At 35.3% G+C, this 72,089-nt stretch overlaps 1 protein-coding gene across 2 annotated transcripts; it reads right to left on the bottom strand.

Moving 5' to 3' along the window:
• Positions 1–35,869: 35,869 nt before the first annotated feature.
• On the bottom strand, positions 35,870–52,700 carry LOC112729279 (derlin-1). Of its 2 annotated transcripts, XM_025779559.3 has the most exons (7): positions 52,546–52,700; positions 51,939–52,074; positions 51,651–51,724; positions 50,958–51,051; positions 37,609–37,737; positions 36,685–36,845; positions 35,870–36,276 (listed from the first exon to the last, which is right to left on the bottom strand). In XM_025779559.3, exons 1-7 carry the CDS (start codon positions 52,560–52,562, stop codon positions 36,039–36,041), a joined length of 849 nt encoding a protein of 282 aa, XP_025635344.1. In that variant the 5' UTR covers positions 52,563–52,700; the 3' UTR covers positions 35,870–36,038. The 2 variants fall into 2 exon arrangements, with proteins under 2 accessions (XP_025635344.1, XP_072065498.1); XM_072209397.1 differs by lacking the exon at positions 37,609–37,737.
• Between the last annotated feature and the right edge of the window lie 19,389 nt (positions 52,701–72,089).

The following is a 72,089-nucleotide window of genomic DNA, read 5'->3' as shown; positions in this document are numbered from 1 at the left end:
TAATTGTTTTAAATCGTTTTTCTTTCGTTCTTCTAACGGCATAATCTTAACGAATCTAATTTTCATTTAAAACAAGTTGGAATCAATTTGAGGTTCCAGAAGCCAAGTTATATCTCGCCGAAGTTCGGTCAAAAAAACCAATTTTCATCATACTTCAAAAACCTCAATTTTCTTTAAACAATTTCAGTGTTCACTTCCTTTACCTGCATACAGCACAAACATACAATATATAACAACTCCAAATCACTCTATTAACCATAAATCATCATTACCATCAATTAACAAAATTCCATACTTCCTTCAACAAAATTACCACTATTTTGCCATACATGCATATGCAATCATTACCACCAACTTACCAACAACACCACCAACACATACATAATTTTTATTATCAATCAATGCTATTAATGCTAAGCATCCAACATACATAATCTTTCCAACCTATCCTATGATTCTCTAGCCTAAGTTTTCACAGAACATTATATATTAAATGCAAAAAACTTAAACCATACCTTGGCTGATTTTCCGCGTATTGTCCAAGGCAACTTACTAAAATAAACACAGCCCCCAAAAGTCCAATAAAATAGCTTCCTCCAAGTTTTAATATTCACAATTTCAAGCTCCAATTATTTATTCACAACCTAATACACATTTATAACACATATATACCCAATTTAATACCCAAGGCATAAATTCAGTAAATTAAATAGGATTCATGGTATCCTCACCTTACCCAAGCTTCGTATAAGCAAGAGTGAACATTTTTCTCAAGCTAATTAGATCCTAAAACATCAAAGAGTAAAGAAATTCAATACCTCCACTTAATTTAATGAAAATTGGGGAAGAAGAGGCTGAGAGTGAATAAGTGGGTTACCTATGAAATTGTTCTGATAGAAACTTAGAGCTCAACACGGTGGTCGCGTGGCCGTAAACTTTGCGGCGATCGGAGCTCGGACGGAAGAGATACGTGGGTTTGAATTTGCCGTAAGGATTATGGAAAGCTTCTCTTCTCCTTTCCCCTATTGTGTTTCAGCGCTGTTTTCTGCTGAATTGGGGAAGATGAGAAGCCTGAGTTCACTTAAGTGCTGGGCCGGTTGGGTCCACGGGCCTAGTTTGGGTCCAGTTCAACCGGTTCGGCCCGTTCGGTTTAATTTTGGACCGAATTCTTCGAAATTAGTGTCAAAACTCGTTTTGACGAGCTCTATCCTAATTTAATATAATATTCACATTTCTTATTTTTTTATTAACAATTAATTTATTAACTAATTATTTACTTATTTAACAGGGTTTACAATACTAGTTGCTCTTATGAATTTCAAAATATTTATCACTTTAAAATTTGGATGGGTCTAAAATTTAAGGAAAATTATAAAAAAAGATTCTTAAAAGATTTTAGCTTGTCAAAAAGATTAAACTAACAAAAATTTTTTCAAAAATTCAAAATTAGAACAAATTAAAGATAATCAAAGAATATTATTTTTTTATAAACACTAAATAGTGAATAATGAGAATCCTTAAATGTGTATATGGGTGTGTACTATGAATAAGTTTCTCATGTTATAACATCTAGAATTGAAAGTTGTGCATAATTGTCTAATCTATTAAAAAGAAAAAGATTTAATGTCCAGGTGAATAATTAGACCTCTTATGAGTATCAATAGGGATATGTCAAAAGTGATAATAATAGGATCCAACTATATCTATCAAGTATTTATTCCAATGTTGGACAAATTAATAGATTTATTCAAAACAAACCTTAAACTTTACAAAATTCTAAAGCATTAATAAGGATGTGTTTTTTTCCCTTTTTTTCAAGATTTAAAAAATTATATATGGATCGGACAAAGATTTAAACATTAAAAGAAATTAAACTTGAATATAAAAATAAAATTGAAATTGATTGGGCGCTACATTTTTAACGAGGGTCTCTTCCAAATTAAGCTCACATGAGTCATGATATAACTCTTCTTCCATAAATCATAACAAAAGAATCCTCAATCATTGGTTTTCATCAGTTTGTCAAATTGTAAAATTCATAGCAATTAACCTTATTTTTAAGGGCAATCAAAACAACAATGTGCAAGTAAAAAAAGACACACAAAACAATTGACATCATAAAGGAGGAAAATTCCATATACCATGTCAAGAAAACAACGGCGTTACTTGGTAACATTTTGCCTCAAGCTAAGGTGGTTATCATGACTTCTTTGAAGAATTAGACCCACCATTGTTTGTTCAAGACATGAGATTCAAGCTCAAGTCTTTGTTCTACTTTGCTCCTTTGTTAACATTATTATCATCATTATCGTTTGTCTAAATTTTTCAGGACTAATTTGATTGAAAAAATTCTTTAACGATAAATTAACGAACGACCTATCTTTTAGACACTAACTTAGCTATTAACCCTTAATTTATAGAAAAAAATTTTCATTGCATCTTTAACGTGCATAAGCTGCTCGTCTATGTAATACCAACTAAGTTCACCAATAATTTTGAATTTGAATTTTGAATTTTTCGACTATCTTCTCTCATGGATTGTTTGAAATCCTAAACTTTCTCGTGATAAAAATTTTATTGAATTTTTTTTTTTACAAAACTACTATTAAATTGAAAAAAAAAAGTTAGTTTTTACTTACAATTCTGTTAGGTAACTAATTAGGGATACAGCCAATGCCAACTAGTAAAAAAAAATCCATTAACAAAAAAAAAATATTACCCCAATTTCAGAGTCATCTTAATATCACTTTCACTCTCATCCACAGTAAAAAAAATCACAAAAAAATAAAAAATATCTGAAACGTAACAAAAAGAAACATCTAAAATCATTGTAAAAGATTATCTAAAACTCTTTCACTTATGATAAAGAAGAACGTATCACTTTTGGATATAAAAATATCCAAAACCTAACAAAAGAGAGATATCCAAAAGCATTTTAAAAAATTTAAAACCTAATAAAATGAGACATCCAAACTTTGCAAAAAGAACATCCGAAAACTAAGAAAAGAAACATCTAGAACCATTAAAAAAATCGAAAACCTAAAAAAATGAAACATCCAAAATATATAATAAAAATACATTTGAAATCTAGGAGAAAGAAACATCCAAAACTAGTAAAAAAGAATCTTCCAAAACTTAGAAGAAAAAGGTTCGGAGGTGGCAAATGTGATGTCGAGGCCTCTTTTTAAGAGGCTTTTGTCAAACATGGGGAGTGGTTGATATAGTCTTGTGCTGAAAATGTCACCAATAGAACGTGAAGCTCTTTTTTGTCATCAGAAGCCATAGTTTCACAAATAGAAACTAATAACAATGGGATGGAGATATTATTATAGCGTTACTTTTTTTAATATTGATTATTGAATATGTGGGACGAGTAGTTGTAGGGGAGGTATCGCAGCACAAGAAATTGCAGGGGAGGCGCACGTCACGGCACGAGAAATTATATGGGAAGGCATGCACATCATAGGATGAGGTGGTGTTGCGGAAATCAGGGTAGGAGAGGTAGGGGGCGCGGCGCCGCGAAGAGAAGAGTTGGGAGGGAGGCGGCGGTGCACGAGGGGTGTACCTTGAGGGCGCTCAAAAGGAATTGTAAAGGGAGTTCATGGCGTCACGGGAGAGAAAAGTTGGAGAGGGCGAGGTCGCGCTAGGGGTTGAGGTTGGAGCGCGTGTTTCTGAATCTAATCATAACTTTTGGAATTTTCAAAATCAAATTTTTTAAAAAAATTTTGAAAAATTGTTCAAGTTGGCTGTACATAGAGTTGGTTATCTATACTCTCTCTTTTACAAAAGAAAAATATCTTTCTACATTAAATGTTAAAATTTTTTAACATACATACAAAATCTGTCTAAAACACTAATGCATATTTAGACGAAATTTATATAGATTGTTATTTTTGTCTCAAATAAATATGTACAAAATATTTTAGATTACTTTAGAGAGTAGTTAAAAATAATATACTAAAAAAAATTTGAGGCTAATTATACACAAATTTATAATAGAATTAACATTTTTTAAAACGAGTCTTAAATCTGTGTGAAATTATTATGTATATTTAAATAAGGATATTTATACGGTGCAAAATCCATATGATTCTTTACTACTCGATCATGCTAGATATATTTATTCCATATTATTTAAGGTCTCATATGACCATTCTTGTCTTCGTTATACATTTTTCCTCTTTTATATATGTATTATGTCTTCAAAAAAGATTTACATATCAACTCAATAAAGTACCAAAAAACTATATTATAGTATTCCTTCTTGGATTGATCTCATATATAATTTGAGTGATAATTTTTGTTAAACATATTTTTTGTGAGTGTTTTGGGCAACGCGACTACCTGCGATTGCTACCTAGAAAGGGACATCAAATTGTGCATAATTTGAATGTTTCTTTGGAACACATTCATCTAAGGCACATTCACATACATACGTTGGTGTGACTGTTCAAAAGAATTAGAACAAGAGGATGCTCATGATGAGGTTTGGGTTGCCATTCAAGGTTTTACTATTGTCGTTTTCTTTTTTGTTGAGAATGTAATAATGGAAGTATCTTTTTGAGTTTGTTATGTAATTAGATTATCTTATTAGAGTGACAATGAAAATCTCTGTAAATAATTAATCGAAAAAAGAATTTATTAGAGGAACAACAAAAATCTATGTCAATAATTAATCAAAAAAAATTATTCATTTAAGAATTTAACATTAGATATTTAAAATCTAACAATCACATATTTAAAAAAACATGTTAATTGGTTGATTGTTCCTTGCGATTTATCCAAGTGTATAATATATAAGTCATAATATAATTGTATTTATCATTTTGCTTTGGTGTGTACAAATAATGTATGTTTTTATTTCTCTTATTGAGAATCAAGCGTTTTATTTAAATAATAACAATTTAAATTGATACCATCTTAATTCACTAATAATTTTGAATTTTTCGATTGTCTTCTCTCATGGATTGCTTTAAATCTTGATGAACTTTCTCGCAATAAAAGTTTTATTGAAATTCTTTTTTTACAAAACTACTATTAGATTGGAAATAGTTTTTACAAATAATTAAGTTAAATAATCAACTAGCAATGCAACCAACTACAGTTAATTAGTGAAAAAAAGATGTCCATTAATGAAAAAAATAGTATTGCAACTTCAAAGCCACCCTAATTTTACTTTTACTCTCATTCACAGTAAAACACAAAAAATAAAAAGAAGCATATGAAACGTAACAAAAAAACATCTAAATCATTGTAAAAGATTATCCAGAACTTTTTCAATTATGGCAAAGAAGAACGCATCACTTTTGGATATAGAAACATCCAAAATTAAAAAAAGAAAAATTCAAGGCACGAAGGATTGTCGGTGAAGGCGTGCGCATCACGAGACAAGGTGTTACATGGAGAGGCGCGACGCCACTGTGATCAAGATTAGAGGGGGAGGGCCATGGCATCGTGAAGAGAAGAGTTGGGGGGAAGACGCGGCGATGCGTGAGGTGCGATGGACCTTGAGGGCATTCGAGAGGAATTACAGAGGGAGGTCATGGCATTGCGGGGAGAGGAATTAGAGGGAGAGGTTGCATTAGAGGTTGAGATTGGATAGTGCGTGTTTTGTGAACCTAATCCTAATTTTTGGGAATTTAAAAATTTTTTGAAATGTTGTTCAAATTGGCTGTACATAGAGTTGGTTTCCTATACTTTCTCTTTTACAAAAGAAAAACATCTTTCTACATTAAATGTTACAAATTTTTAACATGAATACAAAATCCATATGAAACACTCATGCACATTTAAACGAAATTTACATCGATTGTTATTTTCGTCCCAAATAAATTTTTGCGAAATATTTTGGATTATTTTAGAAGGTAGTTAAAACTAATATAGTAAAAAAATTTGAGGCTAATTATACACAAATTTATAATAGAATTAACATTTTTCAAAACGAGTCTCAAATCTATGTTAAGGTATTATGCACATTCAAATGAAATACAAACGAATTCCAATTTGTCTTAAATATGTTGCTAATTTGTTTAAAAAGTTTTTGTGCCAGCTAAAAAATGTTTGTCAGGAAATTTTGGGACCAAATTTAGTTGATTTGAAACTATTTTTTATAACCTTGAAAGGTAATAGTGCTGAATTGAAAGAGAAGAGTAAAGAGTGGTAGAGTGATGAGAGTCTGGGGAGACGGAGACTGAGACTGAGAAGAAGAAGAGAGAAAGGATTTCACTAATTTGGTAAAGGTGAATTGAATTGAGACACATACTTACATTCTGTTACTAATAGCTGGCAATTTATTGTGCCTAATGACAACTAATTTGTAACTAATTTAACTGAGAGAGGTTGTAACTGATTCTGCTGACTCAGCTACCTAGCTTAACTAATTCAGTTCAACTTAACCATTACTCTATCATGCATTCTGCTATTTGAATCCATTATTTAGCTCAACACTACTCACTCCATCAACCTACACCAAAATCCATTAAAAATAATTAATTTTAAACAACACATGTATTTATTTGATATTTGATTTGAGGGCAAATTTTTTTTATAAACTAAATTAACACGATTAGACAATAATAAATTAAATTCACTTTTCAACAATAAATTTTTTCTTATAATTATTCCAGACAAGATTCTAGGCTTTATTTTTTCCCTTAATAATGAAACAAAAAATCTAAATAGCTTTAGACTTTACAATTAATGTGTTCATGCATCTAGTTATAATTTTATTAGGTATATGCGATTTGTTTGAGATGCAATAAATGTATAAATATCCATCCATGCAGTGCAAAATCTGTATGATTCTTTGCTACTCATGCTAGATATATTTGTTCCATATTGTTTAAGGTCTCATATGTCTTGTCTTTTCTTTCATATATGTACTATCTCTTCAAAAAAGATTATTGTAGATCTACACAATATATCAACTCAATAAAGTACCAAAAAACTATATTATAATATTCATTGATTGATTGTTCTCATATATAATTTGAGCAATAATGTTTGTTAAACATACTTTTTGTGAGTGTTTTGGGCAACGCAACTACGTGCGATTGCTATATTGAGAGGAACATCAAATTGAGCATAATTTGAATGTTTCCTTGGAACACATTCATCTAAGGAGCATTCACAAACATATATGTTAGTGTGAGTGCTCAGAAAAAATAGTTATGAGCAAGAGATATGTTTCAAAACTTAGCAATTGTGTAAAAAAATGGAAAAGAATTTAAGGAGAGGAAAAAATGAGAGCAATGGGCGACGAAAGAAACACAGGACAATGCAACTACGTGTGATTGCTACATTGAGAGGAACATCAAATTGAGCATAATTTGAATGTTTCCTTGGAATACATTCATCTAAGGAGCATTCACATACATATATGTTAGTGTGAGTGCTCAGAAAAAATAGTTATGAGTAAGAGATATGTTTCAGAACTTAGCAATTGTGTACAAAAAGGGAAAAGAATTCAAGAAGAGGAAAAAATGAGAGCAATGGGCGACAAAAGAAACACATCAACAAGTGCTCTGGGACTTTGAAGGTACAGGATACAATGTGTGATGTGTTGATTTTGCGGATTAGAATATGTTGATTATGTGTTTGATTTTATGTGTGAGTTGTCATGTTTTTATTGACATTTTAGATACTTTTGTTTGTTTTGCTAACTGATATATTGTATATAGGTGTTGTTCGTCTTTGATGGCAAATGCCGAAGAAAATAAATAATATCTATTACAAACTCTTTCTCTCTTTCACCGAGTTGAGTAACTTGGAACGATCGAAAAAAGGAATTAGAACAAGAGGATGCTCATGATGAGGTTTGGGTTACCATTCAAGGTTTTATTATTGTTGTTTTCTTTTATGTTGAGGATGTAATAATGAAAGTTTCTTTTTAAATTTGCTATGTAATTAGATTACCTTGTTAGAGGGACAATGAAAATCTCTATCAATAATTAATCAAAAAAAATATTAGAGAGACAACAAAAATCTGTATCAATAATTAATCGAAAAAAAATTATTCATTCAAATTTTTTTTTGATAGATTTAAGAATTTAATATATAAATTTAAAATCTAACAATCATATATTTAAAATACATACTAATTATTGGTTGATTGTTCCTTGCGATTTGTCTCACTGATGAAGTTTTTACTAAGTCCTTAGCTATCCTATTTCCGTTTGTATATACATTAATTATAGTTTTTCCTCGCCTTATCATTATGTTCTTTTAAGAGGAATAGGAGTCGTGATTGTAACGATATATATGTATACCATATTTGAATATTTTTTGTGTAAGAAGTTTTGTTTATATATGCATGTTTGTAAAAGGTGAAAAACATCTTACGGTTTTTCAAAGAAAACAGCGATACGGTTTCGAGAGTTAAAGACTCCTATTTTTTTATTAACTATATAGAAGTCGTCAAAATATTCTTCACTATCAAAGTGGTGTAGCCTGTAACACCCTACCATACTTAATCTTATGCTTAAGTCATAAGACTGAGATAGTAAGGTATTACAACCTCTAAAAGTAAGAATATATATATATATATATATTAATAACGAAAGAGATATTTAACGAGGAGCCCTGAAAAATAGGTAAAACAAAACCGCAAAATCAAAAAGCGCAACTCTCAGAAAATGTGGTTACTTGTGTGAGAAGAAACGAAAGCTTAACAACAAATATATATACAGATGACACGAGTAGAGGGTCAATAATACAAAATAACAAGCTCCTAACTTAGCCCGCGAAGCCAATACTGGCCGGAGAATATATACGTACAAAGATATACATAATAATAACCCACAAGAACATGTTCAGAACCCTAGTTCTCCATAAAACCTCTAGGAGGTACATAAACAAGGTGTCCTTAAATACAAGTGGAGAAACTATACATATATATACATCAAAAAATAAAAGGGGACCCAAGGTAAACCACATCTCCGCAGAAACTTCAGACCCCTACCGAGGTGCTTCTCAACCTGCATCTAAAAACAACAACACAGTATGGGATGAGAACCGGGGGTTCTCAGCATGGTAAAGGTGCCACGCATATAATATATAAGGTCTTGGAAATGTCAGAGGCAATCCTAGAATGCCGACTCTCAAATTACGAAGCTTAAAATCACTAAACAGAAATCATAAAGAGGGTGGTCTTCTAGGGAACTCTAAACCTAGCTTAAACTTTAACGTTAACTCTAAACCTGTCCACCTTACCTCTGTACCTCCATCTCCAATGATTCGCATAGACAAAACAAATAGACAAGGTAAGCATATGTGGGAAAACAAGTAGTACAAGTAACAATTACAACAATTAGCAGAATATAATCAATTAGGCATTCCCAATTAAGGCATAGCAAACAAAGCACACATATGCATATGATGAATGTCTATCCTACTGGCCGTGAGCTCACGTGTCGGTTACTTTGCCAGAACTCGACACATCTGGTAGCTAACCCAGACATTGGTCTCTAGGTTACGCATATCCAAGAGGATCATAAATGAAGGAGAGTGCCTTTCAACCTTCTCCTGAAGGTTTCACGAAGGAGAGTGCCTTTCCACATCGAATGAGTGTGCCTTTCCACCTTGCAACCAGAAAAGAACGTCGGATATACAATACAAAGGAGAGTGCTTTTCCACCTTCCCCACATCCACATCACGACAAGAGAGGGAACTTCCACCCTCAACTTGCCATCTGAACACATGTTCAAATTAATTACGCAAGCAGGATTACTCCCAGACCGTGCCATACCGACCATTTTGGCCACACACAATCATCTTAAATCTCATCATTTATCACATCATGTTCTTACATTCATTCTTTATAACCATAGCGACGTATATTCATTCAGCTTCACACCATTTCTATCACAATTCATCTTGTTCACCCCTTTTCTTCATTCCCAGGTTATCTCAAATTCCTAACTTCTGCTAATTACTAATCTCACTGGCAAAATCTAGGGTTAACAGGGTAAAAATGGGGGGTTTAGCGTTCAAAATCATGTTTAAAACAGAAAAACATAGGTGCTAGAAAATAGGGCGTGTGCGTGCGCACACACCTGTGCGTGCGCATGGCTCAGCAAAATATCAAGACGTGTGCGTGCGCACACATCACTTGGTGTGCATGCGCCTCACCTGTGCTAGCGCCACCAACAAAAGGCCTATCTTGGTGTGTGCGTGCGCACAAGGGTGTGCGTACGCACACTTTATGAAAGGCACCAGGTGTGCGTGTGCACAAGGCGTGCGTACGCACAAGTAAACTTTTTGCTTCTGTTGAATGCGTGCGCACAGCTGTGTGCGTGGGCACACATTAGAAAAACCTGATTCTGCTATAATGTTCAAAATTTCAGTTTTTCGCACCGATTTTCCGGCGTCCATAACTTCCCCTACAAAAATCAGTTCTCCGCAAACTTTATATCAATCTCAAGCTTTTAAAACCTTCTCTAATTTGAAACAAACCTCATTTTCATCCAAAATTTGAGGAGCGAGTTATGGACTACCAAAGTTCATCAAAAATCAGTTTTTACCAAAATTTACCAAACCTCCATTTTTACCAAAATCTCATTTTCAACCAAACATTTCACAACCAAGGCATACCAATACTCAACTCCATAGCTTTCATTCATTTTACAACACACCACACCAAACATTCTCAACCATTCAATAACTCCTTACATATACACATACATTTTCACAATTCCAAATCCGAATCAATGACAATTATGCTCATGTTTAAACCTAGTTCCCTTATCACACATACTAACATATACATTTAATTCTTTTATTCAACAATAACCAACAATAAATACTCCACTTCACTCTCATGAGTAACTCAATATTTATATCAAGGATTTGCTAATTAATATCAAATATGCTAAGTCAACCTCCATCAAACTCAATTAAATTCATCATCAAGCACCAACTTCACACTTACAACATCACCATCAATCACCACTCATTGTCAATATCATGTAATAAATCCATCAAGGTTGCTAAACATTAACATACATGCATATTTCAACTTATCCTATAATTCTCTAGCCTAAGTTTTCACAGGGCATTACATATTAAATACGCGAAACCTAAACCATACCTTGGCCGATTTCCACGTATTTCTCGAGACAACCCACTTAGGCAAAGGCAAACCCTCAACACCGAAAATCAGCTCTATCACCAACCAAGATCTCAATCAAGCTTCCAATGGCTCCAAGGATTTCATATCATACATACATAATATATATATATATATATATATATATATATATATATATATATATATATATAACGCATATATACCCAAAATTCAATACCCAAAAATACTTAATCAATGAATTAGTTAGGTTTTTAGGATTCTCACCTTACCAACAAAAAATTAGGACAAGACTCGGCAAGTCCACCAAGTGAATTCGATCCTAAACACCGAAATTATACAAAATCTCAATACCAAAGCCCAATAAATTCTGAACTGGAAATGAAGAAATTGAGGAAGAAAACGTGGCTTTCTTACCTTACAATGTTATGGGCTTTTTAGAGCTTGACGCCGCAGTCGCGTGGTCGCAAACGGATCGTTAATCGGAGCTCCGGATCAAAAGTTACGTGGATTTGAAGTTGAAGTGAGGGTTAGGTTTTTATTCTTGTTCTTCTCCCTCCATGAAAGTTTCTCAGCGTAAATGATGAAGAAGAAGGGAATAAGGAGCTGTGTCTCTTTAATGGGTTGGGTTCAGTTGGGCCTATTTTGGACCTGGTTCAACCGGCTCGGCCCGTCCGGTCCAATCTTGGGCCAAATTCTTTGAAATTAGTGTCGAAATTCTCATTTTAACTATCTCTATCCTATTTTAATATTAGATTTATATTTTTAATTTTCCTTATTAAAATTTAATTTATTGGCTAATTATTTGCTAATTTTTCGGGGTTTACATCCCACCTACCTAATTAAGAATTTTGTCTTCAAAATTCAAATTCAGTTACCTGAAAAGAGGTGTAGGTAGTCGTCTCATTTCGGATTCAACACTCCTTGGTTTTAATCACTTAGTCTCAATCACTCTCCGTTCCTAACCTCGTCGAGATAATTTCTAAGAAAGTGCAACTTCGCTTTTTCTATCTATTTTGGTCTTCACTTCCAATTAAATCATTTGGTTGGGATCGCATAGTTGGAATCTTAGCTTGAATTCCACTAACCTTTTCTCTACTGTCTCGGTTTTCAAATTAGGACCTAGGTTGTCAATCTTTCGGGGTCGGGTTGGTATCAGAGTGACTAACGTACTACGCCACATTAATATATAGCTTGGTCATTTTTCCTCCGATAGGTGAAAGAAGGATGGATTTTCGTTATTCAATTCACAATTACCTAATGGTATTAAATATTTCGTTTACTACTAAAAGTTTTTCTACCGGGGCGTCGTCATGGCACCATAAGGTTGCATTCATTCACGTCCTAAGTTCTTGGTTAATGTATCATTAGGTTCAGATGTGATGAATCTCGACACAAAGGTTGGTTTCTCCTCTCAAAGTTTAAAATCTTGTTATATTGGGGCATCTAAGTAATCATTGCATCTTAACGCGTCAATTGAACCATAGGCAATACGGTAGGCAAAAATTGAAACTTCATATCTCTTTTTGTTGTGGTATACTACTTATTCCGTCTTCCGTATTTTAAAAGTTTTGCTCTTAATGAATCATCGCCTTGATGGCTATATCTAGAGACCATACTAGATGTTCTAAGCTCGAGGAAATTTTTGAGAAGACATCAAACTAAAAGACATTCGCACCGCCTAAACGGCGTTTCCAAGGAATGAAAAAGGACATCTGATATAATATGATTACATTTTTGCGGGTTACTTATATTGGCTTTGTATGGTTAAATGACGAGAGCTGATAAGGTTGGGAATTGGCGAATAGGCTCAGGATAAGATTGGCTCTGGTTCATTTTATGGCATTGTAAGGGGCGAATTCGTGATTGGTCATGGTGAAGGCTGGCCGTGTGTGAGTCGAGAGCAAGCACACAATTGTATTTAAGTTAAAATGTGTAGCAAAGCATGGAGGGCTCGAGCAATCTAAAAGAATTATCAACTCCAATTGTTAAAAGGGCTTCAAAATTTAAGCAAAACTACGGACTAGGGAATAGGATTGAGAGAGCTACCAAATAACCAACTATAGTGTTGAAATAAGCTCGAATAATGAGTATGGAAATGCTTTGGCTGCTGATTTATGATGTAACCATCGTACATGGACGATTTGACAAAAATAATATTGTAATTGGATTTTAGATTGAATGGTAGTAAGTTGATTATCGAAAATCTTTCTGTTGTTATCTTACTCTTCATCTGACATCACCGGTATTTCATATGGGGAGCGCTTCATTAAACAGAATTTGTTTCTATCACCTATCTTATCTTGACTCTCTCCAAACTCTGCCGATTTTAACGGTGTTATGGTACACAAGGTAACCATGAATGATTCTGTCCTCGGCTCTAACTCTTTCGCTACTTGTAACACCCTAACTACCAAAGCTCACGCTTCCGGCTGCGCAACTCTGATAGCTCGGACATTACGACGACTTTTATACTATTTAATACTAAAATATGAGCCTGTTTGAAACTTTAAACCGCAATGCCGCTCCCAAAAATACTTTCGTTATACAACATACATCCGTACATACAATACATTTTCAAAAACTCATAAAGATTACATCCATATGTATATACATATACATATATAAATAATATTACAAGCATTACCCAATACAATTCCTATCCCTCTTACAGAATATATTAAGATAAAGGCGAGGGTACAATAAACCATAACTAAAACAAATCAGAGCATCACAACAACGGTTCTCAGTAGAGGGTTTTTGGGAATTACCGTAATAGGATACGTGAAGATAAACAGTATCAGTGATTAATAACCGTCTTATGCCTCTTTTCAAAAACAACGGTTTACAATAAAAGTAAAGTCAGAAATCTTTTCTAAAAGAGGAACCGTTCAATTCTCAAAAACCCAAAAGTCTTTCAAAAAGGTTTAACCATGCTGAACCAAATAGCCTTTCACATTTTTTCCAAATCAGAAACACAAAATCGAAACCAACCATCGGTCCATCTCAACCCAACCACGGTCCTAGGCCCAAACAATCCAACCATCAACCAAATCACCACAATCCAACAGAGTCCCAGTAGCAAACACAAATAGAAAAATGCAAGCACAAACAAACATTTATTGCAAGTAGAACAATTAGCAATTAATCACATAGGCACACCAAGTATAATATGCACACCCAAACAATGTCACATAGATGCATATGATGCATGCCTGTCCCTAGTGGCTGATGATATCATCTGTCGGTTATATAGCCAACCCGACACGTCCTGGTAGCTAACCATGGACAGAAACACCCCTCGCGGAGCAAGTAGGTTTGAGCTACAACCCCATTGCTACTACCCGCTCAACCCAGAGCTAGTGGAACAACCACTACTGCGGCTACTACCCAGGCGGGTGTTTAAAAGCTCAACCTGGAGCGAGTGGAATCACCACTACTACCGCTACTACCCAGGTATCTCAAGCATATATTCATTCAGTCCCAGCCATGGATCAACATCCATCTCAGCCATCCGGCTTAAATCTATAATTCATAGTCGGCCATACGGCCCATAACTCATTCGGCAATCAGCCATAAATCAATATCATACATAGCTATTCCGGCTCACGGTTCAATCCAGAACCAGCCAATGTTCATAATCATACACAGCCATTCTGGCCCATAACAAAACAGCACTTCCACCATTCAACATCATTAAACTCATAAAATCGGCATTTAAGCCATAAATCACTTTTTCTCAATTCATTTCACTTTGAAATCAAGTTTCAACTCTTTTCAGCCTTGGCTTCAGAAATCTCATTTCTCAAATCATCTCAGGCTCATAAGCCAAGTTTACTCAAAGTGAGTTCCCTTTTTAAAACAAAGCCACTCTCGGCATTCTCTTTCCAAAACTTTCAAAACCATGGCAAGTTAAGGATTTATTTCAAAGTATTCAAAATCACCCATACAACAATGGGATTTTATAACAAGAGTTTCTCGGCAGAGTCCCAAGTCCTTAGGGGAGAATAACATAACTCATTTCGCCAAGTTCATTTAAATTCATTAAAAACATTGGCTTCCTGATTTGAGTAATAAAATAGGATCTAAGCCAAATCGAGTCACGTAATCATTTACTTCTTTCAAAGCCGTTTCCTTTACTTAGGCAAAACCAACTTCAACCCCCATGATAAATTCTAAAGCGTTTCAACTGTTCAAAATTGCCTTAGTCTTGCAAGAATTCAGAATTCAAAAAGTACTTAAAACCTTTCTCAAAACATTTCAAAATGAAACTTGTCATTAGACATTCAAGTTCTTTCAAAGTCATTGAAATCTCTTTAATTGAAACCCCCAAGTCAAATTCAAAGGCTTAAACCCTGTTCACATTCAAACAGCTTTAAAACACAAATTTCATCTAAATAACTTTCTCCTGAAAGAGATACAATGCCTTTCTTAAGAAGCAAGACTAAGTCACAATTTCCATCTTTACTAACCTATTTCGAAAGCATGAATCATCCTTTTCTTGATAATTCAAACAAAATAGTAGAAATCTTTAACTCATCATTTGCCAGACAACATTTCAATAAAGACTCGGATTTTATAGAAATTTCGGCAGCACCTCCCCTAAAACTTGGACTTTGCCACCCGGTTCGGGTCCAAACTAAACCGTTTCGCAATCCTTTTCAACAGCCCAGTTTCCAAAATCAGTTCAAGGCAAGCCAAAATCCAACAGTCATCTCAATTTCATATTTCAAGAAAACCGTTTCAACATCAAATCATTATCAGCCGAATAAACTCATTTGTAAAGCTTTAAAGAAAAGGTTCAGCAACAATCATTTATCAAAAGCCAGATCATTTAAAGCCAGCCAGGCTGAAATCAATAGTGTATTCTATTTTGCACATTCTCAAGAAAATCCATTCAACTCAAATCAATCCCCAACGGATTCAACTCGATCTCAAAGCTTCAAAAAAATTAATGTCAAAAGCATTTCGTTTCACAAAGCCACACAACAGTCGAGTTAAACCAACACCCATAATCATACAAAACAACCAAACCATACATAGGACTGATACAATCACCAAATACACATCCTCACATCAGTACCCATATGTAATAATTCCAATATACAAAATATAGTTTTCGAAAAGCGCCCCTACCTCAAAACGCAAATCCATAATCCAAATGCCCCACAGAGTCCTTTCCGCCTCAACCCGAACTGACGGCAACCAAAACCCCAGCTCCCAGTCACGTTCGCAATAACCATAGCAACACTAATCGCAACATACAATAATCAGGACTCGACCCCACGTTATCAAAACTCGTATTCATTAACCGTACACAACAGAATACTGACGCGAGGCTCTCGAAATAGGAATACTTACTGAAACTAAGAACGGCTGAACTGGACCGCAGTGCCCTCTGAACCGGTTGGACGGTGACCCCGACAGCCACCTCCAGCGGCTGTGGCGACCCGACTCCGGCAACGGTGACTGAAACCAACATGCCGCAACAATAAAACTCCAGAATCTCACAAGAAACAAAAACCAAATTCGAAACCCTTACCGGCATTGGATCTCGACGGCGGCAGAGGCGTTTTCCGGTGACGGCCGCGGGGGTCTCAAGTGGAAGAGACGGCCAGAAGCTCTGGTGTGGTTCCGGCAGCCACAACCACTTCTCCGGCAGCCATAAACACAGAGGCGCAGCTCCCCTTTCCAACAACGTCACCTGCGGCGGTGGCCGGTGCAGCAGTGACGTTTTCCGGCGGCAGAAGCTTACCGGCGCACCCCATGAGCAGCGACAAGGTTCCCAACGGCAGCTGGGCTTCACGGTGGCAGAGTAGGCATGACTGGCAACGGCGCGGCTGGAGGTCACGGCGCATACGACGGCGACACGGATGGACTCCGACGCAGTGGTTGGACCTCAGCTCGGTCTCAGATCTGTTCTCTCCTTCGTGCGTCTCCCTTGCTCTCAGCCTGGCTCGGCGACTCGCGGATGGACCAAATGACGGCGGTACGGGGACGGTGGTGCGACGGCGAGACGTGGGTCGACGGCAGGGAGTGGCGGCACGTTCTCTCCTCTCTTCCCTTGCGTGACAGCCCTCAAGGCGTGGCACGACGACACGGCAAGATGGGACGGCAGCGTTGAGCAGGACGGCGGCGTGATGGCGGGTTCGACGGTGACCATTTGAGCGGTGGCTTCCTCACTCTCCTCTGCCGCACTCAGCCTCTCTCTCTCTCTCTCTCTGCTATAGCTTCTTTCTTTCATGGAAATCAAAGGAAACTGTGTATTGCCGCTGCTTGTTAGAAAGGAGGGCTGTAGCAGTTTGGGGAAATCGGGTAGGGTTTTTAGGGTTAGGGTAAAATTAGGTTCAATGGTAATTTTGTAATTTCAAATAAAAGTAGAGGTAACATAGTAATTAGGAACAAATTTTAATCCAACAAAATTAATGTATAGAAATACTATTTGCTCCTCAATTTCACACTTTATTTTCAATAAAATGTCCAATCCAAAATTTAGAAATAATATAATTAATTTCTTTATTTTCCAAAACAGCAATATCAATATATTAAAATATTGATTATTTAGTCCATATCATATAAAATCCTTATTATTTCATAACTATCAACTTTATAATTTAAATATAGAAAATAACCCAATAATTATAAAATTGGATAATAATCATAACTCGTCTCAAATCCAATAAATCAAAAATTGCCTTAATTATCTCTGATAAAATAATTTCTAAAATTAAGGCTATAAATAACTATATGATTTGAGACTTGATCATAATAAGACTTCTCAAAAGTTCTGGGTCTTACATCCTACCCACCTTATAAAAATTTTTGCCCTCGAAAATTGATACAAAATGAAAGAATTTCCATAACAGTTCACCCTTGAACACATTTAAGGAAGAAGCAAAAATATCCCAAAATATAAACATATATACGATTTTCAAATACTTTGATTGTCATATGCATGAGGGTGCAAAGGTAGGAGTGTGATTGCAAGGCGAACGTTACAAGGTAGGCTCAATGCAAAAGATAACATGGGTCAATCATGTGATAGTAGGGCAAAGCATCAAAGGCTATAAAACAGGATGGGGCTAAAACGACGTACTCAACATTCGCACACTAATCTCATATCAACCTCAAAGTTTCAACTTTCCAACTCCATCAAGCACTTTACAAACCCCAAATTCGATCACAAGCCTGGCAACCACAAACCCGTTCGCAAGGAACAAAACGCCCACAACTCATACGTTGCACACCTACCGCTTCAACTTCCATATACACATATCACGTCTTAACTAACGCATCGCGTTACTACGTCTACAAGTCGCACATGATCTCAAAACAATTCTCGAGTCTACTCAGAAGAATGCAAGATCTTAGAAAGGAGAGACAATTGTCAAAGATACTACTCAAAGGTTTGAAAGAGTATATGTAATTCCAGATAAACAAGGATGTTCAAGCAATGAAGTTTGCTAGACACAATACAATTGACAACTTCAAAGATAACCCTTGGATCAAAGAAGTTCAACAGGATCAATAGGAAGGAAACCATCGCATCCGTTTGAAACAAACTCAAGCCGAGTCGAAGAAGTATAAGGTTTACATTAAAGAACACCTCAGACCCAAGACAAAGCTCACAGAACTCAAGAGCACGATTACAATTACCTTTGAATACATTGTTCATGAAAGAGTCGAAAACTTGCGGGAAAATCACCTCGCAGTCTAAAAGAAAACTTAAGCAACAAATATCCTTCAAGAGCGTAACAAAAGCATAAATGTGGCTTTACTTCAATACAATTTCATGTTGAAGTAGATTTTGTAGAGTTCCAAAAACAAATGCACACAACTTTGGCTAAGAGCTAAAATATTTCCTCAAATATCTTAGAAGGATAATTAGATGCACAACTTAGCCAAAAGCAGTTCATAAAAAACTCAGAAGTAAACAAATGCTTGTTCAAAATTCTTAAAATTTCATATTCAAACAAGCATGTATAACATTTATAACAAGTACGAAAGAGGAAGTTAAACTCTTTTTAGAAAAGAAACTCAGAAGTAAAAATTTGCTTACAATTTGGTAAAGGAAATAAGTGGTGCGTTACAAACGAACCGGTTTCCGCTAAACAAGAAAACTTTCCAAAACTTCATTTAAAACAGCGTATGCCAACTTTAAATTAACTTCGTCAAAATTGAACAATGGTTTCAATCTCAATCAAGCAACAGAAAATAAATTCCGTTTAGAATTTCTTCAAAGAGAATTCAAAACTTCCTTGAAAGTTCAAAACAAGACTCCAAAAGTATACTTGAAATCACCATTTCAAAAGGATATTCAAGAATATTAGGATGTACTTAAGAAGGAGTCAAGCCATACAAGAAAGAATCTTAAACCAAAGTAGTTCAAACAAGATCCACTAAACATGAAACATCAAACAAATTTTCAATTGATTCAAAAGAATACAAAAGTCATAGGAAAGTACAACCCAATAATTAGTAATTTTCCAAGGATAAATCTTTGACAAAAAACTCTTGTAAAGACAATGAGAGAATAAACGATGAACTATTTATGAAACGAATCAAATTGACTCATATAAGAATGAGATTCACCAGAGAAAGGAAAGTTGAGATTGATTGTAGTGTTCCCAAAAGGTAGATATATAATTAAAAACATAATCACGTATGACATTCATAGAGATGAAAAGCTTAAGAAGGAGCGAGTTCGCTCATAAGAAGAAAGCCATGAGTCTAACATTTTCAAAAGAACAACAATGGCATAAGCCATGTAGTATGCTAAATCAAACTCTAATCAAAGTGAATTAAGTAAAGTTTATCAAACGAAACTCAACCGAGACAAAAGGGGTAAATTCTTTCTTTTCAAAATTTTGAAAAATATTCAAATACATGATCAAATGAAGATGTGCATTGGAGCTATAGTAGAATTACTAGAAAGTCAAATTGTAATTCAAAGTAAATGCAGTTCTGTAAACCGGTAAAAGTATAGGCAAGGTATTAGAAAGAAATAGTTGTTAAACTGTATAAATAATTTCAAAAAGTATATATCTAATCAACAGCAATTTATAAAACCTCAAAATTGGCTGTGATCACTGTCAAGTAAGAGAAAAACTGAATTAACAATTTCTCGAAGAATGGACTCAGAACCCGGAGTTAAAAGTCACAGCACATTAAGACAAGTTCAAGCTTATATCAAAGAATACTTGAATCAAGAAGAAGTCAAACAGAGGAAGATAGATGCAACAATGATCTTAAACCAGCATATACACTTAATGTCAAACAAGAATGCATATCGATAGAGGAATAGAGTTGAAAAATCAAACTACTTTTCAAAAGGACTAGAAAACAAGAACTTCACGTTAGGATATAAAGAACAGGTCGACTCGAACAAAAATTCAAGACACACAACTGAATTGCCTCGAGAAATAGTTTCTAACGTTCCCAAAACCCGCAATTCGCTTTACTCAAAACTAGTACGTCATCTATGATAACCCATTAGTGCTCTCATATATATAATTCACTTGTATTAAGCCGGCCAAACTTAATACCAAGAATTATGCAATGCAAGACTAACAGCGTTAACCAATAGATCGTCATGTGCATAAAGCTCTAATTCTCGTCTTTCGACAAGACCTAATACATGACAAACGCTCAGAGCATGCAACTGAAGCATAGTCAGTCCATTCCTCAGGCTCTACAGGAAGAACTGCTCTGATACCATGATGTAACACCCTAACTACCAAAGCTCACGCTTCCGGCTGCGCAACTCTGATAGCTCGGACATTACGACGACTTTTATACTATTTAATACTAAAATATGAGCCTGTTTGAAACTTTAAACCGCAATGCCGCTCCCAAAAATACTTTCGTTATACAACATACATCCGTACATACAATACACTTTCAAAAACTCATAAAGATTACATCCATATGTATATACATATACATATATAAATAATATTACAAGCATTACCCAATACAATTCCTATCCCTCTTACAGAATATATTAAGATAAAGGCGAGGGTACAATAAACCATAACTAAAACAAATCAGAGCATCACAACAACAATTAAATAAGCTCTTCGTAACTTCTGCGCCCATATCCTGAAAGGGGAAAAAATGTAGGGGGGTGAGAACATCATCCTCAAAAGGGTTCTCAGTAGAGGATTTTTGGGAATTACCGTAATAGGATACGTGAAGATAAACAGTATCAGTGATTAATAACCGTCTTATGCCTCTTTTCAAAAACAACGGTTTACAATAAAATTAAAGTCGGAAATCTTTTCTAAAAGAGGAACCGTTCAATTCTCAAAAACCCAAAAGTCTTTCAAAAAGGTTTAACCATGCTGAACCAAATATCCTTTCACATTTTTTCCAAATCAGAAACACAAAATCGAAACCAACCATCGGTCCATCTCAATCCAACCACGGTCCTAGGCCCAAACAATCCAACCATCAACCAAATCACCACAATCCAACAGAGTCCCAGTAGCAAACACAAATAGGAAGATGCAAGCACAAACAAACATTTATTGCAAGTAGAACAATTAGCAATTAATCACATAGGCACACCAAGTATAATATGCACACCCAAACAATGTCACATAGATGCATATGATGCATGCCTGTCCCTAGTGGCTGATGATATCATTTGTCGGTTATATAGCCTACCCGACACGTCCTGGTAGCTAACCATGGACAGAAACACCCCTCGCGGAGCAAGTAGGTTTGAGCTACAACCCCATTGCTACGACCCGCTCAACCCAGAGCTAGTGGAACAACCACTACTGCGGCTACTACCCAGGCGGGTGTTTAAAAGCTCAACCTGGAGCGAGTGGAATCACCACTACTACCGTTACTACCCAGGCGTCACAATCTCTGACCTGGAGCAAGTGGGACGAACCACAACCCTTGCTACTACCCAGGTATCTCAAGCATATATTCATTCAGTCCCAGCCATGGATCAACATCCATCTCAGCCATCCGGCTTAAATTTATAATTCATAGTCGGCCATACGGCCCATAACTCATTCGGCAATCAGCCATAAATCAATATCATACATAGCCATTCCGGCTCACGGTTCAATCCAGAACCAGCCAACGTTCATAATCATACACAACCATTCTGGCCCATAACAAAACAGCACTTCCACCATTCAACATCATTAAACTCATAAAATCGGCATTTAAGCCATAAATCACTTTTTCTCAATTCATTTCACTTTGAAATCAAGTTTCAACTCTTTTCAGCCTTGGCTTCAGAAATCTCATTTCTCAAATCATCTCAGGCTCATAAGCCAAGTTTACTCAAAGTGAGTTCCCTTTTTAAAACAAAGCCACTCTCGGCATTCTCTTTCCAAAACTTTCAAAACCATGGCAAGTTAAGGATTTATTTCAAAGTATTCAAAATCACCCATACAACAATGGGATTTTATAACAAGAGTTTCTCGGCAGAGTCCCAAGTCCTTAGGGGAGAATAACATAACTCATTTCGCCAAGTTCATTTAAATTCATTAAAAACATTGGCTTCCTGATTTGAGTAATAAAATAGGATCTAAGCCAAATCGAGTTACGTAATCATTTACTTCTTTCAAAGCCGTTTCCTTTACTTAGACAAAACCAACTTCAACCCCCATGATAAATTCTAAAGCGTTTCAACTGTTCAAAATTGCCTTAGTCTTGCAAGAATTCAGAATTCAAAAAGTACTTAAAACCTTTCTCAAAACATTTCAAAATGAAACTTGTCATTAGACATTCAAGTTCTTTCAAAGTCATTGAAATCTCTTTAATTGAAACCCCCAAGTCAAATTCAAAGGCTTAAACCCTTTTCACATTCAAACAGCTTTAAAACACAAATTTCATCTAAATAACTTTCTCCTGAAAGAGATACAATGCCTTTCTTAAGAAGCAAGACTAAGTCACAATTTCCATCTTTACTAACCTATTTCGAAAGCATGAATCATCCTTTTCTTGATAATTCAAATAAAATAGTAGAAATCTTTAACTCATCATTTGCCAAACAACATTTCAATAAAGACTCGGATTTTATAGAAATTTCGGCAGCACCTCCCCTAAAACTTGGACTTTGCCACCCGGTTGGGGTCTAAACTAAACCGTTTCACAATCCTTTTCAACAGCCCAGTTTCCAAAATCAGTTAAAGGCAAGCCAAAATCCAACAGTCATCTCAATTTCATATTTCAAGAAAACCGTTTCAACATCAAATCATTATCAGCCGAATAAACTCATTTCTAAAGCTTTAAAGAAAAGGTTCAGCAACAATCATTTATCAAAAGCCAGATCATTTAAAGCCAGCCAGGCTGAAATCAAGAGTGTATTCTATTTTACACATTCTCAAGAAAATCCATTCAACTCAAATCAATCCCCAACAGATTCAACTCTATCTCAAAGCTTTAAAAGAATCAATGTCAAAAGCATTTCGTTTCACAAAGCCACACAACAGTCGAGTTAAACCAACACCCATAATCATACAAAACAACCAAACCATACATAGGACTGATACAATCACCAAATACACATCCTCACATCAGTATCCATATGTAATAATTCCAATATACAAAATATAGTTTTCGGAAAGCGCCCCTACCTCAAAACACAAATCCATAACCCAAACGCCTCACAGAGTCCTTTCCACCTCAACCCGAACTGACGGCAACCAAAACCTCAGCTCCCAGTCACGTTCGCAATAACCATAGCAACACTAATCGCAACATACAATAATCAGGACTCGACCCCACGTTATCAAAACTCGTATTCATTAACCGTGAACAACAGAATACTAACGCGAGGCTCTCGAAATAGGAATACTTACCGAAACTAAGAACGGCTGAACCAGACCGCAGTGCCCTCTGAACCGGTTGGACGGTGGCCCCGGCAGCCACCTCCAGCGGCTGCGGCGACCCGACTCCGGCAACGGTGACTAAAACCAACATGCCACAACAATAAAACTCTAGAATCTCACAAGAAATGAAAACCAAATTCGAAACTCTTACCGGCATTGGATCTCGACAGCGGCAGAGGCGTTTTCCGGCGACGGCAGCGGGGGTCTCAAGTGGAAGAGACGGCCAGAAGCTCTGGTGTGGTTCCGGCAGCCACAACCACTTCTCCGGCAGCCATAAACACAGAGGCGCAGCTCCCCTTTCCAACAACGTCACCTGCGGCGGTGGCCGGTGCAGCAGTGACGTTTTCCGGTGGCAGAGGCTTACCGGCGCACCCCATGAGCAGCGACAAGGTTCCCAACAGCAGCTGGGCTTCACGGTGGCAGAGTAGGCACGACTGGCAACGGCGCGGCTGGAGGACACGGCGCGTACGACGGTGACGCGGATGGACTCCGACGCGGTGGTTGGACCTCAGCTCGGTCTCAGATCTGTTCTCTCCTTCGCGCGTCTCCCTTGCTCTCAGCCTGGCTCGGCGACTCGCGGATAGACCGAATGACGGCGGTACGGGGATGGCGGTGCGACGGCGAGACGTGGGTCAACGACAGGGAGCGGCGGCACGTTCTCTCCTCTCTTCCCTTGCGTGACAGCCCTCAAGGCGTGGCACGACGACGCGGCAAGATGGGACGGCAGCATTGAGCAGGACGGCGGCGCGATGGCGGGTTCGACGGTGACCATTTGAGCGGTGGCTTCCTCACTCTCCTCTGCCGCACTCAGCCTCTCTCTCTCTCTCTCTCTGCTATAGCTTCTTTCTTTCATGGAAATCAAAGGAAACTGTGTATTGCCGCTGCTTGTTAGAAAGGAGGGCTGTAGCAGTTTGGGGAAACCGGGTCAGGGGAACCGGGTAGGGTTTTTAGGGTTAGGGTAAAATTTGGTTCAATGGTAATTTTGTAATTTCAAATAAAAGTAGAGGTAACATAGTAATTAGGAACAAATTTTAATCCAACAAAATTAATGTATAGAAATACTATTTGCTCCTCAATTTCACACTTTATTTTCAATAAAATGTCCAATCCAAAATTTAGAAATAATATAATTAATTTCTCTATTTTCCAAAACAGCAATATCAATATATTAAAATATTGATTATTTAGTCCATATCATATAAAATCCTTATTATTTCATAACTATCAACTTTATAATTTAAATATAGAAAATAACCCAATAATTATAAAATTGGATAATAATCATAACTCGTCTCAAATCCAATAAATCAAAAATTGCCTTAATTATCTCTGATAAAATAATTTCTAAAATTAAGGCTATAAATAACTATATGATTTGAGACTTGATCATAATAAGACTTCTCAAAAGTTCTGGGTCTTACATCCTACCCACCTTATAAAAATTTTCGCCCTCGAAAATTGATACAAAATGAAAGAATTTCCATAACAGTTCACCCTTGAACACATTTAAGGAAGAAGCAAAAATATCCCAAAATATAAACATATATACGATTTTCAAATACTTTGATTGTCATATGCATGAGGGTGCAAAGGTAGGAGTGTGATTGCAAGGCGAACGTTACAAGGTAGGCTCAATGCAAAAGATAACATGGGTCAATCATGTGATAGTAGGGCAAAGCATCAAAGGCTATAAAACAGGATGGGGCTAAAACGACGTACTCAACATTCGCACACTAATCTCATATCAACCTCAAAGTTTCAACTTTTCAACTCCATCAAGCACTTTACAAACCCCAAATTCGATCACAAGCCTGGCAACCACAAACCCGTTCGCAAGGAACAAAACGCCCACAACTCATACGTTGCACACCTACCGCTTCAACTTCCATATACACATATCACGTCTTAACTAACGCATCGCGTTACTACGTCTACAAGTCGCACATGATCTCAAAACAATTCTCGAGTCTACTCAGAAGAATGCAAGATCTTAGAAAGGAGAGACAATTGTCAAAGATACTACTCAAAGGTTTGAAAGAGTATATGTAATTCCAGATAAACAAGGATGTTCAAGCAATGAAGTTTGCTAGACACAATACAATTGACAACTTCAAAGATAACCCTTGGATCAAAGAAGTTCAACAGGATCAATAGGAAGGAAACCATCGCATCAGTTTGAAACAAACTCAAGCCGAGTCGAAGAAGTATAAGGTTTACATTAAAGAACACCTCAGACCCAAGACAAAGCTCACAGAACTCAAGAGCACGATTACAATTACCTTTGAATACATTGTTCATGAAAGAGTCGAAAACTTGCGAGAAAATCACCTCGCAGTCTAAAAGAAAACTTAAGCAACAAATATCCTTCAAGAGCGTAACAAAATATATATGTGGCTTTACTTCAATACAATTTCATGTTGAAGTAGATTTTGTAGAGTTCTAAAAACAAATGCACACAACTTTGGCTAAGAGCTAAAATATTTCCTCAAATATCTTAGAAGGATAATTAGATGCACAACTTAGCCAAAAGCAGTTCATAAAAAACTCGGAAGTAAACAAATGCTTGTTCAAAATTCTTAAAATTTCATATTCAAACAAGCATGTATAACATTTATAACAAGTACGAAAGAGGAAGTTAAACTCTTTTTAGAAAAGAAACTCAGAAGTAAAAATTTGCTTACAATTTGGTAAAGGAAATAAGTGGTGCGTTACAAACGAACCGGTTTCCGCTAAACAAGAAAACTTTCCAAAACTTCATTTAAAACAGCGTATGCCAACTTTAAATTAACTTCGTCAAAATTGAACAATGGTTTCAATCTCAATCAAGCAACAGAAAATAAATTCCGTTTAGAATTTCTTCAAAGAGAATTCAAAACTTCCTTGAAAGTTCAAAACAAGACTCCAAAAGTATACTTGAAATCACCATTTCAAAAGGATATTCAAGAATATTAGGATGTACTTAAGAAGGAGTCAAGCCATACAAGAAAGAATCTTAAACCAAAGTAGTTCAAACAAGATCCACTAAACATGAAACATCAAACAAGTTTTCAATTGATTCAAAAGAATACAAAAGTCATAGGAAAGTACAACCCAATAATTAGTAATTTTCCAAGGATAAATCTTTGACAAAAAACTCTTGTAAAGACAATGAGAGAATAAACGATGAACTATTTATGAAACGAATCAAATTGACTCATATAAGAATGAGATTCACCAGAGAAAGGAAAGTTGAGATTGATTGTAGTGTTCCCAAAAGGTAGATATATAATTAAAAACATAATCACGTATGACATTCATAGAGATGAAAAGCTTAAGAAGGAGCGAGTTCGCTCATAAGAAGAAAGCCATAAGTCCAACATTTTCAAAAGAACAACAATGGCATAAGCCATGTAGTATGCTAAATCAAACTCTAATCAAAGTGAATTAAGTAAAGTTTATCAAACGAAACTCAACCGAGACAAAAGGGGTAAATTCTTTCTTTTCAAAATTTTGAAAAATATTCAAATACATGATCAAATGAAGATGTGCATTGGAGCTATAGTAGAATTACTAGAAATTCAAATTGTAATTCAAAGTAAATGCAGTTCTGTAAACCGGTAAAAGTACAGGCAAGGTATTAGAAAGAAATAGTTGTTAAACTGTATAAATAATTTCAAAGTCTCATATATAGGAAAGTATATATCTAATCAACAGCAATTTATAAAACCTCAAAATTGGCTGTGATCACTGTCAAGTAAGAGAAAAACTGAATCAACAATTTCTCGAAGAATGGACTCAGAACCCGGAGTTAAAAGTCACAGCACATTAAGACAAGTTCAAGGTTATATCAAAGAATACTTGAATCAAGAAGAAGTCAAACAGAGGAAGACAGATGCAACAGTGATCTTAAACCAGCATATACACTTAAGGTCAAACAAGAATGCATATCGATAGAGGAATAGAGTTGAAAAATCAAACTACTTTTCAAAAGGACTAGCAAACAAGAACTTCACGTTAGGATATAAAGAACAGGTCGACTCGAACAAAAATTCAAGACACACAACTAAATAGCCTCGAGAAATAGTTTCTAACGTTCCCAAAACCCGCAATTTGCTTTACTCAAAACTAGTACGTCATCTATGATAACCCATTAGTGCTCTCATATACATAATTCACTTGTATTAAGCCGGCCAAACTTAATACCAAGAATTATGCAATGCAAGACTAACAGCGTTAACCAATAGATCGTCATGTGCATAAAGCTCTAATTCTCGTCTTTCGACAAGACCTAATACATGACAAACGCTCAGAGCATGCAACTGAAGCATAGTCAGTCCATTCCTCAGGCTCTACAGGAAGAACTGATCTGATACCATAATGTAACACCCTAACTACCAAAGATCACGCATCCGGCTGCGCAACTCTGATAGCTCGGACATTACGACGACTTTTATACTATTTAATACTAAAATATGAGCCTGTTTGAAACTTTAAACCGCAATGCCGCTCCCAAAAATACTTTCGTTATACAACATACATCCGTACATACAATACACTTTCAAAAACTCATAAAGATTACATCCATATGTATATATATATATATATACATATATAAATAATATTACAAGCATTACCCAATACAATTCCTATCCCTCTTACAGAATATATTAAGATAAAGGCGAGGGTACAATAAACCATAACTAAAACAAATCAGAGCATCACAACAACAATTAAATAAGCTCTTCGTAACTTCTGCGCCCATATCCTGAAAGGGAAAAAAATGTAGGGGGGTGAGAACATCATCCTCAAAAGGATTCTCAGTAGAGGATTTTTTGGGAATTACCGTAATAGGATACGTGAAGATAAACAGTATCAGTGATTAATAACCGTCTTATGCCTCTTTTCAAAAACAACGATTTACAATAAAAGTAAAGTCGGAAATCTTTTCTAAAAGAGGAACCGTTCAATTCTCAAAAACCCAAAAGTCTTTCAAAAAGGTTTAGCCATACTGAACCAAATAGCCTTTCACATTTTTTCCAAATCAGAAACACAAAATCGAAACCAACCATCGGTCCATCTCAATCCAACCACGGTCTTAGGCCCAAACAATCCAACCATCAACCAAATCACCACAATCCAACAGAGTCCCAGTAGCAAACACAAATAGGAAGATGCAAGCACAAACAAACATTTATTGCAAGTAGAACAATTAGCAATTAATCACATAGGCACACCAAGTATAATATGCACACCCAAACAATGTCACATAGATGCATATGATGCATGCCTGTCCCTAGTGGCTGATGATATCATCTGTCGGTTATATAGCCAACCCGACACGTCCTGGTAGCTAACCATGGACAGAAACACCCCTCGTGGAGCAAGTAGGTTTGAGCTACAACTCCATTGCTACTACCCGCTCAACCCAGAGCTGGTGGAACAACCACTACTGCGGCTACTACCCAGGCGGGTGTTTAAAAGCTCAACCTGGAGCGAGTGGAATCACCACTACTACCGCTACTACCCAGGTATCTCAAGCATATATTCATTCAGTCCCAGCCATGGATCAACATCCATCTCAGCCATCCGACTTAAATTCATAATTCATAGTCGGCCATACGGCCCATAACTCATTCGGCAATCAGCCATAAATCAATATCATACATAGCCATTCCGGCTCACGGTTCAATCCAGAACCAGCCAATGTTCATAATCATACACAGCCATTCTGGCCCATAACAAAACAGCACTTCCACCATTCAACATCATTAAACTCATAAAATCGGCATTTAAGCCATAAATCACTTTTTCTCAATTCATTTCACTTTGAAATCAAGTTTCAACTCTTTTCAGCCTTGGCTTTAGAAATCTCATTTCTCAAATCATCTCAGGCTCATAAGCCAAGTTTACTCAAAGTGAGTTCCCTTTTTAAAACAAAGCCACTCTCGGCATTCTCTTTCCAAAACTTCCAAAACCATGGCAAGTTAAGGATTTATTTCAAAGTATTCAAAATCACCCATACAACAATGGGATTTTATAACAAGAGTTTCTCGGCAGAGTCCCAAGTCCTTAGGGGAGAATAACATAACTCATTTTGCCAAGTTCATTTAAATTCATTAAAAACATTGGCTTCCTGACTTGAGTAATAAAATAGGATCTAAGCCAAATCGAGTCACGTAATCATTTACTTTTTTCAAAGCCGTTTCCTTTACTTAGGCAAAACCAACTTCAACCCCCATGATAAATTCTAAAGCGTTTCAATTGTTCAAAAATGCCTTAGTCTTGCAAGAATTCCGAATTCAAAAAGTACTTAAAACCTTTCTCAAAACATTTCAAAATGAAACTTGTCATTAGACATTCAAGTTCTTTCAAAGTCATTGAAATCTCTTTAATTGAAACCCCCAAGTCAAATTCAAAGGCTTAAACCTTTTTCACATTCAAACAGCTTTAAAACACAAATTTCATCTAAATAACTTTCTCCGGAAAGAGATACAATGCCTTTCTTAAGAAGCAAGACTAAGTCACAATTTCCATCTTTACTAACCAATTTCGAAAGCATGAATCATCCTTTTCTTGATAATTCAAATAAAATAGTAGAAATCTTTAACTCATCATTTGCCAAACAACATTTCAATAAAGACTCGAATTTTATAGAAATTTCGGCAGCACCTCCCCTAAAACTTGGACTTTGCCACCCGGTTCGGGTCTAAACTAAACCATTTCACAATCCTTTTCAACAGCCCAGTTTCCAAAATCAGTTCAAGGCAAGCCAAAATCCAACAGTCATCTCAATTCCATATTTCAAGAAAACCGTTTCAACATCAAATCATTATCAGCCGAATAAACTCATTTCTAAAGCTTTAAAGAAAAGGTTCAGCAACAATCATTTATCAAAAGCCAGATCATTTAAAGCCAGCCAGGCTGAAATCAAGAGTGTATTCTATTTTACACATTCTCAAGAAAATCCATTCAACTCAAATCAATCCCCAACGGATTCAACTCGATCTCAAAGCTTTAAAAGAATCAATGTCAAAAGCATTTCGTTTCACAAAGCCACACAACAGTCGAGTTAAACCAACACCCATAATCATACAAAACAACCAAACCATACATAGGACTGATACAATCACCAAATACACATCCTCACATCAGTACCCATATGTAATAATTTCAATATACAAAATATAGTTTTCGGAAAGCGCCCTTACCTCAAAACGCAAATCCATAATCCAAACGCCTCACAGAGTCCTTTCCGCCTCAACCCGAACTGACGGCAACCAAAACCTCAGCTCCCAGTCACGTTCACAATAACCCTAGCAACACTAATCGCAACATACAATAATCAGGACTCGACCCCACGTTATCAAAACTCGTATTCATTAACCGTACACAACAGAATACTAACGCGAGGCTCTCGAAATAGAAATACTTACTGAAACTAAGAACGACTGAACCAGACCGCAGTGCCCTCTGAACCGATTTGACGGTGGCCCCGGCAGCCACCTCCAGCGGCTGCGGCGACCCGACTCCGGCAACGGTGACTGAAACCAACATGCCGCAACAATAAAACTCCAGAATCTCACAAGAAACGAAAACTAAATTCGAAACCCTTACCGGCATTGGATCTCGACGGTGACAGAGGTGTTTTCCGATGACGGCAGCGGGGGTCTCAAGTGGTAGAGACGGCCAGAAGCTCCGGTGTGGTTCCGGCAGCCACAACCACTTCTCCGGCAGCCATAAACACAGAGGTGCAGCTCCCCTTTCCAACAGCGTCTCCTGCGGCGGTGGCCGGTGCAGTAGTGACGTTTTTTGGCGGCAGAGGCTTACCGGCGCACTCCATGAGCAGCGACAAGGTTCCCAATAGCAGCTGGGCTTCACGGTGGCAGAGTAGGCACGACTGGCAACGGCGCGGCTGGAGGTCACGGCGCGTACGACGGCGACGCGGATGGACTCCGACGCGGTGGTTGGACCTCAGCTCGGTCTCAGATCTGTTCTCTCCTTCGCGCGTCTCCCTTGCTCTCAGCCAGGCTCGGCGACTCGTGGATGGACCGAATGACGGCGGTACGGGGACGGTGGTGCGACGGCGAGACGTGGGTCGACGGCAGGGAGCGGCAGCACGTTCTCTCCTCTCTTCCCTTGCATGACAGCCTTCAAGGCGTGGCACAACGACGTGGCAAGATGGGACGACAGCGTTGAGCAGGACGGCGGCGCGATGGCGGGTTCAACGGTGACCATTTGAGCGGTGGCTTCCTCACTCTCCTCTGCCGCACTCAGCCTCTCTTTCTCTCTCTCTGCTTTAGCTTCTTTCTTTCATGGAAATCAAAGGAAACTGTGTATTGCCGCTGCTTGTTAGAAAGGAAGGCTGTAGCAGTTTGGGGAAACCGGGTCAGGGGAACCGGGTAGGATTTTTAGGGTTAGGGTAAAATTGGGTTCAATGGTAATTTTGTAATTTCAAATAAAAGTAGAGGTAACATAGTAATTAGGAACAAATTTTAATCCAACAAAATTAATGTATAGAAATACTATTTGCTCCTCAATTTCACACTTTATTTTCAATAAAATGTCCAATCCAAAATTTAGAAATAATATAATTAATTTCTCTATTTTCCAAAACAGCAATATCAATATATTAAAATATTGATTATTTAGTCCATATCATATAAAATCCTTATTATTTCATAACTATCAACTTTATAATTTAAATATAGAAAATAACCCAATAATTATAAAATTGGATAATAATCATAACTCGTCTCAAATCCAATAAATCAAAAATTGCCTTAATTATCTCTGATAAAATAATTTCTAAAATTAAGGCTATAAATAACTATATGATTTGAGACTTGATCATAATAAGACTTCTCAAAAGTTCTGGGTCTTACACTACTCACTCTCTCTCGCCACCTGAGTAATTTGCAGCTAAAAGCTAAATCCGTGTCATGCCTCTTTCTCACAGTTTTGGGTTATTAAGTTTCACACCTACAATTCTAGTTTATTGTAAATATGGATAAGTGCGATGTCTCACTTCCTATATGCAAACAAAGTTTCAGGTATCAGTTTCAGTTTACCTCCTCTTTCTGGTGACCCACCATCATCTTGGGTCCTCTTACGTGAACAAACTATTACCTTATTTTCCATAATTCGCTCGTCTCTAAGAGTCTTAATTATTCGTCCAACGCCAACCAAAACTTCACTAAACTTTGCAAGCTTTGACAGCAATACCCTACTTGAAACGATTTAGTTTGGTTCTAAGTCCTATACTAGATTTGACATTCCACTGTTAAGTCTTTCTTCCCTATCTTAGGCTATGAGTAATCATGGTATCCTAGAATATTACATTGCTCCTTAAATTCAATCATTGCAATTACCTTAACTTGGTGATTGTGATCGATTTGCATTATGAGTTTCCACCAGGTGGGTTAGGACAGTCTTTAACTAAATGCCCGGGTGATCCGCATCGGTAACACAGACCTTGCTTGTTTTTATGCTGCCTATTGGGTCGGTAGTTCTCAGTCCTCTTGAATTCTTGACTCCTTGGTGCCAAGTCCTGACGGTAATCTCTTCAGCGGGACTCCCGGTTATCATTCTTTGCTACGACTGCATTCCTCACACATTTCTCAGCTATTCGACTCTTGTTCACAAGTTCAGAAAACACTCGGATCTCCATAGGTGCAACAAAACTCTTGATACACTTCCACTCAGCAAAATTCTCAGGAGCTCCTCGAAAAATCCGTGAAAAATGACACAATTCCTTAAACCTGCTAGTGTACTCAGTAACAGTCATCTGGCCTTGTTTCAACTGAAGCAGTTCAAGTTCTTTAGCATTTTTTACTGAACTGGGAAAGTACTTCTTATAAAATTCTATTCGGAACAATTCCCAAGAGATTACAACCCCATCAGGCTGCAGAATACGCCTCATGCCCTGCCACCAATGCTGAGCCTCATCTTGCAGCTGGTAGGTTCCAAACTCAACTCACTGTTCTTCAGAAACCTGCTGAACCTGTAACGCTCGCTCAATAGCTTGTATCCAGTTATCCGCATCGGTAGGGTTTGAGGTTCCTCTGAAGGTTAGAGGATGAACCTTCAAGAAGGAAGAAAGCGTCATAAGAACCATCATCGCTGTTGTTGCCATCATCATCCGCACCTAGCATCCCATCTGCATGGTTCCAGCACAACTCTCAGGTTTTTGAACCAGAGAGCAAAATTGGCATCAACGCGTACTCGTCGGTCATGCGTACGCGTGACAACCCTTGTTTTTTTTTTTTTTTTGAAGCTGATTGAAAAGCTAACAAGCTACCAAAGTAATGTCAAGGATTATTAACAAGCTAAACTATAGCTCAAAATAAATAAATCTAACTAAAATTGAAAATTTAACTTATGACCAATATAAATAAGAGGGAAAATAGGAAGAATTTAAACTATAGCTCAAAATAAATAAATCTAACTAAAACGATAAATGTAAAAGTTTTTTAATCTCTCTTTATATAGTGTTTCACTTTAAGTAACTATTTTTTATGGATAGTATTCAAATGATAAACAAAAAAAAAATAAAAAGATTCCTATTAGATTATAAAAATTAATATCATCCTTATAATACAATGGCATTATTTTAAAACATGTAAAATAAAATAATAAAGTACATTTTAATTAATGTGCACAGTAAAATAAATGTGAAACTTATATAGTAGCAGTGAAATATAGATAGTAATGATTGTCTTCTGTCCCAAGTTACTATATTAAATTACAACTTAGATTTATAATTATTAGTTAAAAATCTTACAATTATGTATTATTTTAGTTTAAAATAATATATTTTGATATTGTTTTTTTAGAATTACTGACATCAAATTTTGATAATTGGAAAAAAAAATTAAACGCTTTATGTCTTATTTCTTTTAACAAAACTTCAACCACTCATAAAAGTTAACAGAATAGATGGTTATATGAAAAAACAAGAAAGGAGAACAATATAATATAATAATGACGATGAGACAATGACAGGTATGTGTATAGAGAATAATAGTAAGAGAAAGAATAGTGTTTGATATAGTAAGATAATATAATAAAAATATAAATTAATCATTTTTAAAAAAATAATGAAATTAAAGAAAATTTAAAAAGCTACATATAAAATTAAAAAAAATAAAATATTTTTTATCAATTAAAATTATGCATGAAGATAGAGTGTGTTTTAAATATAATTTTTTATCTCGGTTTTAAATTAAATACTATTAAAAATAAATAATTAAACTTAATAATAATTACAAATAGTTAAATTTGTAAATAATGTTTCTAAATATTATTATCATTATTTTTTGAACTATATTATTTCTGACAATATATATACTTCTTTATTATGTGCTTTTATAATTTAACATTTTAAAAATCTTTTTATAGTAACTTTAATTTTAATAAAATATAATATAAATAAAGTCATGTTAATATTAAAACAAAAAATACTTATCTAATAAATTTAAAAAATGAATAATATATTAACAAAAAATAAAATTAATTTTTTAAAAAGAATAAAAAAGCGTTGAGCCGCTAGTTTATTTTGTGTGAAAGTTGTATTCAAAGGTGTATAGGTTGAGTACAGTTGGTTCTTTTTATCTAAATTCTATTAATAGTTAATACTTAGGTGTTGAATTAAGTTTGAGTTAACTTAGGGTATTACAAGAGTGTGAGTATCTTAAAATTGGTAACTGTGATTTATTTTGATTATAATAAAAATTCTACCATTGTTGTTATGAAGACTGAATAATGTAGGTTACATTACACTTTATGGTCGAATCAAGATATATGGTGGTATTACTCTTTTTTTTCTCTAAAATTTGTAACTTTTAATTTTGTTTTGTCTCCTACCGCAAAACGAGACGAAAACAAAAATAATCTCTCAATAATCTATTTTTCTGCAAAAATAACTTCAAAAGTGGTTCTATCATTCAATTCCTTTTTCATCCCACTTGAAACCTTCATTATTTTACGTACTATTTATCATTTACTTTAAATTTTAAAAGGTACAAGATACATAATATAAAAAAGATATACATAATTGTTATGTATATAACATTCCTTTGCAAATAAACGAGAAGTTATAAACAAATCATATGTAGCCAAACTCATTCATTCAAGCGATAACTTCTACCACGAAAGGCAATCCCATTATCTCCCTTATCATGATTTTGTTGCTGAGAAGAGGAAGCATTATTGTTATTATCATTCCCTTTAGTGTTACTTGTTGCCTGAGACCCCCCAAGTCGGTGACTTCTTCCTCTGAATACAATTCCAGCTGATGGATTAGATTGCACTGGTGCATTCACTTGGGTACCCTCTCCCCAATATGCCACTATTTTGTGTCTGATTTGGTACTTAGTTAAGTATTATAAGAAGCGTGATCAAATGTTATGTATTTTAGGGAGGGCATATATATGTTTTGAAACTAAATTAAAGAGTAAATATCTTTTTTGTCTCTGATTATTTGTCCAAAAGACAAAATGTTTTTTTATAATTTGAAAATTCTTCATCGATTGTCAACCATCCAAATAATTGGTTTAAGCGACTTTAGACACATCAGCAGGTCAGTGTTTACAAGATCATTTAGGCTATTACTTGAATGGTTGAAAAATAATTTTGAATTATAAAAGAATACTTTATCCTTTAAATAAATAGTTTGAGATTGAAAGAGACATTTATTCTAAATTAAATGATCAGCAACATAATTTTTTGAAAGTTAAACTAATAATTTACTTAAAAAATAATGGATACACCCAGAGAGGAGTTTTGAACTTGATTTTCCCACCAGCAAGAGGATGAAGTACTGATAAGAAGTAATATAGGTGTCCTGCAAGCATCCCTAAAATATTTGGTTTTATAGGACTTCCAAATATTAAATCTAGAGCTAGTAGAGCCCATGGAAGGTAGAAACCCTGCACATCAATAAAGATTAACAAAAGTCCGATAGTTACTATAGATTATGAATTGTACTCCATCGTTTTTAAATTATTTCTCTCTTTCAATTTTTGAATATATTAAAATATTAATGTATCAAAACACACTTTCAAGTAAAAATTTGTTGGGAAATCAAAATGCCCGAGCTAAAATTCTTCAGGAATCAAGATGATCTCGGATGTTTGATATTGTCCAATAGATTTTATTAATCGAAACAGAAACAAAGGTATAGTGTAGGATAAGACAGGACAAGGTTAAGTAGTGTCAAAATCTGATCCTATCTATCTTATTGCGATCCTTAATAGGAGGTGGAAGAAGCAAAAGAAAAAAGAAAGAAAAGAAAAAGAAATGAAAAGCAAAACATATGGAAGAGAACAAAGAAAAAAGTTGAAAAAATGAGACTTAATTAAAAAGAACTTGTTGCGTTAGTACTAATAAATCATTTCACTTTGTTGGTTATAAGCCAACAATTTGACAAATGTGTTTTTGTGATGAATGACGGGAATAGATCTTTTCAATTTTTTTTAATATTTGAGAAAATAAAATAAGATCTTTTACTATTAATTTTATAAGTGAAATTAACAAAAAAACATGAGAGAAAGTACAACGAAGAGTTAAAAATCATATTTTACTCCCTTAATTTTTTTTTAATAATCGAGAGAATTCATACTGATGACTGACATAATAAAGCAGCAGCAGCATCATTAACTAAAAGCTAAGATCATTAAAAATTTAATGTACCTTCAATGATACAACACCATAAATACTGATTCTCGCATTTGGAAACTCGCGGCTCCAAACGTAAGTGATCATGTAAACTAGAGAAACTCCCAAGAATCGAACCCGGAAAAATGGCACAAAAGTGATCACCTAATACATGAGGATGCATGGATCAATCAAAACCATAACATGTTTTCTCTACATGCCTAATAGAATGTTCTAGATAAAAAAAAATGTTTAATTCGTTCACTAAATCATTGAATTTTTCTTAATTGAATTATAATTTAATAGGTTTTACTAAAACAAAAAACTGCAGTCATGTACATTTTGGTTCACGACTAAACAATAATCATTCGTTGGCCTGTTAATCTAAAGAAACAAGTGTAATGAGTATAACTGAATTATTAAAGGGAAAAATTAGTATAATGAATATTAATGGATTAAGTCCAATTAACGTTCAATGAAAGCATTAAGGTAGCAAGGTATGGATTTCACTACTGTGAATATAGATTTTGGGTGCCGTGTGAAGGATTTCTGAATGTAATTAGAACTATATATGGGTATGAATTGGAATTAGTGGTGAAGTTATGAAAGCATGTGCAGTAAAATAGACACAAGAAGAACTATTGTTTAAAAAGAAACTTGGAAAAATAACGCAATAGTAGAGAAGACTTTGGCTAACAATCAATATAATAATTCATTTATATTAATTAATTATATATGTATATGTATATGTCGGAGATGTATTGTATGAGAATGAGATTTTTCATATAAGTCTTTACAAGTGATTTATATTTACGCGCTTCGATGCGTTATTGCACGTTCTTTTTCTTCTTCTTCTTATTGCACGTTCCTCTTCCTCTTCCTCTTCCTTTTCGTCTTCTTCCTTATCGTCGTCACCAACACCACTACTTCCTCTTCCTCCTCCTCTTCCTCCTTCTTTTTTCATTGAAATTTCTTCTAGTTAATTTTTTTCGTTAGTAATTTATGATTCTATAGGTGAATAATGTTTCATCGTTGATGATTTGAATTGAATATAATGTAAAAATTGTAGGTGAATAATGTTTCATGGTTGATGGTTTGAATTGAATATAATGTAAACGTTCTGCAGTAAAAAAAATATTTTTCTGTAGTTGCAGTAAATTTGGGTGTAACACGAAGATATTTGGGTGTAACATGAAGATATTTGGGTGTATTTTAAGAATTTTTTGGTGTATTTTTATTCTGATAAGTTCTGCATAATTCAAAACTCTTCCTCTTCCTCTACTGCTTCTTTTTTTTTCATCATCATCACTATCTTCTTCTTCTTTGTTTCTTATTCATCTTTTCCTTTTTGTTTTACCTTCTCAAGTTTCTTCTTGTTTTATTCTCTTAACAAGAATAAAAACAAAAAAAATCAAACAAAGAAGAAGAAAAAACACATAATGCTGCAAAATTACTTGGAAGATGATGGACTTACATTCATTTAACTAAAAGAAAGAAAGAAATAAGGAAAAAATAATGAAAAAAATGCAGCATTGGAGGAAACATTTTACTGTATTTACAACAAATTTGGGTATAACACGAAGATATTTGGGTGTATTTTTAAGAATTTTGGGTATATTTTTATTCTGATAAGTTCTGTATAATTCAAAACTCTTCCTCTTCCTCCTCCTCATCTTCTACTGCTTCTTCTTCCTTATCTTCTTATTTCGTTTTCTTATAATTTTTCTTGGGAGAAAAAATCAAACAAAGAAAAAAAATACATAATGTTGCAAAATCAATAGAAAGAGAAAGAGGAAAAAATGCAGCAACAATAACAGTAATAAAAAAATCAATGAAGATGAAATACGCGAAAAAAAATGAGGAGAAACACAAAGAAGAAGGAGAAGAAGAAGGAAGAGGAGGAGGAGGAGGAATGCGAAGTATGCGATAAAAACCGTTAAGAGTTTGGCCCAATTTATATGACTTATAAACTCAAATGACTTGTATGTGTAGTACTACTCCTTACAGTCTCATATAAAAGTCTTATTCTCATAAGATCCCTGCATATGTATATCTACGTATGTTTGGACTGGATTGAACTACTAACATTCAAGCCTTATTACTAAAAATTCGATGCCTAACTTAGTTGAAGTCTCTTAAAAGGGATAGAAGTCTCCCACCGAAATTTGTTTTTGTTCCACAATACCAAACTCTAAAGTCTAAACCATTAGTTAAGAGATGAAGCCCGAAGGAACTTAAAATCTTAATCAATCACACATTATTAATTATTTATATTATGGTATCTATTCCTGAATGTGATGATTTATATTTTCGCTGCAAACATCTACTTATTTGAAAACTCAGATGATAAGTCACCACATCACACTCACATGAACCTTATTATGCTATTTGTAAAATTCACAAAATTAGTAAATAATTAATAAATTAATTAATTATTATTTAAAAAAATTAAAAAATAAAATTTTATAATTTAATGAGATAGAACTGATTAAAATAAGAATTTTGATACTAATTTTAAAGGTTTTGTCTCAAAATTAGGTTGAACGGGTCAAATTGGACAAACCAGACTTGTATTGGGTCCATGACCCAGCCCAACTCTACTTAAATGAAGGACATCAGCCCTTCTTCCCCAAACAAAGGGGGAAACACACTGAAACATAGTGAGGGGAAGAAGGAGAAGAGCAAACCCTTGACTCCAATTTCATTCTGCCATAACTTTCAATCTGGGACTCTAATTCTGTCAGTGGCCACGCATTCGTCTCAGAATTTTCTATTCTCAGTCTCACTCCCATTCGAAAATTTGATGAGTGGGTGTTGAGTGTTTTAGTTGTTTTGATGTTCTAAGGCCAAATTAACTGGAGAAAGTTAGTGGATCTTGCTCAATTGATGCATAAATAAAGTAAGAATCTCAAGTCATTGTTGATTTGTGAATTAGCAAGCTTGAATGTTGATTATAGTAATATATTGTAGGATTAGATGGAATATTATTGATTTAGAGTACATTTATGATGTTGGGAGCTTGATTGTTGGACCTTGGTGGCTGATATTCGGTTCGGAGAGGCTTTGGAATTGTGGACTCTTGAGAAACGTTGACCTTGAGGTGTCTTTGAGTTTAACGTAGAATCGGCTAAGGTACAGTTTAAGTTTTATTTAAGTACCGTGTGGTGTGAAATGAATTCCTAGGTTAGATGCCCCTAGGATTAAGTTTGAATTTAGTATTTGGACATAGAGTTGCTATGTGGAGAAGATATGATATGAAAATTGATGTTTTGGATGATGCATTGTTGTTGTGTTGATTGAAATTGGTATTGGATAGTGAATTATATAGTTATGAGTTTATGTAAATTGATTTGATGAAATATTAGGTCGAAGGCTGTGAATTTGGGCCGGAGGCCAAAAAGAGGCAGGGAAGGTAAGTGATGGTTGATGATTGATAAATTTTGATAATGATTATGAATAACAATAATAATTGATTGTTAATTTATGAATAATGTTGGTTAATTGTGAATTTGTTGGATTGAAATTGATAGAATTTGGTACTGATATGTAGAGAGAGGGGTGATATGGGTATGGAAAGATTTTGGTTGGAAATTGAGTTGTTTTAGGTTGGGAAACTTTGGTGTGAGAATAAAATGTTGGAAGATAAAGGTTTTGAACTTTTGGGTAAAACTTGGTTTTTAATGAACTTCGGCAATCTATAACTTGAGCCTCAGATTTTGGAATTGAAGGAAATCTATTTCAAATTAAAGATAATTTCGAAAGCTTTAAAACGGTATACATTTTGTGGAATTCAGAGTTTTGTAGAAAAAGTTATGGACATCGGAAGTTAGGTGCATAAAACTGAATTTATGGACTTAACAGCTTTTTACCTATTCTGCATAACTCGCGTACGCGAGCCTCGTACGCAACGCGACGGTAAGACCCCGAATTTTGAAAAGTTATTAATAAATTATTTATGATATATTATATTTATTTCAGACTATATTTTAGAGATTTTTATATAAAAGTTGAATAAATTCTTATTTATTATTTAGAGTTCTTATAATTGAAAAATAGAGGATATTTTATATGCCTTAATTTTAAATATTTAGATTTTTAACCTTATTTTATAAATAAAGAAGAATTAATTTTCTTATCTCCAATTTTTATTAAATTGGTATTTAATTGAAAATAATTTACAGATTGGTAATTAAAAGGTATTTTCAAAGATGGATACTTTACATCTAAGTTAGTTTTAAATTATTATTTTATCTTTTTATTTATTTTATAAAATTATATTATTACCCTTATCTTTATTAAAATTTTCTAATCTACCCCAAACCCTAACTAAAGAACACCACCACCCCTCACACGTGACAATCACTCTCTCACCCTCCTCACTCACGGTCACACACGCACAAACCCACTAAACACACAAACAATAACACAGCAATAACTTAGAAAGAGAGGAAAGAAGAAAAGGAAAGAAAGAAGAAAAGGGAAGGAAGGAGAGGGAAATCCGAGAGAGAGGAAGAGAGCGCCGGGGAAGGAGGAGCTCGCGCGGCTAACCGCGCCTTGCCATCGCGCTAGCTCCTCGCCGCCGTGCTGCATTGCCGTCCAAGGGAGAAGAGAAGGCCTCGCTGCTGCCGCCGCCATAACCGCGAGGAGAGGGAGTTGCGCCGCCCAGTCGCGTTGTTGTCCATGAAGCCACCGCCGTCAGCCGCGTCGTTCCTGTCGTCGCCGGTTTCCACCACTGTTGAGAATGATCGCGGGCAGAAGAAGGGGAAGATACCTCCGTCACCGCCGAGCCAAACGCAGGAGAGAGAAGGAGCCCGCGGGAGAGGAGCTTGCTGCCGCCGCTGCTGTGGCTTCCTCGCCGTCGGCGTTGTCGGGTAGTCACCGGAGGGAGCCATCATTGTCAGCGCTGCCGTCGGGGTTACCGCCGGTTCCGCCGCTAGAGAGCACCGCTGCTGTTATCGGAAACGTTGTCAGTAAGGGTTTTGAGTTTGGTTTACATCATTCTGAAATTCCGGGAGCTTTATTGTCGTTGCATGTTGTTACAGCCGCCATCATCGAAGTTCTGATTGCTGCTAAAGCTCGTCGGAGCTGCTGCGGTTTCGTTCCCCCCACTTAGCCTCGATTTCAATAAGTTGCTTTACTCCAAAAACTAGTTTAGTCACTTTTCTGCTTTATGTTATTGAGGAATTTGTGGCGTTATTACTTTAGGGGTGAGTTTTGATTATTTCATATCACATTTAAAGTTGCGCCTGTTGTTGCGGAAGTAGTAAGGAACTGTGGTTGAGGCTGTGTTGTTGCGGGCCGTGAGAAAAAGAGTTTCTGTCGCATGGTTGATGAGCGGATAATTTATACGCTTTTTGGCATTGTTTTTAGTATATTTTTAGTATATTTTAATTAGTTTTTATTATATTTTTATTAGTTTTTAATTAAAAATCACATTTCTGGATTTTACTATGAGTTTGTGTGTTTTTCTGTGATTTCAGGTATTTTCTGGCTGAAATTGAGGGACCTGAGCAAAAATCTGATTCAGAGGCTGAAAAAGGACTGCAGATGCTGTTGGATTCTGACCTCCCTGCATTCGAAGTGGATTTTCTGGAGCTACAAAAGCGCAATTGGCGCGCCCTTAATTGCGTTGGAAAGTAGACATCCTGGACACCTCTCACTAGGGACTTTAGCAAAGCTGAGTCACAATCTGAAAAGGTTCACCTAGTCATGTGTCTGTGGCATTTATGTATCCGGTGGTAATACTGGAAAACAAAATGCTTAGGGTCACGGCCAAGACTTATAAAGTAGCTGTGTTCAAGAATCAACATACTTAACTAGGAGAATCAATAACACTATCTGAATTCTGAGTTCCTATAGATGCCAATCATTCTGAACTTCAAAGAATAAAGTGAGATGCCAAAACTGTTCAGAAGCAAAAAAGCTAAAAGCCCTGCTCATCTAATTAATACTGATCTTCATAGATGTTTTTGGAATTCATTGTATATTCTATTCTTTTTATCCTATATGATTTTCAGTTGCTTGGGGACAAGCAATAATTTAAGTTTGGTGTTGTGATGAGCGGATAATTTATACGCTTTTTGGCATTGTTTTTAGTATGTTTTTAGTATATTTTAATTAGTTTTTATTATATTTTTATTAGTTTTTAATTAAAAATCACATTTCTGGACTTTACTATGAGTTTGTATATTTTTCTATGATTTCAGATATTTTCTGGCTGAAATTGAGGGACCTGAGTAAAAATCTGATTCAGAGGCTGAAAAAGGACTGCAGATGCTATTGGATTCTGACCTCCCTGCATTCGAAGTAAATTTTCTGGAGCTGCAGAAGCCCAATTGGCGCGTTCTAAATTGCGTTGGAAAGTAGACATCCTGGGCTTTCCAGCAATATATAATAGTCCATAATTTGCCCGAGATTTGATGGCCCAAACAGGCGTTCCAAGTCAGCTCAAGAATTCTGGCGTTTAACGCCGGAACTGGCACAAAAGCTGGAGTTAAACGCCCAAACTGGCACAAAAGCTGGCGTTTAACTCCAAGAAAAGTCTCTACACATGAAAGCTTCAATGCTCAGCCCAAGCACACACCAAGTGGGCCCAGAAGAAGATTTCTGCATTAATTACCTATTTCTGTAACCCTAGGCTACTAGTTTTCTATAAATATGACCTTTTGCTATTGTATTTAGGGAGAGATCTTTGGATGTCTAGTCCCTAGACCTTGGAGGCTGGACATTCGGCCATGCTTACACCATTATCACTTTTATATTTTCAATGGTGGAGTTTCTACACATCATAGATTAAGGTGTGGAGCTCTGCTATTCTTCATGAATTAATACAAGTACTATTGTTTTTCTATTCAACTCAAGTCTATTTCTTCTCCAAGATATTTATTTGCACCCAAGAACATGATGAATGTGATGATTATGTGACACTCATCACCATTCTCACCTATGAACGCGTGACTGACAACCACTTCCGTTCTACATGCAAACAAGCTTGAATGTGTATCTCTTGGGTTTCTAATCTAAGATTGGAACCTTCGTGGTATAGGTTAGAATTATTGGCAGCCATTCCTGAGATCTAGAATGTCTAAACCTTGTTTGTGGTATTCTGAGTAGGATCTGGGAAGGGATGGCTGTGATGAGCTTCAAACTCGCGATTGTTGGGCGTGTGACAGAAGCAAAAGGATCAATGGATCCTATTCCAGCATGATCGAGAACCGACAGATGATTAGCCGTGCGGTGACAGCGCATTTGGAATGTTTTCACTGAGAGGACGGGAAGTAGCCATTGACAACGGTGATGCCCAACATAAAGCTTGCCATGGAAAGGAGTATGAATGATTGGAAGACGGCAATAGAAAAGCAGAGGTTCAGAAGGAACAAAGCAACTTCATACGCTTATCTGAAATTCCAACCAAAGAATTACATAAGTATCTCTATCTTTATTTTATGTTTTATTTATTTTTTAATTATCAATTCTCCATCACCATCTGAATTCGCCTGACTGAGATTTACAAGGTGACCATAGCTTGCTTCAAGCCGACAGTCTCCGTGGAATCGACCCTTACTCACGTAAGGTTTATTACTTGGACGACTCAGTGCACTTGCTGGTTAGTTGTGCGGAATTGTGACAAAGTGTGATTCACATTTGAGAGCTCCAAGTCCTTTGGCGCCATTGTTGATGATCACAATTTCGTGCACCAATGGTTAAATCACAATTGAGGTAGTTTTTTCTAGAAACTAATTTATTTTAAATTGGAATTGTAATAAATTGATATGATGTATGAAATGCATTTCTGGTGATTATGTAAGTCTTATGAATTGTTTGATTTTTCTTGGATGAATATAGTTGTCTGTTTGATTGAATGTCTGATTTTGCTAAATTGGAGATTTTCGATTGGTTTGATTTGAAATGATTTTAATATTTGAAAGTCTGAGTTTTATTTTATTGGAAACTGATTTGGTCTTGAATTCATTGGAAAGGGTTGAGGATTGGTTTGGTTGGGACCTGAAAAGGGTGGCAAAGTCCAAGTTTTAGGGGAGGTATTGCAGAAATTTTTATAAAATTTGAGACTTTGTTTGAAACATTATTTTAAAAATAATGAATGATACTTTGAATTTAATTATTGATAAATGAATATGCTTGAACTTATTTTATTAAGAAAATTATTATGTTTTGAATGTGATTTATTTAAGCAGATTTGGAGGAGTTTTAGTGGATTTAAAATAAACTTAAATTTCGATTGACTAATTTCACTTTACGATGTTTTAGGAAAAGTTTGAAGTATTTTTTGAAATTTTGATTTGGGTAAAGTATGATTTTGGTCCCCAACGTAGAGGCCAAAAATCGATTTCGTCCCCGGCCTTTTTTTCGCTACAAAATGCATGGTCCCTAAGGTTTAGCATAATTTTAAAATCGTCCTTCGGACATTTATACCCCTACCCTCTATCACAATTTCGACATCTCCTCTCTTGCTCTGCTTCTTCATCTTCTTCAGATTATGCTCTGCTTCTTCATCTTCTTCAGATTCTTCAGATTGTGATAAATAGACCAAAATATTTAAAGAAATTCAAGCAACATACACTTTGAACAATAATCAACAAATTCAGCAGCAACAATATTCCAAATTCAAACCAAATCAAAAGCAGAGATTCATTAATAGAGTATGACATTCAGATATTCCACAGCAAAGTCATAACAAATTCAGATATTCCACAACAAATTTAGAATCACCAAGCAAAAAATTCAGATATTCCACAACAAATTTCACAAAAAATTCAGAAGTTCCACAAGAAATTTAGTTCACAGAAGAAGATAACAAATTTCATAACAAATTCAGATATTTCACAACAAATTCAGAATCACCAAGCAAAAAATTCAGATATTCCACAACAAATTTTACAAAAAATCTAGTTCACAGAAGAAGAAGAAGGAGAAGAAGCGGTGGGCGGTGAGGGTCGTGGAGCAGCGGCAAGGACGTGGGTAGCAGTGCTAGTGGCGAGGAGCAGGAGCGGTGGCGGCGACGGCGAAGAGCAGCGACGGTGGCCCTTAGCTTTCTCCCTTCCAATCTCTCTCTTCTCCCTTAGCTTTCTCCTCTCTTGCTCTCTGTTTTTCCTTTCGATCACAGGCGGCGGTGCGGCGGTACAGCCTTCCCTCCCCTCTCCCCCGGATTCTCTTTCTTCCCCCCTTCTCTTTCTCGCTCCCCCTCCCCCGATTCTCTTTCTCCCTCTGATGCCTTTCTTTATTTTATTTTATTATTTTATTTTATTTTATAATTTTTTAATGAAGGATAATTTTGTAATAAAAAAAATAAAATTGGTAAAAAGGCGAAAAAAGGTTGGAAATGAAATCGATTTTTGGCCTCTACGTTGGGGGCAAAATCATACTTAACCCTTTTGATTTAGCAAAACTAAAACAATTTCTGAGCCTTTGGAAACGCTTCAGCTTTAAGAATAAAATTGAAATTGGTTTCGGTTTAAATAAATTGGTTTTGGTTTAAGTAAGCTAGTTTTGAAATTGGTTTAGAATATTTGGATACATGACTTGGTTTTGGTTTAAATTCTCTTTTCTTTATTCAAATCAAGAAGCTAAGGTTTTAGAGGTTTTCAATGAATTTAAGAAAATGAGTTAGGTTAGTCTCCCCTAAAGTCTTGAGAATTTGTTGAGGAATTTTATGACCAAAATCTGATTTAGAATGAATGATTTTAAGTTTTTAGAAGAGAATTTAAATTTGGCTTGGTTTTTGAAGTCGTTTGGAAGTTTTGGACAAATATTGTGGAAAGTGGCTCTGTTTTGAAAGGAAATTGAATTGAGGAAAAGTGGCCCTTGAGTATGTTTATTATTGAAAGTAAATAGGTCAAGAATATTTTTTTTGAAATAAGATTTTAAGCCTAATTGATTGTGGATATTACTGAGAACATGATGAGGGTTTCTGGCCTGGCAAGGATGGTGGTATAGTCCTGCTTGCTCAGTGCATAAACCATTGTGCAGGGATAGTGGTTTTATCCTGCCTGCAGTGAGGACGGTGATTTTATCCCGCTCACATATTGATGAATTGTTAGCAAGGATGGTAGTATGATCTCGCTTGCATATTGTTTTGTGTGCCCAGTAAGGATGGTGGTTTAATCCCGCTTACTGTGGAGGCAAGGACGGTAGTTTAATCCCGCTTGCGTGTTCCAGGCAAGGATGGTAGTTTAATCCCACTTGTTTATGGAACCTACGGATAAGGATGGTAGTCTAATCCCGCTTATCCGAGTCGGATTTGGCAACATAACCGACGTGTGAGCTCATGACTAGTAGGACAGACATGCATCATTTGCATCTACGTGACATTGATTGGGTTTGTCTATTGTATATGTGGTTTGCCTATGTGAATAATTATGTTTAACTGCTAATTGTTATACTTGATGTAACTGCTTTGATTGTGTTTGAACCTCCTTACTTGTGTTTGTGACTGAAATTGGTTGGATTGTGGTGGATTGGATGTTGATTGAATTGTTTGGGCCTGAGGCCGTGTTTGATTTTCGATGGGCCTGAGGCTGTGATTGGTTTTTGTTTGAGGTCTAGCTTTATATGAAAAATCAAACTGGTTCAGCATAGACTTAATGAACCTATGCATGGAACAGGTTGGTCATTCATAATGTTTAGGAAAACTTTTAAGTTTTTACAAGAAAGGAAAAAAGGGTTTTGACTTTTAAGGAATTAACCAAGTTCGCTTTTAAAAAAAGGATTTTTAGATTTTTGAATGTGAATCTTTAGTTTTTGAAAAGGAACATAAGACGAACAATGATCACTATACTTTAAAAATAGTTTTATTTTACGTATCTTATTATAGCCATTCTGTAACCCTATAGTGAGAACCAGTGAGGACGATGTTCTCACTCCCCTACAGGTCTTTTCTTTTCAGGTTATACACGACGAAGTTCGGAAGAGCCCATTTTATTTCTTTTCTGTTCAAATGATTTGTTATGTTGTATTAGTTACTTTTTTCCTGGCCTTTATCTGTATAAGTTTTTATAAGAAGGATAGGAAATTGATTATGTAATGCTTGTAAATTAATTGTGTGTGTGTGTGTGTGTGTGTGTGTGTGTGTGTGTGTGTGTGTGTGTGTGTGTGTGTGTTGTAAATTGTAAATTAAGTATAGATGTATGTTCTAAAAAATTCGGTTTAAGTTTCAAACAGGCTCATATTTTAGTACTAAATATTTTAAAAGTCGTCGTAATACCCGAGCTATCAGAGTGGCGCAGTCGGAAGCGTGATATTTTGATGATTAGGGTGTTACAACGACCAACTCTTTCGGGTTTGGTATCTCGTGTACACAAGCAAGGTGCATGCGTACGCGAGCAAGGAAAAACTCACCCACGCGTACGCGTAGCTACTTGCTTTCAGCAAAGTGAATTTTATATTTTAAAACCTAATTTTGAACTTCTAAACCTCTATTTTCACTCTCTAAGACCCTATAATTGAATGGTAATGGTAATGATGTGGGTTGAACTAGGAAGGGATTGTGACTTAGAGGTGAAGAGAGGTTTTGGAGTGGGGGATTTAAATTGAAAAGTGTGGGTAGAGCGAGTAACTAAGTAATGAGGTGTTCGCAATGTTGAATGAGAAGTGAATGATGAGGATGATGATAAATGATGAACTTGAGATTGAATTAAGATATGAATTGATGAAATGTGAGCGGACAAGAGAGGGTATAAGGGTGATAATGATAAATAATGAGTGTGATTGGAGAGTGTGACGGGCACTCTATCCCAAGAGTATGCTGGGCAATATATCCCTGGTAGACAGTGACTGCGGCTATGATTGATTAATTGAGAAAGTGCTATATAATTGATGCATTCTTGGCCATAATGATATTGAATGAATGAATGTGAATGATTGATGAATGAATATGATAATGAAAATCTGATTAAGATTGATGATGATGAGTATGTTGAGTTTCTCTCTGTTGTAAGATATGTCGGACACTATATCCCATGAGTGTGACGGGCACTATATCCCGAGAGCGTGGCGGGCGCTATATCCCAAGAGTGTAGGAGCACTTTACCCTGAAAAGTGTGTCGGGCACTATATCGTATGAGTGTGACGGACACTATATTCCGAGAGCGTGGCGGGCGCTATATCCCAAGAGTGTGGGAACACTTTGTCTTAGGAAATGCGACGAGAACTATATCCCATGAGTTTGATGGGCACGATATCTCAAGAATGTGGAGGCATGTCAGAGAGATGATATTCGGGTTAGCTACCGGGTGTGTTGGGTTCTAGTAAAGTAACCGACACGTGAGCTCACAGCCAGTAGGATAGACATACATTATATGCATCTGTTTGAATTGTTTGGGTTTTCTAATTACTTTGGTTTGCCTAATTATACAAGTTTCATGATTATTTTCTAATTGTCTTGCTTGCCTTACTTGTACATTACTTGTCTGTATTATTTGTGTTTCCATAAGAGTTGAAATACTTGAGGGATGGTTCGGTTCTTGGATTGTTCGGTTGGAAGGTAGTGAAAGTATGAAGGATATTTGGTTAGAATTAGAATCTCCTATGGTAGTTGCCAAGTTATGGATTAGTGAGAACTTAGGATGGATATGACGAGGTAAGAAGTTTAAGATGCTTAGTGAATTTATATTATAGTGCATTGTATTTATTTGGCACTTTTACCGTACTGGGAACCTATGGGTTGGGAGTTCACATTCCGTATATATCTTTTATTTTTCAGATGCAGGTCTAGGTGCTCATCAGTGAGCTGTGGTTTATCTGAAAGATGACGAAGATCTTTGAAATTATCTGATTTATATTTTTCTTAGATTTTCTCCGCTTTTGTTTTGAAAACTTATGCTATGTATTTAATCCTTTGAAACTTGTCTATAGAGGTCCTTATGTATCTTTTAGGAGAGATTAGAAGATATTGTTGTCAATTACTTTTATGCTGTACCTGCCTAAACTTTACGAGTCATGACTAGTGACTATTTACTTATGTTATATATCTATATTTTGTCTTGTTCTTACTCTTTGTTATGGCTTTATCTTTGTATCGTTGTCGATTCACACTTTATCTTCTAATTGTCGATACGTGAGTGTTACAACTTTGCAATTTTATTTTTACTCTTTTTAAACTTCTCAATTTATACTTCTTTTCAATTATTTATAATTATGTATTATAATCTACCTTGAAAGTCATACCACCTTATTATCATTGATTTATGAATCGAACATAAGAATTTGAATATTAGAGCGTTATACTATTCTTATATTACTAATATCTTATTCAGTTTCTACTTGTTTGGCTTAGTTCAAATTATGCTCAGTTAAATTACCTCTTTCAACAGACCAGAGGAGTAAACATGTAAAAATTGATTTAAATAAACAAGAATTGCGTTACATACCAAAAGTGAGAGTGCACCAAATATGAACATCCAAACATAGTCTGCAGTACGTTTATCAAAGGGTCCTCTTTCCAACGAAACTCCATATTTTGCTCTGTTCAATTATTAAATACTCAAACAATCATGATTCTAATTTATTGGAAAGTTGAAGATTACTATACAAAGTTAATAACTTAATATAGATATTTTCATCAAGAATTAAATCGGAGATATAAAGAGACAATTTTGGCCACTTTTAACTTTTAAAGTATGGATTCTCAGAATTTAGAACAACTCAAATAGTAACTTTTATTTTAATTTCATTTGGGGTCTCATAAAATGCTACATCAATATTTGTGAAGTTATCTATCATAAATAGTAATTTAAAATTAAATGCAATATTTGTCATTCTAATATTTGGTTCAATTCGATTTGAATTTCAATTCAAATAAAAAAATATTTAATTTATATTATTTTTAATTATTCTATCAAAATAATTATATAAATAACAAAATTTTATTGATCTTCTATTAAAATAATATCATATCTCTAATGTGAGATCAGTTTTATTTCATCTAACAATTGCAATACATATTTCAATTTTAAATCAGTTCACTTTTTATAAATATAAAAATAATACTTTAAAAATACTCTTTGAAATAGCTCATGGAGTGTAAAATAAGGGATGTGATAAAAAATTACATTGCTACTTACATCATTATAAGTCGAATTGCAAATGGAAGTGAAAACGGTCCAAGAAAGAAGAAATTTGTGATAAGCCTCCAAATCTACAGCAGGGACAAACAAAACATAAGTGAGTAAATTAAATAAATGAAATTACGAGACAATTAGAACTTTTGCTAGAATTTTATTGTTAGAAATAGTTGATCTCAATTTTAGCCTTAGAACGAAAATCCGGGTCCCAAGAATTTTAAGAATAGGTAGTTGTTGGCGAAACATAGAAGCTAAGAAGAATAAATCAATGAATTTTTTATGACAAACCTGAAGGCGTTTAAATACAAGTCCATAAAAGAGTGCTATGTTCTTTGCATCATATAATTGCAGATAATATGCAGCACTGGTCATCAAACATAACACTCCATAGGTCTTACTCACAGGTGGTAGAGAACGGTAGTAACTGCAATAGCAACATATAATTAAATTAATTTTTCTAAAATGGTATATGGCAGCAGAAATTTATCCATTAAATATTAAAAAAAAAAGTTATATGGCAGCATAGCAAAAGTTTTAGAATTTAGAAAAATAAACAAGTTATTTGTATAACTTTAGAAAAATAATATAGGACACTCTGATGAGTTTTTACAAAATTTGTTTGAAGATTTTAAATCGAAAAATCATTGGAACAAAGCTTAAAAAGAAATAAATCTTGCTCGGTCTCAAAACATAGTGCACTTTTGCCAAGCATATATAGGAGATGTGAAGCAAAATAATTGAGCATAATTAAGATGATTATGATGAAATTTTGAGCATAAAAAGATATATAGTAACAGTTTCAATAAAAGCACAACAATTAAAATGCAAATATGCATCAACAAATGAAAATCTAATCTCTGTTTAGAGGGAGAGAAAATAGAGAAAGAGAGAATACTCTGCTGGAGTAGACATATTGAATTGAATTGAATGGAATGATGGGAATTAGAGAATGTAGAGTTACATATAAGATGAAGAAAGAAAGGAAAATATAAAATAAAATTTCACAACTTTGGAAATTCCAAAGAGTAGTGGAATACTAGTATGAGCCAATAAATGATGAAGAATTAGTCTTTGAAGTAACGACCAGTCAAAGTCTAGCTTTAGCACCAGATCACACTCCACACTGTCGTTATCTAGTGGAGATTATTAGACTCTAACTCCTTACGTATTGCGCATGAATTTGGAGAGTATTTTCTTGTCTTATTCCCAAATTATATTTAATAGAAAATTTGTAAATATTAAAATAATAAAGATAAAGGATCATTTGAAAAATCACAAAAAATAAAGAAAAATGGTATTATCAATTTTGGGTGTGATGATAAAATCATTCTCCCAAGAATTTAACTGGCAATTATATTGTTTTGTTTAGATTAATACCTCAAATTTAAGCTATAAAAAATTTTATTTAGATAAATTATTATTTGTAATATAAATAAGGGTAAAGTATTAAATTGGTCATCTACGTTTGGACGTAATTCTGTTTTGGTTTTTAAGGTTTAAAGTGTTCTATTTGAATACAAAAAAGTTTCATTTAACTGATGTAGACCCACCATGAAGTCAAAGTTAAATAATTAATGAAATGTCCTACATGACAACAGTACAAGAACAATGTCGATAATCTGGAGAACAAGTACAAGTTCTAGAGGTACAAAATCAACCGTTGATCTATCAATACTGATGAGTTTGGAAAACTCTAAGCAAATATTTGTGATGACTAAACATTATTACTTTGATAGATAGCAAAATTATTAATTCACATATGTTAATAAATTAATTTTTGCTATGCAGGAACAATTGGGCCAAAAATAAAATTCTGGTGCAAGCCCAATTATACTCAGCCTTGACTAATGCAAGTATACATGATGAGTATGGCTGAATTGATTTTGGACCGAAACAAAAGAAAATTAACAAGCCCAAGTATTTTATTATTGGCTCAGCCTTAAGTGTTCAAATTTATTTGTGGCTGAAGCTAGTTGTTATACTGGGCCAAATTGATTTTTCTATTACAAGCCCATTTATGTTTTTATGCTAAGTGTTTCTCATGCATGATCCGAAACCAATCCATCAGGAAAGCAAATGTTATCATTTGCTGAGGCCTTCAACGGATCTCCTCTCTAAGCATGAAATGGAACTCAAAATTTTATTGAGATAAGTTAATGCATGGGAACTATGAGAGAGAATGTGTCATTGATTTGATTGAAAGCATCAATGCTGCATGCTAAACCACTAGGGAAGTAAAAGCAATCCCACTTCAATTAATTTGATTCATTTAATTGCTTTTCCTTTAGCTCTATCCTCTCTTTCATCTCTTTCTTCTCTTCGGTCATTAACTAGGAAACCATGGAAGCAAAAATGAGCTACCGAAATGAAGGAAGAACACTCTACAAGACCATCATGATGATGGCAAGAAAACATAACAAAATAAAAGTATGCTGTGGCTGATATATTCACCAAACAAGTTCTTCATCAAATCTGTGAAAATCTATCTGGACTGGATGGAACCGTTCCTACTCACAAGGCTTTGGGTCCAACCAACTCCCTGCTGCACCGCATCATAACTCATATCCTCACTCCACAGAGTGGCTCTCACAACAGGGTAACCGTATCTGACTGTCTCATAATTTTTGCTCTTGTTACTTCATCTTCCATTTCATTTAGTTATCTCATGATTAGACATATGTGGGAGTCTGTAAAGAGTACAAAAAAGGCTAATTTACCTTATGAAATGTTTCTCACGTGCATCTTTGAGTACTTTAAGGTAGATTTAACAAATGAGGATGTAGAGAACAAAGTCTCTATGATCAAAGGAGGCGGGGCTGTTAAAAAGGGTAAGAAATCTATGGCTTCTTATGATGACTTTGAAAGTCGGCCAGAATCCTCAAAGGCGACCGATTCCCTAAGAGATATTCTCACAGAATTCTCAAACATGTCCGATCTCATGGTTCAATTTCACAAATCTGCTCGCAAACTTGCATATGAAAATGAGACGGCCTGGAAGAAATGCCAAGAAAGGGTCGGTTTAATGCTTGAAAGCCTTGATGATGAAGCTGGTAGCGAAGCAGGGGCTGAGGGATCTGACTTTAATCTTTCTGATGATTAAACTTATGTTTACTGTTTGATATTGGCACTTAGGCTCAATTCGGTACTTTGTTTTGGCTTGTTTCTGTTGGAACAATAACTCTGTGATACTTTGTAGACACTTTTTGATTATATTTTGTATATTATGCTTTCATGTTAAAACCTTCTTGCAGGTGCCCCTTTGATGACAAAAGGGGGAGAAAGTGCTGAAAATTGAAATGAAAAAACAGGGATGAACATGGAACAGGTGATGAAATTTTCGTTTGAAAATTCATGATCACCCTTGTTAAAAGGATACATTTGATATTGCATTTTTGATATTGCTTTTGGTTCACTATGATTACTGCTGCTGGGAATGCATTTGGCATTTAGTTTGTGATGTTTGGCAATACATTTATCTTGATTACATGGATGACTGGTTGTTAATTAACTTTGATGAAAATGCATGTTTATATTGAATACTCTGTTTCATCTTGGATTAACATGCTTGATATTTTTTTGGCAGTTCCGTTAAACTATGTAAAATATAACAACTGCCATGTTTTGATCATGTGTGCTTCGAGAACATGTGTGCTTCAAAATATTTTTCCTTTTTTACCATAATAAATTTTGCTCTGATATCCTGTCTGGGAAAAATATTTGAATAATTTATGAACAACAATTTTTGATGTGTGTAAAAGTTTGAGTAGAAAATCAGTTTATGATATCAAATGAGTTTTGAATATCATCCAAATCTGCTCATAAATCAAGCATTTAGCATCATGCAATGAATATGCTAAATAACATTGATACTTGAAGCTTGATTAAAATGTTACAGGTTAGTGCTTCCCTTGGTAAAAATGATATATATTAAGGGGGAGCCATGTGACAACTTGAAAGGGGGAGAAATTCAAATCTTCAAAGGGAGTACTCTATACTCTAATTCTTAAATTTCTTTCCATTTCAATTTTAATAATGTTTGTCATCAAGGGGGAGATTGATGAGTTTAGAAAACTCTAAGCAAATATTTGTGATGACTAAACATTATTACTTTGATAGATAGCAAAAATATTAATTCACATATGTTAATAAATTAATTTTTGCTATGCAGGAACAATTGGGCCAAAAATAAAATTCTGGTGCAAGCCCAATTATACTCAGCCTTGACTAATGCAAGTATACATGATGAGTATGGCTGAATTGATTTTGGACCGAAACAAAAGAAAATTAACAAGCCCAAGTATTTTATTATTGGCTCAGCCTTAAGTGTTCAAATTTATTTGTGGCTGAAGCTAGTTGTTATACTGGGCCAAATTGATTTTTCTATTACAAGCCCATTTATGTTTTTATGCTAAGTGTTTCTCATGCATGATCCGAAACCAATCCATCAGGAAAGCAAATGTTATCATTTGCTGAGGCCTTCAACGGATCTCCTCTCTAAGCATGAAATGGAACTCAAAATTTTATTGAGATAAGTTAATGCATGGGAACTATGAGAGAGAATGTGTCATTGATTTGATTGAAAGCATCAATGCTGCACGCTAAACCACTAGGGAAGTAAAAGCAATCCCACTTCAATTAATTTGATTCATTTAATTGCTTTTCCTTTAGCTCTATCCTCTCTCTCATCACTTTCTTCTCTTCGGTCATTAACCAGGAAACCATGGAAGCAAAAATGAGCTACCGAAATGAAGGAAGAACACTCTACAAGACCATCATGATGATGGCAAGAAAACATAACAAAATAAAAGTATGCTGTAGCTGAGATATTCAACAAAAATGGTAAGATTTGGTGAGGCAATCTCGGGCTCCTCATACCCAAAAAGAAGAAGAAGATCTCGGCCAGCAAGGAAGAGATTCTTGGAGGTATGGCTTGTCTTCGATTCTGCTCAACCACCACAGGAAGTAGCTAGAGTAGCGAAGTGATGGAAGAGGCAGAGATTGGAGCAGATGAAGCCATCATCATCATGAAGCATCAAGGGCCAGAAATCCATCTTGGAGAGCAAGCCAAGGATGGAGCGCTCGGATTGATGAAGGGTGATGACCAAGGAAGGACTAGAGGTAATTGCATGTTGGGTTTTGCATGGTTATCTCTTATCTCTCTATGTGGCCGAACCGGTTCTGTTTCTTGGATAAGAAGGAGTTGGCTTGGACTTTTGGCTTCAAGTGTGGAGGCTTCTCTCTTCTATAAAATGAGTGAACAACCACTGTTTGAAGCAAGGAGAAAGTTTGAGAGTGCAAGGCACAAAATTCTCAGAGCTACCTGAGCTAACAGTTTTCTCTTTTCCTTCAACGTATTCTGTTTTGTAATTTTTCTGTTTAATTTTGTCATGTCTTGAGTCTCATGGAAAAAAGGAAAATAGTGAGGTTTGTATGAAAAAGCCATAGAGCGGAAAAAGGCAGAGAGTGCAAAATTAAAAGAAAAAGTCATAGATGTCCTTAGAGTTTCTTTGTTCATCTATGTTGTGTTTCATGATTCTGTGAGAATCCCCTTGTAAGTTGGGTTAGCACTTTACAGATTGTAATCAGGAAGATTATAGTGAAATTTCATCATGTTTGCGATGGAGACTGGATGTAGGCTGCACTGCACTTAGCAGCTGAACCAGGATATATCTGGGTGTAATTTTCTCTCCTCTTTATTCCATTTCTGTTTCTACTGGACAGGAGTAAAAACGAAAAATATCTTGTGTCAGGTGACGAGACAAAAAGAAAAGTCTCGTGGCTAGGGACGAGACAAAAGAAAAAGTCTCATGGCTAGTGACGAGATAAAAAAAAAAAGACAAAAAGTTTCCTAAGTTAGTTTCAAAGATCAGCAAGTGTTACTAAGCAAAATGGGGGCTAAGATTCAACCCCCCTTCTCTTAGCCACTGATAATCATTAATTGGTATTAGAGCTTGGTCTCAAAGAGATCAAGCTTTGCAGCTTGGAGTAAAGATCCTCATGGCAGAAAATAGTGGATCAAATGTGGTGTCCTACAATCTGACCGAAGGACAATCAAGCAACAGACCTCCTCTTTTCAATGGGAAAAATTATACCTATTGGAAGGAGAGGATGAAGATATTTGTACAAGTAGTGGATTACAGACTTTGAAAGATCATCTTGGAAGGGCCTCAATATCCAACTGTTACAAGTGCCGAAGGAGTTGTTTCTCTTAAACCTGAAGCAAGTTGGACGGATGAAGATAGAAAAAAGGTGGAGCTCAACGCCAAGGCCATCAATCTGCTCAACTGTGCTATCAGCTTTGAGGAATACCGACGGGTATCACGTTGCACAACAGCAAAGGAAATCTGGGATAAACTCCTAGTCACTCATGAAGGAACAACCATTGTGAAAAAGACCAGGATTGATATGTTAAACAAAGAGTACGAAATGTTTGCAATGAAGGAAGGAGAATCCATTGATGAGATGTTTGAACGCTTCAACAACATTATTATTGGCTTGGATGCTATGGGAATCAAGTATCCTGAATCTGTGCTAGTGAGAAGAGTGTTGAGATGTCTCACAAAAGAGTGGAAAACAAAAGCTTTAATTATCTCTGAGAGTAGTGGTCTTGACTCTATGACCTATGATGATTTGAGAGGAAATTTACTTGCTTTTGAAAACACCTACTTGAAAAAAGATTTAAATAAGAAAGGAATAGCTTTTTCTTCTGTCACTAACCCTCTGGATGATGAATCCAGTGATAACTCATCTGAAAATGAATTTGTGTTGTTTGCAAAAAAATTCAGAAAAATGATGAAGCTCAAAGGCAAAGGCAGCAGCTCAAGGAAAATGAAGAAAGACCTTAGCAAAGTAACTTGTTACAACTGCAAGGAAATGGGGCATTTCAAATCTGATTGTCCAAAGTTAAAGAAGGAAGAGAAGCCAAAAAGAGGGAAGAATAAGGGACTGATGGCTTCATGGGAAGATTTGGAAAATGACTCGGATGATGATGATGAGGAATCCGAGACCAAGTCACAACCTTGTCTCATGGCAGATCGCATAGATCAGATAGTCTTTCATAACCCTAACACTGAAGATCTTCATCTTATGATAGACCACCTTTCTGAAAAAATAAGATGTTTTCTGCTGGAAAATCAAGAACCTGAACAACAAATTACCATTCTTAAAGCTGAAAACAGTTTTCTTAAAGAAAAGGTGAGGGAGGCCGAAACTGCTTGTGATCTTGTTGAAGAAAATAAGCAGTTAAAAGCCCAAATTAAGAGCTGTGAAAGTAATCATTCTGTTCTTGCATATGTAGACTGTTTTAAAAGAAATGAAGAGTTGCTTAAAGAGATTAAAAGGCTTAAGGAAGACTTATCCAAGTTCACCCAAAGTTCTGAAAATCTGAATCAAATCTTGGCTAGTCAAAAACCTCTTTATGATAAGGCTGGGTTAGGGTTTTATAAATCTGCTGAAAAATCTCATTTTGAAAACTTGGCCTTATCCTCTAATGATACAAGATTTCAAGACCCCACCTACTTTAACAAAACAGCAACTCCAAGATTTTGTAGACTATGCAATCGAAATGGACACTTTTCTATTCAATATTTTTTTGGTGAAAGAATAATTGGTGAAAAAGTTTGTAAAGTTGTTTTTAATTACAATGGCTTAAGACATAGGAGATGGTTTAACGTGAAAGGATCCAAGAAAATTTGGATACCTAAGGTCACTTAAGCTTGTTTTGTAGGTGTGCCTAGCATCCAAACGGAAAGAAAATATGTGGTATATGGATAGCGGATGCTCTAGGCATATGACCGGAAAGACAACCTTCTTCATAAAGCTTGATGAATATGATGGAGGACTTGTCACTTTCGGTGATGATGCAAAAGGAAAAATAGTGGCTGTTGGAAAAGTTGGTAAAAAATTTTCATCTTGTATAAATGATGTCCTTCTTGTGAATGGTTTGAAACATAATTTACTTAGTGTTAGTCAACTGTGTGATTTAGGCTTTGAGGTTATTTTTAGGAAGTTTGTTTGTTTAGTTGTTTGTGAAAAAACTGGGGATATTTTATTTGAAGCTAAAAGATGCAATAATGTGTAAAGATTGACTCTTGAGGACCTAAAAGAACAAAATGTGACATGCTTTACATCCCTTGAATCTGAAAAATGGCTATGGCATAGAAAGTTGGGTCATGCAAGCATGTACCAAATTCCTAAGCTAGTTAAGAAAAATCTGGTTAGAGGAATTTCAAAAATCAAATTTGATAAGGATCTTACTTGTGATGCTTGCCAATTGGGCAAACAAGTAAAATCCTCTTTTAAACCTAAAGATGGAATCTCAACCAAAAGGACATTAGAGATTTTACATATTGATCTTTTTGGACCAACAAGAACTCAAAGTTTAGGAGGTAAACACTATGGTCTTGTGGTGGTAGATGATTACTCTAGATTTGGTTGGGTACTTTTTCTTGCTCATAAAAATAATGCTTTTCATGCCTTCTCCACTCTTTGCAAGAAAATTCAAAATGAAAAGGATTTAAAAATTGCCCATTTAAGAAGTGATCAGGGAAGAGAATTTGAAAACCAAGATTTTGAAAAATTCTGTGATGACTTATAAATTTCTCATAATTTTTCATATCCTAGAACCCCCCCCCCCAACAAAATGGGGTGGTTAAAAGAAGGAATAAAAGTCTTCAAGAGATGACTAGCGCTATGCTATGTGAGAATGAGATTCCTAAATTTTTATGGGCTGAAGCTGTGAACATAGCTTGTTATATTTTGAATAGAACAATCATTAGAAAAGGGTTAAAGAAAACCCCTTATGAGCTATGGAAAGGAACCCCTCCAAATCTTAAGTACTTTCATGTTTTTGGATGCAAATGCTTTGTGCTTAATAATAAAGAAAATCTTGGAAAATTTGATCCAAAATCCCATGAAGGAATGTTTGTTGGATATTCCACCACAAGCAAGGCCTATAGAGTTTATCTCAAAGAACATAGAACCATAGAGGAATCCATACATGTTACTTTTTGTGATTCTAACCTAATTCCCAGCACTGTGATAGATAATGATTCAGATGGTGAAAAAGATGAAACAAGTAAAGAAATTTCCAAATCTGTTCAAAATGAGGAATCTGCCAGTCCAGTTTTGTCTCGTCAGATTGAAGGAGACATTTTCATTTTATCTCCTGAGCAGACACGAGAAACTGGAACAGTGAGACCACTAGAAGTTCATCAAAGCTCAACACCTGTCCGAAAGCCTAGAGAATGGAAGTCCATGAGGGGTTATCCTCATGACTCCATCATAGGTGATCCCTCTCAAGGAGTAACAACAAGATCCTCCACCAAAAGGCAAACCGAACCTAGCAATTTTGCTCTCTTGTCACAAATGGAGCCCAACAATGTCAAACAAGCTCTTGAAGATCCATCATGGGTCAAAGCCATGCAAGAAGAGCTTGCTCAATTCGACAAGAATGAGGTTTGGACACTAGTACCCCATCCGGATGGTAAGAAAGTTACGGGTACTAAATGGGTATTTAAAAATAAACTTGGTGAGGATGGACAAGTTGTTCGTAACAAGGCTAGATTAGTGACCCAAGATTACGATCAAGAAGAGGGTATAGATTTTGATGAGTCTTTTGCTCCGGTAGCTAGAATGGAAGCAATTAGGTTGCTTCTTGCCTATGCTGCCCATAAAGGTTTCAAAATATTTCAAATGGATGTTAAATGTGCTTTCCTTAATGGCTTTATTGATAGAGAAGTGTATGTGGCTCAACCCCCCGGTTTTGAACATAAAGAATTTCCAAATCATGTTTTTAAACTATCTAAGGCTCTTTATGGTCTTAGACAAGCTCCAAGAGCTTGGTATGAAAGGCTTAGTGCCTTCTTGTTGGAAAATCATTTTCAAAGGGGTACCACCGACACTACTTTATTTATTAAACCATCTAATGATGATATACTCCTTGTTCAAGTTTATGTTGATGACATTGTATTTGGATCGGCCAATGTATCTTTGTGTGAAGAGTTTGGAAAACTTATGACTAGTGAGTTTGAAATGAGTTTAATGGGAGAGATAACTTTCTTTCTTGGCCTCCAAATCAAACAAACTCCTAGTGGTACTTTTATTCACCAAGGAAAGTATGCAAAAGAACTTATCAAAAAGTTTGGCCTAGAAAATTCCAAACCAATGGGTACACTAATGCATCCTAACACAAAAATTGAAAAGGATGATGATGGCCAAGATGTGGATGAAACAAGGTATAGAGGAATGATAGGTTCACTTATATACCTTACCTCCTCTAGACCGTGTCCAAAGTGTGGGTGTTTGCTCAAGGTTTCAATCTCACCCAAAAGAATCTCATCTTACGGCTGTTAAACACATCATTAGATACATTAAGGGGACTTGTAATTTTGGATTATGGTATCCTAAATCTGATGATTTTTGTGCAGTAGGATTTTGCGATGGAGATTATGCGGGAGATAGAGTGGATAGACAGAGCACATTCGGCATGTGTTGCTTCCTTGGAAGCTCACTCAACATGTGGTCAAGCAAGAAGCAAGCCACAGTGGCTTCATCCACGGCTGAAGCAGAATACATTTCTGCATCTGCTTGTTGCTCTCAATTAATTTGGTTAAAAATATAATTGGAAGATTACAAATTAAAAATCAATAGTATACCCTTGTTTTGTGATAATATGAGTGCTATAAACATTTCAAAAAATCCTGTTCTGCACTCAAGAACCAAGCACATTGAGATAAAATATCATTTCATTAGAGAACATGTGCAGAAGGGTACTATTGATATTCAATTTGTAAAATCTGAAGACCAAATTGCTGATATTTTTACAAAACCCCTCTGTGAAGACAGATTCTGCAACTTGAGAAAAAGTTTGGGAATGTTTGATTTAAGTTCTATTGATAACTTGTGAATATTTGACTCTGTTCAGTTTTGTCTCGTAGGTTTGGACGAGATAAAAATGAGGGCATGATGGAAGAGCTATAATTAAGGGGGAGGCAACGCAGAATTTAAAATTCATAGGCCCCACCAAATATCTTTAACCCCACCATGACAGTTTTGTTAGTTCCTTATTTTATTTGAAAAATAAATTCACAAAATCTCTTGGTTGTCTTATCAAATCTTGTTGGAAGAAGCTTGTTGTCAAATCAAATCTTTCCTTCCAACTAATCCCTTGATTCAAGGAAACCTCTTTTCAGTTTTTGAAACTGCCTTGGTTAATAACCGCGCCATTAATGGTTAATAACTCCCTCCACTATCTCTCTCCACTCCACATTTATTACACCATTAACCTCCCTTCTCCCTCACTTCTTTCGGCCCTCCTCACCTTTTCATATTCAACTTCTCAACTCTCCCAACCATGAAAAAGAAAACTGCCCCCAGGAAAAGTGAAAGGATCCTATTTTCTTAAAAACCGTCCACTCCACAATCTCACACTCACATCCATATTCACTCTACATCATCATCATCACCCTCACATCCCTCAAAGCAAACCGACACCATGAGAAGGAAGGTCATTGCCACGAAAACCTCTTCAAGAAAGAAGAAAGGAAAAGGTCCCGTGGAAGAAGCAGAAGAGTCTCACACATCACCTATTCCGTCTCCACCATCATCACCACCGAAGAAATCCACTCCCCATGCATCCGGAAAGAGCTCTCAAAAGGCCAAGGGTTTCGTTCTTCATGAAACCAGAGAACCCACGAACCTTGGTTCAATGGAGTTCAAGAATAAATTTCACAAACCACACTCCCATTTTGATCCTTCAAGGTTTTCTACATGTGCTTTCTATGAATTCCACAAAGAGGTTTTGGAAAAGCAGCATCTGTGCCCCTCCTACTTGGTGAATCTCGAGTCTCTGGCCTCCAAAGGAATCAATCTACAACCCCTGTTTGATAGTCTCAAATGGTCACCATTGCTCCTTATTCACAAAATGGTTTACCCAAGGTTGGTAAGACAGTTTTATGCGAATCTGAGATTTATTGATTGCAGCCTTCACTCCTACGTGAAACGTGTGCATATCACCCTGAATGCTGAGACTATTGCTTCTGCCCTTGGTTACGTTGATGAAGGGCCGAAGGTTTACATGAGTGATAAATGGGATTCACACGTCGGGGTTGCATACAAACAAGTTCTTCATCAAATCTGTGAAAATCTATCTGGACTGGATGGAACCGTTCCTACTCACAAGGCTTTGGGTCCAACCAACTCCCTGCTGCACCGCATCATAACTCATATCCTCACTCCACAGAGTGGCTCTCACAACAGGGTAACCGTATCTGACTGTCTCATAATTTTTGCTCTTGTTACTTCATCTTCCATTTCATTTAGTTATCTCATGATTAGACATATGTGGGAGTCTGTAAAGAGTACAAAAAAGGCTAATTTACCTTATGAAATGTTTCTCACGTGCATCTTTGAGTACTTTAAGGTAGATTTAACAAATGAGGATGTAGAGAACAAAGTCTCTATGATCAAAGGAGGCGGGGCTGTTAAAAAGGGTAAGAAATCTATGGCTTCTTATGATGACTTTGAAAGTCGGCCAGAATCCTCAAAGGCGACCGATTCCCTAAGAGATATTCTCACAGAATTCTCAAACATGTCCGATCTCATGGTTCAATTTCACAAATCTGCTCGCAAACTTGCATATGAAAATGAGACGGCCTGGAAGAAATGCCAAGAAAGGGTCGGTTTAATGCTTGAAAGCCTTGATGATGAAGCTGGTAGCGAAGCAGGGGCTGAGGGATCTGACTTTAATCTTTCTGATGATTAAACTTATGTTTACTGTTTGATATTGGCACTTAGGCTCAATTCGGTACTTTGTTTTGGCTTGTTTCTGTTGGAACAATAACTCTGTGATACTTTGTAGACACTTTTTGATTATATTTTGTATATTATGCTTTCATGTTAAAACCTTCTTGCAGGTGCCCCTTTGATGACAAAAGGGGGAGAAAGTGCTGAAAATTGAAATGAAAAAACAGGGATGAACATGGAACAGGTGATGAAATTTTCGTTTGAAAATTCATGATCACCCTTGTTAAAAGGATACATTTGATATTGCATTTTTGATATTGCTTTTGGTTCACTATGATTACTGCTGCTGGGAATGCATTTGGCATTTAGTTTGTGATGTTTGGCAATACATTTATCTTGATTACATGGATGACTGGTTGTTAATTAACTTTGATGAAAATGCATGTTTATATTGAATACTCTGTTTCATCTTGGATTAACATGCTTGATATTTTTTTGGCAGTTCCGTTAAACTATGTAAAATATAACAACTGCCATGTTTTGATCATGTGTGCTTCGAGAACATGTGTGCTTCAAAATATTTTTCCTTTTTTACCATAATAAATTTTGCTCTGATATCCTGTCTGGGAAAAATATTTGAATAATTTATGAACAACAATTTTTGATGTGTGTAAAAGTTTGAGTAGAAAATCAGTTTATGATATCAAATGAGTTTTGAATATCATCCAAATCTGCTCATAAATCAAGCATTTAGCATCATGCAATGAATATGCTAAATAACATTGATACTTGAAGCTTGATTAAAATGTTACAGGTTAGTGCTTCCCTTGGTAAAAATGATATATATTAAGGGGGAGCCATGTGACAACTTGAAAGGGGGAGAAATTCAAATCTTCAAAGGGAGTACTCTATACTCTAATTCTTAAATTTCTTTCCATTTCAATTTTAATAATGTTTGTCATCAAGGGGGAGATTGATGAGTTTAGAAAACTCTAAGCAAATATTTGTGATGACTAAACATTATTACTTTGATAGATAGCAAAAATATTAATTCACATATGTTAATAAATTAATTTTTGCTATGCAGGAACAATTGGGCCAAAAATAAAATTCTGGTGCAAGCCCAATTATACTCAGCCTTGACTAATGCAAGTATACATGATGAGTATGGCTGAATTGATTTTGGACCGAAACAAAAGAAAATTAACAAGCCCAAGTATTTTATTATTGGCTCAGCCTTAAGTGTTCAAATTTATTTGTGGCTGAAGCTAGTTGTTATACTGGGCCAAATTGATTTTTCTATTACAAGCCCATTTATGTTTTTATGCTAAGTGTTTCTCATGCATGATCCGAAACCAATCCATCAGGAAAGCAAATGTTATCATTTGCTGAGGCCTTCAACGGATCTCCTCTCTAAGCATGAAATGGAACTCAAAATTTTATTGAGATAAGTTAATGCATGGGAACTATGAGAGAGAATGTGTCATTGATTTGATTGAAAGCATCAATGCTGCATGCTAAACCACTAGGGAAGTAAAAGCAATCCCACTTCAATTAATTTGATTCATTTAATTGCTTTTCCTTTAGCTCTATCCTCTCTTTCATCTCTTTCTTCTCTTCGGTCATTAACTAGGAAACCATGGAAGCAAAAATGAGCTACCGAAATGAAGGAAGAACACTCTACAAGACCATCATGATGATGGCAAGAAAACATAACAAAATAAAAGTATGCTGTGGCTGATATATTCACCAAAAATGGTAAGATTTGGTGAGGTAATCTCGGGCTCCTCATACCCAAAAAGAAGAAGAAGATCTCGGCCAGCAAGGAAGAGATTCTTGGAGGTATGACTTGTCTTCGATTCTGCTCAACCACCACAGGAAGTAGCTAGAGTAGCGAAGTGATGGAAGAGGCAGAGATTGGAGCAGATGAAGCCATCATCATCATGAAGCATCAAGGGCCAGAAATCCATCTTGGAGAGCAAGCCAAGGATGGAGCGCTCGGATTGATGAAGGGTGATGACCAAGGAAGGACTAGAGGTAATTGCATGTTGGGTTTTGCATGGTTATCTCTTATCTCTCTATGTGGCCGAACTGGTTCTGTTTCTTGGACAAGAAGGAGTTGGCTTGGGCTTTTGGCTTCAAGTGTGGAGGCTACTCTCTTCTATAAAAAGAGTGAACAGCCACTGTTTGAAGCAAGGAGAAAGTTTGAGAGTGCAAGGCATAGAATTCTCAGAGCTACCTGAGCTAACAGTTTTATCTTCTCCTTCAATGTATTCTGTTTTGTAATTTTTCTGTTTAATTTTGTCATGTCTTGAGTCTCATGGAAAAAAGGCAAACAGTTAGGTTTGTATGAAAAAGCCATAGAGCGGAAAAAGGCAGAGAGTGCAAAATTAAAAGAAAAAGTCATAGATGTCCTTAGAGTTTCTTTGTTCATCTATGTTGTGTTTCATGATTCTGTGGGAATCCCCTTGTAAGTTGGGTTAGCACTTTACAGATTGTAATCAAGAAGATTATAGTGAAATTCCATCATGTTTGCGATGGAGACTAGATGTAGGCTGCACTGCACTTAGCAGCTGAACCAGGATATATCTGGGTGTAATTTTCTCTCCTCTCTACTCCATTTCTGTTTCTACTGCACAGGAGCAAAAACCAAAAATATCTCGTGTCAGGTGACGAGACAAAAAGAAAAGTCTCGTGGCTAGGGACGAGACAAAAGAAAAAGTCTTGTGGCTAGTGACGAGATAAAAAAAAAGATAAAAAGTTTCCTAAGTTGGTTTCAAAGATCAGCAAGTGTTACTAAGCAAAAAGGGGGCTAAGATTCAACCCCCCTTCTCTTAGCCACTGATAACCATCAAAGACATTTATTTATTATTTTTCTTACAATTTAAATGAAATATTTTCTATAGAACTAAGGAGAATGATAAATAAATGTATTAATGTATCTACAGTTGATTTTGTGCCTCTGGAACTTGTACTTGTTCCTCATATTATTGACCTGGTTCTTGTACTGCTGTCATGTAGAACATTCCGTTAATTATTTAACTTTGATCTCACGGTCGGACTACATTGAAACTAAATGAAACTTTTTTAAATTCAAATAGGACACTTTAAACCTTAAAGACTAAAATAGGATTCATCTCAAACGTAGGGGACCAATTTAATATTTTACCCTTTAAATAAATTATTCCTGAATTTTTAGAGTAAACTATTATTTTTTGTTATAAAAACTTTGAGTGCAGACAATTATAAGACTAAATCCTTGAACTAGTCCTTCAAATTCACAACTTTCACTATTTTGGTCGCTGAGATTTAGCTCTGGACACTATATTAGTTTTTAGATCCTTTTTAGCACTGATCCAACAAACAAAGTGTTAAACTACCTTTGACTTACTACCCTAGATATATGGCTAAACGACGTCGTTTTGTTTTGGCGCTTAAACAAGACAAAACGAGAAGACGAAGAAGAATTTAAATTATGTGCAAACAATTTTATCTCCCTTTATTCTCCAAAATGATCTCGTTTTTATTTTGTTTAAGCGCCAAAACGAATAAATATCATTTAGCTCTATATCTAGCATGGTAAGTCAAAACTAATTAACATTCTATTCATTCACCGAAAAGAGTCTAAGAACCAATATCTATGGTATTTAGAATTGGATCTCGAAAATTAGTACAATAAATTTTAAATTTGAGAGTTTAACATAATAAAGATTGTGAATCTCAAAAATCACTATACGAATTTAATCCAATTATAACAAAATTTGTAAACAAATTTGATACGGATCAAAGATTTGGTAGTGTTCCTTCAATAAAACTATCCAAAATGAGTAATTTGTTAGGTGGTTTTATCAACTGTTTTGGATAGATTATTTAATTCTTTTATCATATTGTTGTAAAAAGATAAAGTTATCTATAATTTTAAAAAGATAATCAGTTATTTTTTGGTTTTAAAATATATTTAAATATTTTTTGTTGGTTGAATAAGTTAATGTTTTAGACTTACGATTTTTTTAAAAAATTTTTAGTCATTTATCAAAAGTTTATGTATCATTTTAACTAAATGATGTGTTTTGTAATCATTGAATTGATTGTGTGGTATTAAACTGAAAAAAAAAAAAGAGAATGAGAAAAGTTTTTCAATTATGTAGAATTTAACAAAAACATAGCACCAAAACTTTTTAAACATGACACAAGAAATTTTTTAATTTTGACATTGAAATTTTTTAATCGTGACACAGGTTCTTATTAAGAAGGTGAAATAAGAATTATGAAAATGTGAAAGAAAAAGAACATAGCACTGAAATTTTTTAAACATGACACAAGAAATTTTTTAATTTTGGCACTAAAATTTTTTAACCATGGCACATATTCTTATTAAGAGGGTGAAACAAGAATTATGAACATGTGAAAATAGTGGTGATGATATTGAAGGGGGAGGAGAAAAAATAAAAAAAAAAGTAATCAAATGAAAAAGGAAGAAGGAGGAAGAGGATGAGGTGGTGGTTGTGGTGGTGATGACGACGTTAAGAAATAGAAAATGAGGAAAAATACAAGGAAAAAAAGAAAAGGAAGAAGTAGTAAGAGTACAAGTAAGAAGAAGAAAAAGCACAGGAAAAAGAAGAAGAAAAAAGTATGGCCGAAGAAGAAGAAAAAGCGCGCACACAGGAATTTCGTTAGACTTGGTTAGGATTTTGTTTGGTTGTAGAGATTTTTCAAAAGATAAAAGACTAATTTATCTTTGGGTTAACTACCAATTTGCTATCTAAAAAATTTACCCGTGGGTAAAAAGGTCCTTGAAAGATGTTATCGACATAACAGTGTCTAAATGATTTGAAAATGTGACAAAAATAATCAATGATTATTATATTTTTTGTAAGTAACAAAAAATTTTTGTATTTAGCAAACATTTATCCATTTGATCTGAATTTTTGTGGCAACATCTGAATAAATATTTAGACAATACACAAAAAAAATTGGAACAAAATTTGATATCTAGATTTTTTTTTTATTTTTCAAAAAAATAGCCATTCACAATAAAAAAGTTTTTTAAAAAAATTTACTTGACATAAAATGACTAAATTTTAAGAATAAAAAAAATCTTTTTTTAATAATGACTGCAAAAGTTTTCATAAAAATATGATATCTAAAGTCGTTTTTTATATTATATATTTAATATTTAATTTTTTTTAATCATATTTTTAAATTTTTTTAGATTTATTTATCGTTAGCATTTTTTTAAATTTTTTTTTGTTACCGACCTAAATTTTTGGATATATTTTAGTAATTTATTTTTTTTATCTTTTATTTTATTAAGTACTGATCTAGTATAATAAAAGATCATGAATGAACTTATAAGAATTAATTTTATAATTTTTTATTAAAGATTAATTTATCTAAAATAAAAATAATTATTAAAAAGTAAAAACCAAATCAGAATAATAAATTTGAACATCGGAATTCAAAGCTTTCTCTATCATACTGTTTTCGGTATATGATGGTTGAAAATAATTTTTGACGATCATAAATTAGTATGCATACAAAATTTCCAAACTTCACTTTCTATTATCTTTGATTCCTTCGAATTCAATTTCTATTTTTCTAATGATGGTGATGCCTTTCCTCTATATATGCTAGGTAGTGCAGTTATCACACATGTTGTAACATCTTCTTCTAAACCTTGTCTTGATGATTTGGCATAATATACTTCACATTGACAAGTCCTAATATATGTCGAATGTTAATATATTTTATGAATACAGTTATTTTAAGGGTTAGCTGAAACGGTGATTTGAATTTGAATGTGAAATTTAAATTTTTTTTGGGATAATGTCCGACTTGTACTAGTGTCGAGATGATGCCATTTGAGTTCCTCGTGAGGAGGTATGGGGTAGTATTTATAAGAGACACTACAAAATTCTTATTTATTTGTGGAAATTTTTTAGTGGGAGTTATTAAAACCTTCATAGTATATTTTATTTATGACAATTTTAAATAATATAACAAAAACACCCACTATTATAATATTCTTAACCCAATTAATTATTAAAAGCCCAACCCAAACAAATATTAACTGAGCATACAAAAAAAATCAGAAGAGTTCTGAGAGAAAGAGAGAACGAAAGAGTCTAAACCCTAAAATATTGATTCCAGCCACTGCCATTCATCTCCTCGCCGCCGTTGCCACCATGTCTCCTCCATCAAGGCGTCGCTAGTGGAGTTATGAGGACGAGGTGATCGTGAAACTTCGCAATTCGTGGAGCTTTCGCCTCTCGGGATAGTAATGCTTTAGATCTTCCGCTTCTGCGTTGTCTTCCACGGCGGGTGCTGCCGCTGGTTCTGCTTTTGCTCTAGCGACTTGAAGCACTCAGAGCGGTTTGGGCACAGACTCGGTGGCGCTGGGTAAGTAGATATGTAAGGCGAGTGAGGGAAATACTTTGGAAGCTTCGATTGAAGCTGCGATAGTGCGATCGAAGCTATCAAATCTTATGGAACTAATTCTCATGTCGTTCCGAGTCATTGAGGTGAGTATTTGTTCCTACTTTGTAAAGGTTTCCATGAACTGAACTAGGATCTTTATTTGTATGAACTTTTTGACAATTGAGCTTTCAGTCTTATTGAGAAAATCAAATTTTGAGGTTTCATGCTCCAAAGAATGTAACAAGAAAAAGGGGAGTATGAATTCCAGCTTAAACTTTGCTAAATTTGCTTGATATTGAAAAGTTAAATTGATTTATGCTCCATTTAGCATGACTTGCAAATTTGTGGCTGCTTTCTCGGATTTTCTTGGTTTGATTTGGTGATTGTAGAATAGCATGCTTTGTCATCTTTAAAGCAAATTTGGTGCCACCAAGTTTGTGTCGGAAGATGACTAAATCATTATGTCCTCCATATCATCTATAATCATGAAATTCTATTATATTCATGTTGTAATGCGGCGGGAGAGGGGGGGAGAGTGGATAAATCTTTTAATATTAACTCTTTAGCTACTATTTCTTTTGCTATGTCATTATATTGCTCTGATTGGTTTGTTACATTGTAAATTTTATTTTATTTTTTGAATGAATTATGTTTTGTATTTATTTGGATCTTCATTTTTTTTAGATGTTAGGGGCTGGTGTTAGTCAGGTTGCTGTATGCGCATCCTTCTAATGAATAGGATACTTTCCTTGCTGTTTATCTGTACCACTAAACAATATGAAATTTATTTCTAAAATTACTTTTGCAGGGCCTGCTATGGTGTTTGAGGTTTGTTATGAAAAATGGCGCCAAGGGATGCGAGGTTTGTTCTTGACAGCATCTGATTTCAGGTTTCTTTGTTGCTATGCTTAGGTTGCGATAACATTTTGATTCTGCGCAGGTCATCGTTAGTGGCAAGTTGAGGGCTCAGCGCGCTAAATCCATGAAGTTCAAGGACGGGTACATGATTTCCTCAGGGCAACCAGTCAAGTACTACATTGATTCTGCTGTAAGACATGTACTCCTTAGGCAGGTCAGTATATACTCTTTTAGACAAATCTTCCTTTGATTGCATTGATAGTGTATGCATTTTGTTTTTGTTATGAAGGGATTTGGATAAGAAATGTTGCAGATGAGTAACTTCACAAAGCTTTCATGAGGTACAATTTTTTCTTCTGTTCTTTTCTTTTGTTTTTTGCTTCAAGTCTTCATTTTTTTTGGTTTTACTGTGTATTATTT

Source organism: Arachis hypogaea, chromosome 12 (genome assembly GCF_003086295.3).
Source record: "Arachis hypogaea cultivar Tifrunner chromosome 12, arahy.Tifrunner.gnm2.J5K5, whole genome shotgun sequence".
NCBI lineage: Eukaryota > Viridiplantae > Streptophyta > Magnoliopsida > Fabales > Fabaceae > Arachis > Arachis hypogaea.
Note: the sequence above shows the minus strand (reverse complement) of the source record. Positions and strands in the feature narration are given on the sequence as shown.

Bases quoted from the DNA above. Each gene is read 5' to 3' on its own strand.
- LOC112729279 (XM_025779559.3), bottom strand. The intron at 51,725-51,938 runs GTTTGTCATAAA...TCCCTGCTGTAG, and splicing joins TTGTATTTAAACGCCTTCAG to ATTTGGAGGCTTATCACAAA. The intron at 36,846-37,608 runs GTACATTAAATT...ATTGATGTGCAG, and splicing joins ATGGTGTTGTATCATTGAAG to GGTTTCTACCTTCCATGGGC.